Source organism: Thalia democratica, chromosome 1, assembly GCF_965202585.1.
Source record: "Thalia democratica chromosome 1, ktThaDemo2.hap1.1, whole genome shotgun sequence".
In the NCBI taxonomy this organism is placed as follows: domain Eukaryota; kingdom Metazoa; phylum Chordata; class Thaliacea; order Salpida; family Salpidae; genus Thalia; species Thalia democratica.
In genome coordinates, this window is record NC_139165.1 from 41385898 (window position 1) to 41457986 (window position 72089).

Genomic DNA, 72089 nt, shown 5'->3' on the forward strand with positions numbered 1-72089 from the left:
TATAGTAACTCGCTTATAAAATTCTATTAAAACGTATGCTGTATTCAAATCAACTTTTTATTTTCTGAACAGCTTTATACCAAAAGTTAAGTTATACTTTTCAAATATATAGCAATGCACTTTTATATTTTTAAAGTTTGAAATTTTACCTGTTAGAAAGCCAAAAAATAAAAAAAATATATAATTTATAATACAGAACTATAAGACAAAATCTTACGTAATAGCAGTAGTAGAACCCAGCGGAGTAGTATCAGTCACATAGGCAGTCTCATTATTCTTTTTTTCTTCACTGTTTTTTAATTATTTCTAATTCACAAAATTACTATCTAAGTTTATCAATGTTCTACAAAAATGTTGATTTAATTGATAATTAGTAAAACAGAAACTATCATTAACTAAGTAAAACCTTATGCTAGGTAACAAGTAGTAAGATAATCTAATTTTAATAGAATTATTCATTTAAAATTTGAAAATTTAGAAAGTTTAGGTTCAGATACTACCTGATCACATATTTAAAATATAAAACTTATTATTTAGTAGAACACATGTTAGACCAGTTAAAACCAAATTTGCTTTTCTTATTGTTTTTTTTTGATAAGATAGGTTGTTGTAAATAAACACCGTTTTCTTAAAACATTTTTTTTAATTAAAAGGGATACTATTTGATTAAATACTAACACAACTAACCTTTGTCATTCAATTAGTTTTAAATTATTTTTGTTAAAACAAATTCTTCTTTGTTCTTTTCTTTCAAATTTGAAAGTAGTTGTTTGAAATAAGAAAAACTTAACTTTTAATTCGAGTTCAAATGAACATTGTTAGTGTGTTATGTACATGTAATTAAACAACTAAAGAAAACTTAGTTAATCAAGATACAAAAATAAGTTTTTTAAATTATAAAGTAATTATAGTCAACAGCTATAGTAACTCGCTTATGAAATTATATTACAACGTAAAATGCATTAAACTTATTTTTATTGAACAGCTTTGTTACTAAACGTTAAGTTTTACTTTTCAAATTAACTAATAACGCGCTTTTATATTTTTAAAGTTTGAAATTCTACCTGTTAGAAATGCAGAAGCTATATAATTTGTAACAGAAATCTATAAAATAAAATCTTACGTAATAGCAGTAGTAGCACCCTGCGGAGTAGTATCAGTCACATAGGCAGTCTCATAACTCTTCTTTTCTTTACTGTTTTTTATTTTATTTCTTAATTATAAAAACATGTCTAAGTTTATTAATGTTCTACAACAAAGTTGATTTAATTGATAATTAATAAAACAGAAATTGTTGTTTGTTAACCAAAACCTAAAATCAGGTACAGGCTCAAGGTAGTCTCCTGACGGGCTCTCTGCGTAGTCACTGTCGTCACAGAGTGGCCCGCAAGCTCTGACGTCACGCCCCTTCCCTGTGAGAAAAAAAAGTTGAAGTAATGTTTAGATGTTCGCCGAGTTTTAATTTTGTATGTCTGTTTTGTTGCGAATAAAATAAACAAGGTTAATTTAATTAACGTTTGCTAGGAACATCACGTTTTCCGAGAACATCACGTTTTCCAAGCTGACTTATTTTTGCTGCATCGCCAGTTTTCAAAACTAGCAGTAAACATACGATGAAGATCTAGACATTACATTGATAACAGTACAAGCTTAGTGTAAATTATCCAATAGAAATAAAGTAAATACTAGATTTGTTTCATTATGTTAAAAATACAGGTATTTTAAGTTTTATCAATAAAAAATATTTTTCTTTTTCTTAATTAATTATGAACTAAGCGTAAACCTCTGTTTTTTTTATTGTTTGACATATTAAGTCATGACACATAGATAATAACTATTAACAATAATAACTTTTATAAGATCACATATATAAATAGTTACTTTAACTAGCTAAGCTTATGTTATTAAAAATATAACAAAAAAACCTTCTTAATCTTAATTTCTTAGTTTAAAAAACTATTTTACTAAACAATTTAATTTTTAATGTCATAAAAAAGAGGTTTAAGTTGCTTAAGTTTAAGTAAAATCACACAAAAACTATATTAACCAACACCGTTTTCATATTTTCAGTTGAAAGTGTCCCAAGACAAGTTCCAAAAAATGTTATGAAAAATATAAATGCTGCTGGTTTTTATATAAAAGTGTTATGTAATACTTTAAGAAATGCGCTTAATTATAGTAAATGGAGTTCCTTATTAGCCGTATATTAAACAGTTAAACTACTATTTATTTACTTCCAGCTTTATTATTTTGTTTATAAAATTTGATTAGTTATATAGTGTGCTTACGTGTGTGCATATCGCTTTTGAAAAAAAACTTTATGTAACTTAAGTTTGTTATATAACTTAAGTTTAAAATTCAATTGACTTGAACAAAACTCAGAACATTGTTTTTTGTTAAATTTATAAAATTTTAAATTAGTGTGTAATAGTAAAGTGTGTCAACTACTAATAGGAATAGTTCTATTGTTTTTAATTTTAGATATTGATATAATTTATATTATAAGGAATAATGTGCTTTGTAAAAAATATTTCTAGAAATTCAAGGCACAAACTTAAACTTAATGAAAAATTAAACATTAAAGAGTTTCATTTTAGTTTTTTTTTTATAAATTGCAATTCTTTAGAGTAGAAGAATTATAGAAACCTAAAAGACTGTTGTTATGAATTAGACAAAATCCAATGTCATAAATTAGTAAGGTTCTTTACAATATATGTTTTTCATATCTTTTGTCGAAAACTGACATCAAAAGGATTTACTTAGAGGCAAATAAAAAGTAGAAAGTCGTTTTGAACAAGATTGTAATATTTTCAGTTCCTAAAGAAACTGTTTTAGTAGGATTTTGAGTCAGAAAACGAGCGATCTCCACATGTTGATAAAAAGAGTTGGCCGATAAATTGTGGAATATAAAATCAGTGACCTTTTTTGATTGACTGTCAAAAAACGAAAAATTTGTTTTTAATGTAATAATAATCTAAATATTATTGTTGCAGTTTAAAATTAACAAATATATGATTTTACTTATTTTTTTCAGTATGTGATTTTTGTTCAAACTAATATGCAATCGTTGTTTTAAAACTTCCTTTTGTTTTTAAAGTGTCTATTTGTACTATCTATAGTTATTTAGTTCCACATGTATATGATATTAAACAACTGATGCGTTCTTTTTACGTGAAATTGAATAGTATAATAGGTTCTTTAAAACTAACTCGCTAGGTTTTGTTTGTAATTTTAGACAGGTTTCACCTTTTGTTTATCGCAGGGGTTGGCAACCTTTAAAAGTCACAGGCCAATTTTTATAGAAAAACTTGCTCGCAGGCTGCATTTAATTCAATGTATTTTTAATAATCAACGCGAAAATACTACTTTTAACCAAGAATGTGATAAAAAAAAGCAATAGTAATGAGTAGTTATTAAATTAAGAGCTTAGTTGTGGGCTTTCACAATAAAAAATATTGTTACTGTTTTCAAAATGGTATACTTGAGTTTAAGAGTACCTTGCGGGACGCAGATCTTGGCTTTGAGGGTCGCAGTTTGCCGACCCTTGGTATAATATACAAAGTAGTATACAATAATTTTTTTATTTGTTCTGTCTATTGAAAGTAAATTGTGACTAAATTTTGACTTTTATTTTATTATTTAATTGAAGAATGTTTTATTTTTTAAATAAATATTACATGTTTTAGAATTAGATATAAATACTTGTAAGTTATTCTACAAATTTTATGTTAGCTGTCACTAAACTTTACATTTTATTTCGTACATTATCTTTAAAAGTCATAAACTGTAGCATTTTTGATTTTAAATATTAATAACTTTGAAATTACTTGCATATACAACACTTTTAAAATAGTATAAAATTCTTGTTTATTACTAATTAGTTTAGCATTAATTTTAAGTTAGTAAGTTTATTTTGTGCAGACTGAATTACTTTGTAAGAAACTTAATTTTAAAAAAAGTAGATATATTCGTTAAAAAAGGGTTGTATCTAAAAAATTAAAACAGTAATTTTTAATAGTTTTGTATAACAAAATTAGTTTAATTAAAGTATTTAAGATTAGATCCTTAGGTAGTTTAAGACAAAAGTTTGAAATTAAGGGATTTTTTGAAATGAGTAAATTTTGTGCAACCAAAATACAAACCACGCGTTGCCATTGTTGTACACTAAGTTAAATAATATTTTTTCTATCATGAAAAATAAAAAAAATCTTTTTTTTTATTAATATTACTATTACCCTTAACCCTTACTATTGGTTGTTAGCTTTGTTTTGTTTTTATAGTTTTTTATTGTATTTGCCTCTTTTTGCATTCACTGTTGTCCCTAACCTCAAACCTTGGTTGGTTTTATTTTATTAAAATATATTTTAACTCTATTGTTTTCTTAAAATTTTATTATCATTATTACCATTAACCCTAATTCATATCCTTTGTGGCTGTTTTTTTATTAGTTTTTATTTTTATTTTTATTTATTTTACTCTCTAGCAAAAGTGACCCTTCGTGCAAAAGTGTCTTCGTGCATATTTTACCCTTCCCCGTAGAAACAATTATAATAGAAACATTATACTTAAATTACATATAATTTAATAAAACTTAAGCATTAGTTTAAAAATGTATTCCAAAAATGTGCATCTGTGTACAATATTGTGCATAGAAATTAGTTTAATGTCAAAGAAAATTACAAAAAATTAATTTTGTCATAACTAAAAAAAAACTGTTATACCTTATATGTCTTATTATTACGTTGTTTCAAATGTTTCTTTTTAAACTTAAATATAATTTATAGTGACAAAACATCTTTAATAGAAACTTAGGTGCAAATAACATGTTAAACAAAAAAAAAACTTTATTGTAAAGAAATGCCATTTCAGTTAATTGTTGTGCATTACTTTTGTACACACTAGAAAAAACTTGCATATAGTGTTTTTATATAATAAATATTACATAGATAGATTACTGAATACAATTACTTTTTAAACTTTGTTATAGCTATTGAATATGAAAAACAATTTTCTTAAATGAGAAAACGCTGTTAGAATGCTAACCTGTTTTTTTCACATTGTTAAGAATAAGCAATAAAAAACTTTAATGATTCAAAATTTTTTAGCGATTCAGAACAAAATTAATCAAACTACAGCAAATTATTGAAAAAATCAACTATAAGTTTTTTTCAGCTCAGCCTGCAGATTTACCCTTATCTTTTAGTGTATATTTAAAGTTATCAACTACAAATTAGAAAATGAGCACAAGTTAATTGCAAGCGGGGGGAAAGCCGAGAAGAAAAAACAGTGACATTTTTGATTGGCTGTCAGGAAATCGAAGCGTAAAAGCTGACTTGTAGTTAGTTGCGCAAAGTGTATGCATGAATTGTTTCTGTATATGTGGATCAGGGGCGTTCAGTGGGCTGAAAGAGTTGTACCAAATTCTCCACCTAAAAAAAATATAATATTATAAAGTTTTGTTTACGAACTATTACGTTGTAGTTTTAGTATTTATCTTACTATTTCAAGCATTTTAAAATTTAAAGTTAAGGGGACTTTTTAAAAACTTGTAAACCTTCCGCACTCCACTACGCATCGCCAATGATGTGAACCAGTGGCGTCGCGTAGTCTTTTAGTTAGGGGGTGCTGCAGATTGACATTGTCAAATTAAAAAACCCCCTAGTTTGAAACATTTAGATTGAAGTCATAAAGGTAATATGAAGAAATAGCAAATTTTTCTGAAAAAAAGATGAACATATAATATTTGTCTCATTAAATAATATATAAAATAAAATAAAAGCACATATCTTAGACCCATGTATATCATCATCCTTTCTTAAAAATTATAACTACTTATGTTTTTATTGATGTCCATGATGTCTGTATTGCACAATTATAAATTTATCTCCTTAATTTTATGACTTTTCTAAATATTAATAAAAACAAAAAAATTATGCACGTAACTTATTAACGAGGTTGCCCCTGCTCGAGTTTTTCCCACTCGAGTTGCCTCTGCTCGAGTTTTCCCTGCTTGAGTTTTCTTTGCTCGAGTTGCTCCTGCTCGAGTAGCCCCTGCTCGAATTGCTTCTGCTTGAGTTGTTCCTGCTTGAGCTGCCCTTGCTCGAGTTTTTCCTGCTTGAATTGCTCCTGCTCGAGTTTCTTCTGTTCGAGTTCAACTTGCCTTATTGTTCTTGCATTGTATTTTAAACAACAATCATGATTTAATACACATGGTGCTGCAAGTTCATGCAGCTCTAGAATTCAACTTTTCAACATTTTTTGTATTGAAAACTTGTAATCATTTAAGATGCAGCTGACACAAATTGAGCTTGCAGCTCCAATTTTACGAACATTTTGAACATCAAATACAAAAATTTGAAAAAGAAGAAGTTTAGCAGGGAAATTAACGACTTTCATATACACATTTGGCTGTTTTTTTTTAAAAACTTTATGATAACATAACTTCCTTTTTTTAAGGTAATATAAAATGTTTTATATCATTTTAAATCTCAATTCCTCAGCTTTAAAATAAAGTTACTTTGACGTAGTTTGAGATTGTACAGCTAAAGCAGGGGCCTATTTAAAGCAGCGTGTTTAAAGGCTAAACTCTAAAATCAAAAAAAGTTTAATATAATTTTTAATTTTTTAGGTGGAGCTACAGCTCCAGCGTTCCACCCCACGCGACGCCCCTGATGTGGACACACTGCTAAACTTGTGAAATTAAATAATTTTTGTTGCAAAAAAAGTTTTATATATAAACAACGTGATAAGTTTTTGTTTCGTCTATTTTTGACCATAACCTGTTATAAAACTAACAAAACCGATTCTAAAAACTAAAAACTTTATTAAAAGTAAAAGACTTAGCAACACTTTATTTTAACCTAATAGAAATCGTACTTTAATATTAAGAATAAATATTAGAGTAAATCCAAAACAAAAAAATAAACAGTAAATTTTCAACTTAAGAAAATTTAATAAAGTTATTTTTTATTGTTTCGTAAACTTTACTTACGTTTTACTTAGGTAAGTTACTTCAAAAGTTTTCAAACAAACATCTTACAAATTGTTTAAGCAACTGTTTTATAAAGTTAACTTGCTTAAACTTTTTAAATCACAAATATTGATGTTTTACTTGTCGGCCCTTCAAAAAACATGGGTAGGCTTTGTTTGTTTCTTAGACCGCTTTTTCCCTTTGTTTGTAGAAAAAAGGTTAATTAATATGTTTTTGTACTTTTATGAATAGTTTTTAGTTATCGTGAACATTTGTTTTTTGAAACGTGTTGTATTTTAAATTTAAACTAATAAGTATATTCACTTTTTTTTCTAAAAGCATGTGACTTCCGTTCAAAGTAACTTGTAATGTTATTTCATAGCTTCATTTGTGTATTTCAAAGTTTTTATTTGCCTTTTTTAAAGTAAAATAATTTTTTTGGTAATGAGTTTAAAAAACTATTGAGTCCTTATGTAAGTGAAATGAAAAAGAATATTTGGACAATTCAAAAATTATTTTGAGTTAAAATAGTTTTAAATGCACAAATTTTATTCGTAAATTATTGAAAAAATTTGAATTTGTTTCATTTTGTAACTATGACGTAAATTGTTTTCCGTTGCAGTCTGTTACAAGCTTCTAAATATTAAAAAAATCATCAATTGCTCAGTTCGCGAACTTTTTTGTTGTTTTTGTTTCAAAGTTTTTTTTTTGCGGTGTATTGGAGAAACATGGATAATTTTCACAAGTGGGTGGCTTCTCTCCAGGGAGAAATTCTCTTCAATCCCGGCTGGATCGAGACCTCGACCGTCGTGGCTCCTTCAACGGGTAAAAAGTGCCGAGCCAAGTTGAGGAAGACAACAAAGAAGAGCAGGAGACGTCCTAAGAAGGCCGGAAAGTGCACGCAAGCCAAGAAGGTCAAGAGAAGCAGAAAGACCGCCAAAAAATGCGCGCCAAAGACGAAGAATATTTCTTCCAAGAAAGTATCAAAGAAGACGGCAGCGAAGAAGCTGAGCCCGTGCGAGAAGGCCGCTTTGAAGCAGAAGGCGCGGGGGAAGACGGCCTTGCAGAGGGGACACTACATCAAGGGCAAGTGCCACGCCAAGACGAGGAAGTTCCACTACGCCAAGATGTCGCACTGCTGGAGGAACAAGGACTACTGCCACTTTGTCGAGCCAGTGAAGACGGAGTGCGAGCAGCAGCCGGCCAGGCCACGCAGGATCAGGGGGAAAAAGGTGGGCTTGCGAATGCTCAAAGTTCCGAAGAAGAAGCAGCCGGAAAAGCAGCAGAACCAGCAGGTGTGCGAGGTGGCAGAGCAGAAGCCTCAGAGCGCCGCTCAACGGCTGATGAAGGAGATAAGAGGATGAAGTCCGTGATTGATCTCTAGACACGAGAACGCAAGCAACTGTAAACTTTTGACTCTAATAAACAACACACGCTTTTACTTTGTGGTTTTTATTAGTGCAGCTGATGTTTTCTTGTTTTTTTTCAACTCATCATTATGGTAAAAAAAAACTAGAAGCTTATTTTAGTTTTAAATATAAAATTTATAGTTTTAGCTTCATACCTATAAATTTTTTCAAATGTAATAGAAAACTGAAAAGTTTATTTTAAAAGAACTTTGTAAGTTTTTTTTTTTTTTTTTTGTAACGTTTGTAAGTAAGTCTACAAATACAATATATTTTAGTTTAACCAAATAGTAAATACTATAAATACTACTATAGGAATGTTTTTTAATAATATACCATTTGCAACTTATTATTAACAGATTACTCATTTTATACTATATTTTATTTCAATAAGCTTTCTAAAACTATAGTAGTTTCATTTTCAAGTGATATTTTTTAAGCTTTGCAAAGCGAACTCTATAGCCGGGAATCAATATTTATTGAAGAGCGACTTAAGTTAAATACGCAAATGTTATTAAATGGAAAAGCAAAATTATAAACAATTTGTTAATAAACATATCTTTAATTTAGTTGTACTTGCTAAATCTTTAAAGTTTATATTTATTTGAATTTATCCATACGTCATATTTTAAACTTACATTTTAAACTTTTTACTAACCAAAATTTTTTCAAATTCATTTAACATTTATCACTTGAAGTTGAAACTGATATACTTTTGAAAAGCTTTGTGAAATAAAAAATAAAATAAAATGAGTAATCTGTTAATAATAAGTTGCAAGTGGTATATAAAAGTATAATCTTATAATTGAATTTAGTTGGTTTTAAGTCTGTGATATTATACCGAGTAAATTTTGTTAAGTTTTTAATGTATAATATGTTTTTTAACTTTTTGATTTGTAAAGACGACCTCCATAAAAAATACACACTGCGCTTTAAGGCTTCAAAAAGAAGTTTATAAATATTCATGTCAACTTTTTATTTGCTTTTTATACACAAGTTACAAAAATGGTAATCGAAATAATATGTTTGATTTTCTGATAAAAGCAATAACTTAACGCAAAATTCAAGTTCTACAGCAACTAAAACATTAGTTTTGGTAAAATTTTTGGTATTCTAAAACCAGATATTATATTCTCAAATTATATAACTTCTTATAAAATTGTAAAAAAATCAAGCTGAAGTAATTCTAAATGAAACAAACAAAATAGCAAGTTCAAAAAAACATTTCACAAAAAAAGTAGTAGAACAGTAAAGGTAAATAAATAAAAAAAGAAAAGAAACTTGGCATGTTTATATGAAAGTGTTTCGGAATTTTGGCAGTGAAATCAAGTAGCACCTGCAAGCTTGACAAAATTTACGAATTTTCACATTTGCATCAGTCCTAACAAGTCAATAAACGTTTTTCTGTATAAATTTGAATGTCACGCTCGAGTAATCACCTGGTGATCTGTTAGTGGTAACTTGCAAGCGGTCACATGGTCGTCGTCGAAAAAACGTTCTCAACTTGCACCGAGACGAAACTGTCCGCCAAGCTGATGCCGCTGTCCCCACACGACATCCTGCGGCTCTCCCGCGACAAGTTGCGCTCGGCGGGAAAGCAAGAGCTTCTGATTGGCCGCTCGAGCTGACAGTCTTTCTCTGATCGGAAGGATTCCTCCTCTTCTATCGTGTCGGCGGTTATGTGGCTGATGCCGTTCCTGCGCTTCTTCCACTGCGTGATCTTTGAAGATCTGTCCGCGTGGGAGGAGAACATTGATAGGAGGTTGGACGTGTAGTCGATTGAGAACCGGCTGCTGGAGACTGATGACCTTTGAGCGTCTTGGCTCAACACTTTTGTTTGGGGTTCGTTCGGCTCCAACCACCAAGTCGCTTGCTCGCCGATACCCTGAGTAAAGCGTAAATTTTTATCGATACTTTGAAGAACTTTGATATTTGTAAATTGATAGCAGGGTTAGAAGCTACAATTTATAGCATTTAAAAGAAAGTCAAAAAATCTTTTGTTTACGTTATATTTACTTAACATCTTGATTATTATCTCTTAAAACAAGCATGCAACAAAAATTAACTAAATGAAGAAGCTTTTTTTCTTTTACGTAAGTTTTAATTTTCAACAGACTTTAAGTTTTACTCTGTCTTGCCGCTGTACAAAGTTGAAGTCGGAAGTACTTTCAAGCAGTTCTTTTGTTTTATTTGAAACGTGAATTCTTCCAGCTGTGTTTATATACAATTCTCATTAAAAAGCTAATCTAACAAAGCAGTTTAACGAAATTCAAACGAAAGTATGACAGAAGTAACCTTGCTTTAAGTATCAAAAGAATAAGACATGTATAATGTGTATAAACAAACATTTTCCGTTCTGTTCCATTCTCGCCGCAAAGTTAACAGTGTTTCCGAACAAGCAGTACCTGGGCATTTTCGTGCCGACGACTCCCGCGGCAACCGGCCCGCTGTGAATGCCGATCCTCAGCGACAGCTTTTCGTTTGGCCTGTGCCTGATAAAATAAAAAATAATTGTTTTCAATAGCTTACAATTCACGGCTGCTATTAGATAAAAAGTTTTTTTTAACGCCATTTTTCAAATGTTGAAAAAATAATAATTTAGTTTAATTTTTGACTGCGAACACAAATAAACGTTTTTTTTTATGCAGCCAGGGTTACGTCATGTGAATCTCATTGACAAACTAATGGTTATGACGACCTTTTTATTTATTTTACGTCTAGCAAAGTTCTTTAAAAAAATTTTGCAGTAATAGTAAAACATTTCAAAGAAAACAACATTAAGATAATACAAAACATTTTAAAATTTTTATAACACTAACGGCACGACAAATTTTTCAACGACGCTCTTCTGAAAGTCAAGGGCCATGTTGGCGATCTGCAGCGCGTGATCGGACCCGTTTCTGACGGGAACACCCGACACGACCATGTATGCGTCCCCGATTGTTTCAACCTTGGAAACATATTAGTTGAATTTATTAGAATTATTACGAGTTTTTTGGTTTGATAACTGGTCTAGATTTGCATCAAAATGTGAGTTTAAACTTTGATATTTGTTATTACTTAAAACAATACTTTAATTTATTCGTTTTTAAACTATGAGAAAAGACGGTTTTAGTACGTAAATCATTAAAAAAAGTGTAAAGCTTCAAGAATTGTTTGTTTAGAAAAAAATTAAGGACAAAAGTTTTTGATTATTTGATAACTCATTAAAAAGTTTTGATGTTGAAGATTTTAGACTTTTAGAAAAAATCAACTTACACTAGTATATAATAAAAAAAAGAATAAGTCTAAAATTATACATTTTTAAAAACTTTAACGTCATATTAATCTTTATTACACTTACATTGATACATATATTAAAAAGTTACATACTCAAAACACCACCTTGTAAACGTCGTAAGAATCTAGTATTTGGTCCAGTATGGAGTACAGGTTGTTGAGCATTGCGACGACTTGAAAGGGGGAACTTTGGTGGCATATTCGGGAAAACCCCACGATGTCGCTAAAAAACACCGTGCATTCGTCGTAATGTTGTGGGTGCACCGGCTGACATGAATAACACACATGATGTTGGTTGTTTACACAAAAGTACGTGTTATGTTTGAAAGTTGTTTTTTGATTGCGTCAAAATATGTTTCGCTTTATTTAAGTTTTTAAATGTTTAGGGAACAAAGACTTGACCAAGAAACAAATTAAGTGCTTCTAAAATGCTAGTGATGCGTTTTGAAGGTTTAAACTATTTTTTTACTTTATTCTACCATTGGTTTTTGTAAGTACAAGATTCTTCAAATAAATTTAAGCATTTTTGATTTTTATAGAACGATTTTTTATTTTTTAGATTATTCTGTAAATAACTTAAATGGTAACATTTTTTTAAAATTTGTTTGTGAATTTTTTTGTTTCAGCACTATAATAAGTTAAACTAACAAACAAAACTAAAATAAAAACCCTACACAAAAACTATGTTACATCTAAATTACTTTTTTATATAGGTTCTCAAAAAAAATGTTTTAACTAATTTAATTCACAACATAAAAACAAACAAAAACAGATAAATTTATGTTGCACGATCAAAATTGTCAACCTGATTCAGCTTCAACTTTTCAGCCACCGATCTGGGCAGCATCTGATAGAGCAGGTTGTCGGATCTTTCCATCTTCAGGTTGAGATGCTCGTGAGCGTCGCTGATCTTCTCCTCCAGCTCTCTGCTTGTTGCCTCCAACTTTTCAGCCAAGCTCTCATAAAGACGGTTTTTACTGTGAAATATTATTTTGATAATAACACTTCGAAAAGTGTACTAAAATAGTTTTAACTTTTCTGCATTGTGATATTAAGGTGTTTTTTAACTTGCAAGCTGCCAAACTTTTGTTTAGAGTAGGTTAAATTTAAGTGTTTAAATAGTAAATTAACAAATAACTAATTCAAGTAAATTTTTTACATTAAAGGTTTAATAAAATCAAATATAATAAAATTTATCAAAGTTTTTATCTTTGACTAAATTTGTTATTATAAAACATCAATTAAATTGAAACAGAAGATTTAACATTAAAATAGTCTACTTCGTTATTTCTTTCGATTTGAACAATATTTCTGTAAAAGTAGGTCTTTTAAATGGGTCTTCATGCCAACATTTAATCAGCAATTCCCGCCATTTTTCATTGATTATTACGTCACAATTGTCTTCCAGTGAGGGTCGTAGTGATTCATCATAGTTTGTTGTGAGATTATTAATGATTTCTGTAAAACGTAGTTCAATGAATACAAGGTTTTTGAAACAATTATTTAGCTTTACAAAAGGAATAAACACATTAGGCTTTAAAAAAAAATATTCTAGAACCTAACAATTTATATAGAGTATTAGTCAAATCAAAAAAATGTTTGCTATGTTTTAAACAAGAATAACTGCATTTTGTCATGTTATTTCACTATGTATGAGCAAGAGTGGAGTTTTCAAAAAGTTTATTTAAGATTAAAAATCATAGCATTTATGAAAAACCTGTATAGGAGAGATGAGATTCGTTCATGTACCAAGGACCTCTTCTGTAGAAGTTTTCCTGGGCAATAACCGCAAAACTGTAAACATCCCCTTCATTGGTGCCTTGCAAAGTTGCCGGGAATCTCAAAAGCTCCGGTGCAGTCCACAGATTGTCTAAAACAAAGGTTTTAGGCTTGTCATACAGTTATAAAATAAACAAGCATTTGTATTTAGATTTTGCGTAGAAGTGTATTTTTGAAACGAATATTTTTAATGTTATGTTTGATAGAACTAAGTTGTTAAAGACTCAATTATTCAATATTAAATTTAATATTTATATTAAATAGCTGTTATAAACACTTTTTTTTTTTGCAAACTAAGTACAGAAACTGTTCTAAAACTTATACTTAACATTAAATTAATTTCACAAACCAAAAGCCTTTTAATTTTATGCTATTACGATTACCAACCTTAAGTAAAAGTTTGGATGGCTTAAAAAAGTTGCACCCGAGATTAAACTTACACAAAACTGAGTGTTTACGAAACGAATTATTCAGTTTACACAGACATAATAAATTGTATTTGTTTTATATGGCAGACATGACTAGCAAAAATAAATTGATTTTATACAAATGTTTACAGAACTTTAGTGTGTAACAAAAGACAATAAACTGAGCTCTATTTAATTAAACAAGAATAATATAAGCTGTTCAGTTTTAGTAACTGTTAATACGATTTCAAACGTGAGTACAAACTTTAAAACTCGAAAAAAATATCTGTAGTCACAAACCGTAGTCGTTTAACTTTCTCGAGCTTTTGTTCTGGCATTCTCGCTGCAGAAAGTTGCCAATGTATCCGAATCCGCTCAACTTAACGGTGAGTCGACTGTCGACCAGGCAGTTTGAAGGTTTCAGGTTGCCGTGGGATGAGAAGGGCAGGAACTTGTTGTTGTGAATGTAGTGCATGCCGTTTATTATGTCGCTCAATATCGAGTTTCTGGTGAACATTGAATTCGGTTAAACTAGAAGCAAGTCTTAAAAAAAAGTAATAACTAAAAGGTTTTAGTTAAAACCAAAAAAATAAAAGTTAAGTTTTAGTTTAAAACAAAAAACTCTAGCCATGTTGTTACTAAATGATATACACTTGAAGTTTTTCTTTAACAATAAAGTTTTTCTTTTTGATTTATAAAATATTAGTTTTAACTACTGTGTGTAAACTGCTAGGTTGTAAATAATTCAGCAAAAATACTTTATTAGGTCGTCGGTGAATCGACCACTGTCAAAAACGTCACGCAGCGAACCGCGTTCGTAATATTCCGAAATGACGTATGTTGTTACGTCATCAGTCTTCAGCATACCGTACATCTTGCATACGTGCCGATTATCGAGTGTGAACATCTGTAAACGTTTGAATAAATATTAAACTTTTACTTACCGTTAGTTTTTCAAACTACATCAAAGTATAAATGTATTATATAGTTAAACAATCTAATTAAGACTTTTAAGTACTTTTTAGCAACTAAGACTTTAACATATTCTTTCAATAACCGGCTATAATTCATTGAAAGTTTTGAATAAAAATCAACAAACAAAAAAAAAACTTGGTTTAATTCAGAATAAATATTTTCAGATCTTTTCCGTTGAGCTTTGTAAAGTTTGAAAGGTCTTGCTGCAGCCATAACTCCTTTAAACATGACAACTTTTGTGTAAAACTCATATTCATCAACACTTTTCGATTCTATAGTGATTTTGTCGGTCTAGAAGTTTTAAAAATACCGATTTAAAAATTTTAAATCAGTTGTGATTAGTTAAGTAAAAAAATAAGAAAGAATGCTAATACTTATTTTTAAACTGTACATTACTAATTTTTGATACTTTTTGTAGTGCGAAAGTCTTTATTTAGGTAAATTAAACCTAATGGTAAGGTTAGATTACATTTCTAAAACAACATTTTCAATAAGTAAATACGAGCAATAAATATAAAAAAAACTTCACAAGTAGGTTTTAGTTTGTTTACTAGTTCAAATTTCAAATAACAACCTGTTTTTTAAATTTTATTACTACGTGCAAATAAATATGATGCAAAAGTTTCATTGTTATTGTTGATAAGTGTTATCTTGTTTACACAAAAAAACTTTTCAATTGCACTTGACCTTTGTATTACAAACATTAAAAAATAACATTAGAGGAGAATCATGCAAAATTGGTTTCAATTTGACATGAATTGAAAATATATGAACTAATAGATTAGGCTAAATTTTTTCAAGTTTTTCTACGTTTAATTCTTTAGAAAATAAAATCTTGAGAAATTTCGAACAAAACTGTAAAATACCAATTAAACATAAAACTTTGTATTGTTTGTAAATTATTAAAACATTTAAACAATAAATAAGACTTTTAAGTAGTACTAAACTAATTTCTAAACTTACATTGCTTTTCTGGTGTGTTGAAATATCATCAAAATATTCTATATGAACTGGGTCTATAATGTACATGTTTTCTTTTTTCCTTTGTCCTTTGTTCCTTTGTCTTCTTTTTCTATAAACATGCAATAAATTTTCACAAAAATTGTTTGATGATCAAGCTAGTTTTGCTTAAATATACTTTTTTGTGTATGTTATTAAATATAAAATAAAAATTTAGTAAACAGCAGCTGAACATAACTGCTAAAAATACAACAAGTTATTTACCAGTAAAATAAGGGTTCTTAGCTGCCTTTAACAACTGCTTGCGATTTTATTTACTTCGTAATATTTTTTAGATGTTCATACTGAATAAACTTAAGCTTTTTTTCTTAAAATTCAATAACTTATATATCACTAAAACAAATTATCTAAATTCTATAAAATATAAGCTAACTTTTTTTCAAGTTTTTTAGGTTTTTTGATCATAATTTTGATGCAATTTTTTGATTAACAAAAATTAACTAAACTAAAAAACAAACAGAAAACCGAAAAGTAGAAATGTTTCGATTATAAGTTTAAGTTTATACAAAATATACATTTATTTTAGTAGTTCAAAAGTTGTTTTTATAATTTTGAATTAAATTTCTTGAACTAAAACGATTAACTTTTAGGTTTTAGTAACAAATATTTCATATAACCTGTAAAGACAAATCACAAAAGGTGTAATTATTGACATCACTCCAAGTAGAAAAACTAGAATCCAAACACCTGTAACGTTTTATTTTCTTAAAACTTTTAAGTTTTACCTACTAAGTTCAATTTTTTTATTTATTTACAAACCATTTACACAGTATATAGCTTCTGTGTCGTCATAGTCACTCAGCTGAATTCGGCCACAAAATTTAAACTCAGTTAAGTTCATAATAACCTAAAAAATATTTTAGTATTTTTTTTTACAAAATAGTTTAACAATTTATTTTTAGGTGTTTCTAAAACTACTAAAACTCTTAAGCTAAAACTCTAACCATTTCAATAATTTTGCAGTAAGAAAATAGTGTACAAGCTTGCTAAATGTTTTACTTTATATTAGTTTAATCTTTATTTCAGCAGCTATTAATCAAAACTGTTTAGTTTATAAAAAAAACTTTATATGAAAATCAGAAACGCTTATAATTAATCAAAAGAAAAACGTAAAAACTCTAAATAGTTACATAAGGGTTGAACCTATCGATTTTCATTTAATCACTTGTTAGTTTTCTTGTCTACTATCTAAACAAGTTTCGTTTTAATTGTTTTGCCAACGTACTATTACTTTAAACCATGTTTGTTCAGTTCTTATAGTAACTAAAACTTGCTTTTATTTTCTTTAAAAAAGCAAAGAACTTTATAGTTGTCAGTTTTGTACAATTTTTAATTCTAATAATAATTGAAAAAATAAAAAAGCTATTTTGTATACGAAACAGTAAATATAATCCCTCAGCAAACATTCGTAAATTGTTTACAATCATAAATATTAAACACAAACTTTAGGTTATAAAAGTTATTACCATTTCTATTAAATGAAAACAAAACTGTTTACGACCTATTGAGCGTTCGTTTAAACAGTTACGTAGATGCGTACAACGTCGACGTATTCCCAACAGCAAACATTGTTTATATTGCAATTATTGTTAGTTAACTTCCATGGTTATGTAAGTGGACACTTTTTAAACTAGTTATTTCAAAATATTAATTATTTTTTCATTTCTTTTGTAAAAATAATCGTATTTAGAAACAAAAACTTTAATCTTTTATAACTAAACGACTTCTTAGTCCTAGCTATAATGAAAAAGCATGCTGTTAAAAATCATAATAAAATAAGTTCCAACCTAACAATTTTAATTGGTGAATTTTATGGACAATTAAGGATTATATATTACTTTTTTGAAATAAAACTTTAAGTAAAAAATTCAACAAAGAAGGGTAAATTTGGTCAATCACTTAAGTTTATGCTTTGCATCATATCAACATTTTTGCTAAGATTTTTTGTTAACTTTTTAAGTACATATTTAGGTAAGCACGTATCTAGTAAACCATATCTACAAGAGGAAAAGTAAATCGTACAAGTTGTATGTTTAGCACCTTGTTTTTTATTTACTAACTCAAACATTAAGTGGCTTTAAGAAGTCTTTTCAATTCGTATAACAATGTCATTCTTAGAAAACATTAAAACATTTTTTCTTTAAAGTACACACTTTAATGTAGTGTAGCTTACAACTGACCATTGCAAGTAAAAAGCCTTGCTTAATTTTCTGTGGAGTAGTCTGCTGGCGACTTGGATAACGAACAGGTTTTTGTTCTTTTTAAGTTTTAAAACATAACACTTCGAAAAGTTAGACAACAATTTTAAATTGTATCTGTGATAATAATCAAATTAACACTATTTTCTTAGTAAAAGTAAGTTTCCTTTCAATAAAAATATATTAATTGTTTTATTCTTATGACTATTGATTTTTAATCCTAAAATTACTAATTTGTTAAATTTTATAAAAATTATTAAATAAGCAAAAAAAAACGAAGTACCATCTCAACCAATTATATTAAAATCAGCTAAAGCAAATATAAAACTATCATACAAAATAGTAGTAGATTTTCTTTTTAAAGTTTTTTTAAACTTGAAAATGTTTGAAATTTTGATGAAAAAAAAAAATTGTTTAAAATTAAGTGAAGTAGGTTTAGTTTAAGCTCGTCGATTTAAATAAAACTCACTCAACCTACAAACTAGAAATAAAAAACAAAAACTTTTTTTTTTCATCTAAACAAACCCTCAACCTAGTTGATTTTTGAAAGCGGTGCTCATTACTTAACGAAAACAAACAATCACAATCAAACAGACAAGGTAGCTGGTGTCTTAACAAGCCGACATATATTGATTAGTGTGTTTGCTACTTTCTCTCTCGCGTGCTGTCTCGCTGTCATCAAGCGCGAACTGCTGGCAACTCTTTTTACTTGTAAAATTAAACTTGAACTTGTTTGCCGAGCTCGTAATAAAAATCGCTACAACTCCGTGAGTTTATGTGATAAATTGAAGTCTACACTGTATTTGGTTAGTAGGTTTTGCTCAACAATGTTTCCAATATTGCGAAATTTTACTATTTTTAAACCATTAATTTAGTGAATCCAATTATAATATAAACTGATTAGATTAACTACTCAGTTTTTTTTATACTAATCTAAAAACAATGGGTGCACGACTATTCAAATTCGGACAATTCAAATTCCGACAATTCAAATTCTGAAAAATAAATTTAAACAGCCACAAATAAAAAAGTAATGTATATTTGTCAAGTATAAAAAATACATATGTAAGTCATATTAATATCTACAAGCCGTTTTTATCTTTTTGCAAAACATTAAATATTTTTAGAGATATGGCTTAAATAAAGTAAAAAACATAGTTATTTTTAGTAATTTTAAAATATCTTGAAAAGTATTTTAGATTTTGAAAAAAAGAAAAAAGTGGTTTGTAGATATTAATAAGATCTACATATATAATTTTTATTTTACTCAAATTTATATTACTTGTTGAGATATAGTCATTTAAACATTTTTTTAAGAATTTGAATTGTCGGAATTTGAGTTGTCCGAATTTGAATTGTCATGTAACCAAAAACAATGATCACAAATTTTTGAACTATTTAAAGTACGGTTGTGTTTGATAATCAAGTTTACCTACGAATTATTAATTTCACGTTGTTGTTTTAAAAAGTATTCTTTTGGCAAATAATAGCTGATTTTTTTTGGTTATATATTTGCTCACGTATAATTAAAGAACGCAAAGTTTTAAATAGTTGTGTACATTTATAAAAAGTCAAGTAATTTTTACCATTTATAAAAAAAAAACGTTTAAACAAGAATTTAAAAAGTAAAACTACACCCTAATTAAATAAAAAATAATAAATTACTTTTATCAAATCAAACATTTCAGTTCCATTAAAAGACAGTAGGCTTTATCTCTTAAAAGCAATCTTTCTTATATCTTTTACCTAAACAAGTTAACTTTCGTTTAAATAGACATACTTTAAGAAAAAATTAAACTGACCAAGTACTTGCTTAAAAATGTATACAATAAAAATTTCCAAAGTCTTTATATTTGCAAAAAATACCAATACTAATGAGAAACAAAAGTATTAAAACTATGAATTTGTTTTGAGTTTTGTACTTTATTTGCTCAATGCGTTAACGCAAAAAATAATTTAAACGCATTAGAAGAACTTATAAAACTTTTACTAAAATTGAAATTTTATATGATTTAAGTTTAAATAAGCTCATTGTTTAACTATTTATCTTTTTTTCAATTTTTTTTACGATTCAATCTGAACAAACATTTAGCGCACTTAATAGACACAATTTATTATGTTTATGGGTTTAAAAGGTTTTTTCTTACTTGCGTCGGGGTCATTCCACGTTTTATAGCTTGTAAAGACAAATAATCGCTTTTGTAAAAGTACATAACATAATTTGTCGAATTTTAATGCTACTGACAAAAATGTGGTTGTCATCGTTTCGTAATAATTATTTTTTTTTATATTCATTAAAGACTGGTTTAAAATGCTTTTCATTTATACGGTTGTAAACTGTAATTTTGGGTTACCTTGTACTAAGGTCATCGGGAGAGGGTAAATCAAATTTTTTAATATAGACATATGTTTTATAATATTGTAAGTTAAATCACTGTATTTTTTGTTTTGAAACTTAAACAACCTTTTAAGGTACGAGCAATCAATGTTAGATATGTTAAGGCACATAAAACTATACCATTTGAATTTTACATTTTAGTACTATTTATTACAATTTATAATCTTTCTCATACGATAGTTATAAGGTAATAGAAATAAATATTTTAATCTTTTAGTAAAATTATATTTATTTATCAAAATAATCATGGTTCGATATCTTAAACTTATTTACATTTCTTTTTCTAAATATTGCAAGAAATGTTTCATATAAAGTTAAATTTATTGTATATCTATAAAAAAATAATGTAGAACATTTTTTTCCTAGAAATTTGGCAAACATTATTAAAAAGTTTTAAAATACTTACAGTATCTCAAAGGTCGATTGATTATTTTAAATTTCTATTTGTTATACTTTATAGCATGTACTTGAAATTTTAAATTAAGGACTAATGTTAACTTTTGGTAAAAAATATTTGGACCCTTCTCCCCATATGAACTTCAACAAATCAAAAAAAAATTACCTATATTCTGATAACAATTTTTTTTCTGTAGAAACTTCTTTGAAAAAGAGTAATAAAAAAATTTCTGATCAGTAATAAAAGACAATTATACGTGATTAGAAAAATTAAAACTATATTTGTATTAAAATTTGACTTGAAATAAGTTGAAGATAACAAAATATTAGAGTTAAAATAAAATTAAATGCTTCAACATTATATTAAATGCATGTTTTCCAAAACATACTTATCCATTAGTTCCATAGATTACTAAGTTTGTTTAAAGATTTTCGAATACATTTTGTATGTTTACGTAAGATTTACTGGAATTATCGATTTATTAAAAATTATTTTATTTTAAATTTCTTAAACTTATCATATGCATCTTTTTAGTCAAAAATGTTTTACTATCCAATATATTTAAAGGTGTAGTGAATTAAAAGTGACTTTAACAATTAATTGAAGTTTGTTTTACATTATAATTTTTAGAATCATATTAAGCGGTAATAGGAAATATTTTTTTATTTTGTAGATAAATAATATTTATATTCAAAAAATTATTAAATTAAAGACATTTTAAGTAAAACAAAGCTTCAATTAAACAAAAGTTAATAGAAAATGCTATAGGTATTAATTGAAGACTTATATTTTTTATTTTCAATGTTGCACGAAATATATGTGTGTACAAAGTTGAAGAATGTACAAAATAAAAACGACATTAAAATTTTCTATTTGTATTTATTCATTATTATTAAAGTTGTAAAATACAAAGCGTTTTTGGCTTAAGTGCAATCAAGTTGTTTGTTTATATTCCGTTAAAAGCTTGTGAAAATTCCATTAGCAGTGTTTAATTGCTTCTAATATGTTTGGTGAGCTACGTATAAAAAAGTTCAAGACCGGTTTATTATTACCCCAAAAATTGTTTGCTCAAACCTGATAAAATTTCGCACTTACAAATATTGTTGCCAACTCACTTTTTATTTGTTATTGAAACTAATTAGGTTATCTTTATAAATATGTTTTCTAAACTTTGGTGTTAAAGTAAAATTTTGTAGTCAGTAGGCAATTGTGTTTTTTTAAATTTCTTGAAAAAGTCTTATAAACTGAAGAGTTTATTGTTTTAACTTTTAATATAACATTTACTCAGAGAAAAATCTGTGATTCACTATGTTTTGTATACATTTTATTGAATTAAACGTAATTAAATATTTACAAAATAATTCTTTAGAATAATACAAAAAAAAGTAAACAATTTTCATTAACTAAAAAAACTTAAAACATTTATTCAAGTTTTACATCCATAGCTTTAAAACTGAAAAAACTAACAATTGTTTTTTTATTTTCTAAGTTTAATTCAAAAATTTCTAAATTTCTAACAGATCATTAAAAGTTTTATAATCTTTAATCTGTCAGGTTTAAGAAAATGCATTCTTAAAATATTTAATTTTTTCTAAAAAATCAGCAACTTTTTAAACTATCGTTTGAGTATAAAATTAGGATGAGAATAAAATGATAATTTTTTTTTATAAAATAACTCTTTAAACTCATACTTAATAGTTGAATCAAAAACCTAACGTACACAAATAAAAACTAATAAAACTAAAAACTCATACTTAAGAGTTAAAATAAACCTAAAAACTTCAAACAAAATTAACACTACCAAAAATAACTCACAACTTTTCAAAGCTGGTATTCGGTTTGAAAGTAATAACAAAAACTCAACTAAACTTAAACATTAGAAATCTATATGTGATTCCAATGCAAAAACTGCGACTTCTTTACAAATCGAAAACTAGCCAATTTTCTTAATAAGTTTTATATTTTGTCTCTAAGTGTTTCTATTCTGTTATCTAAAAGCTGACTAATCAATGACACTAAAATAATCATAACCATAGTGATCACAATCGTCTATCAATAATCATCAAAGTCTTCTTCATCTATTGTTTCTTCTAGTTGTTCACCTATATGATCCCGAATGTCATTTTGATGAACGATATCAAGCTGTTCTTCATCTTTGAAATCGTCCCAATTTATATCATCATCTTTCATTTCTTCTAGTTGTTCACCAATATGATCCCGAATGTCATTTTGATGAACGACATCAAGCTGTTCTTCATCTTTTAAATCGTTCCAATTTATATCATCATCTTTCATTTCTACTAGTTGTTCACCAATATGATCCCGAATGTCATTTTGATGAACGACATCAAGCTGTTCTTCATCTTCGAAGTAATCCCAATTTCCATCATCATCATTTTCTACTTCTCCCCAATCGTTAAAACCTTCCTCTCTACCCACCACATTCCTACCCACAATATCATCATCTTCATCCACGGGAGTTTCCCCGACCTGATACTCCATCTCGTATTCGATATCGGCCACTTTCTCGCACCCACCCTCGTACAACCCCGCCACCTTGTGGGCGAGCTCGTACAGATCGACGCCCTCCCTGTTGCACAATGCCGCCACCACTATGCGGCGCTCTTCCACGTACTCTTTGAGCTTGTTGCGAGGGCGGAGTTGCTTGCCTTCGTAGGTGTCGATTCCTTTCAGAAAGAGAATACCTGACAAAACATTTTAAACTTTTGTTTGTTATTTTTATAAGTGTTTTTATATTATGTTTATTATTTTGTTTTTTAGTTTTGTTTATTACTATTTGTTAATATTGTATTTATTGTTTATAAGTATTTTTATATTGTGTAAATATTTTGTAATTTTTAGTCCTTTTTTTTTACCATACCTATAAATTATTAGCGTAGTCATATTATATATTTTGGTTTTAAGAAAACACATAAAGAGATCTCAATTATTGGAGGAGAATGGATATAATGTTCTTAGAGCTTTTTTGAGACTCCGTAGATCTGTTCTTAAATTTATTTGAGAGCAGTGAAACGCCGTTAGTCGGAATAAAGTTTAGGCACAAAAACATCTGTGGTATATATATATATATATATATAATTTATTGAAATGGCGATTTTAAAAATTCTGGAACATATGTTTCATAAAGACAAAAAAGATTGTCTCTAATATTCAGCCAGTTCAAATTTAAAATAGAAAGCACTTTGGTAAACAAAGATGCAAAAGTTATACAAAAAAACAAAAACAATATGACTTAAGAATTGAACATTGTACATTACAATATCGCCATTTCAATAAATTATTTAAAAGCCCTTCAAGTGGGCTCAGTAGAAGGTGTTTAAGTTTTAACATTAACCTTATTTTATATATATATATATATATACATATATATAGCTTAGAATAGGGGTCGGCAAACTGCGGCCCGCGGGCCAATTGCGGCCCGCGAAGGGTAAATCTGCGGCCCGCGAGCATGTTATTTTTTTGAATGGAATGCGGCCCGCGAAAGAAAATTTTGTGGCCCGCGAGCATGTAAATGTGGCCCGCTGAGCAAAATTATATTTCTAATTAAATTTTTATGGTAATTCGACTTAATTTGATTACTTTGATTTTAAGTCTCTCTATAACATTTTAAAATAATTTCAAGTAATTACTGCTTTAGTTTAAAAATGTGAAAAAGACAGATTAGCGTTCTAACAGGATATGTTTCTCAGTTTCATAATTACTTTTTTTTTACAACAGTAAGTAATTATCTGAAAAAAGAGTGTCAAGAGTGCTTGGATTTAATAAGCTGGTTATATAATACCTATTTATTAAATAAACTAAATGCAAATATTTTCCATCTTGTAGAAAAGTAATGCACAGTAATTAACTTAAGTGTCATTTCTTTATAGCTTAGATATGCTTTTTTAATATATTTTATACCTCAGTTTCTTTTATAATTTTTATTTGTAAATGTTATATTTTAGTTTGAATACATTTAAAATAACATAGTAATAAGAATCAAGGTTCACTTAATTTTTGGTTTGACACATATTAATTTTTTATAAGTTTTCTATGCACACCAACTTAAAAAAATGCTCATATTTTAAACCACTTTTTATTTAATACTTTAGTTAGTTTAAGTTTAGTTTATGCATACTTTTCTAACATTGTTATTTATACATGTCATATCTAAATTTGTACAGACACATTTAAAATAATATATATGACATAAGTTAATATAGCTTTTGTTAGGTATACAATCCATTTTTCAAACATTGTTTTTTTCAAGCTAAGTTAATTTTTATGCCTTGCATATCAATACACACAATTGCTGTTTTTTCGAGATACCTATTTAATATAAACTAGATATAGGGATGGTAAACTTATAAAGTTTGTACATTGTTAATCAAAATAGTTCAAATTCAAGCAAATAAACAACTAACATTGCCACACACTCAGACTATCACTATTTGAAGACTTTAAATCTCAGGCCAACTAAGCCATTTTTTAAGTTTTTGGCTAGAACTGTTTTTTGTATACAAAAATATCAGGAATGTGTTTGTTGACTCAGGCTGGCTTTTTTGCTTGAAAAAGTGGCAAATTAAACTTATGATGTATGTTTTGCTCAATCCACAGTGTTAGTTTAAGTTTTAATATATGTTAAGTTTTAAGTCTTGCAGCTGATATAATTCAAAATATTATTTAAATTATTGTGTACATTAAAGAATGAACAATCAGTGTTGCCAAAAAAGTTGAATCCCAGAAAAGCTTTGAATTTGTGAATTTACGGTTAAAAATTCTAGAAAAAAACTTGAATTTGAGAATTTTTGAAAAAACCTGGAATTTCAAACAATTTTTACATTTAAAGTAATGAAATTTCGATATAACTCAAAAAAAATTACCAAATAAATGTTTTTTTATTAAAAAAATATTATAGTAGCTTAACAGTATTTTTTAATATTGATAAATGTTTTAAGACATTTTTTTAAACTTTAATTAAACTTTATACTAAAAATAAAAGAAGGAATTGTACTTCCAAAAACTCCGTATTGGTACATTGCACTTTTACTTGAAAAATTTCAACGATTGTTGTGCATCGCATTGTAAATAAACAAAAAAATTCTACTAAATTGTCAAAGTTAGTAAAAACATCTCTAATAAAAATTCTCAGATGAGCAATAGTTTTTCTATCAGTGCTCTCATGTTAACAGTTTGATTAAAGTCCTAATTTGATTTATGCGACTTTATAACTTTAATGCATTTCCTAAACACGACTTCTAGTTGTCATTGAAGAAATAAACAAAAGTTTTTCATTACCGCCAACATCAATTCTTTATAAAATTTTTAAATTATAAACGATAACTCGTTTTAGGTAATAAATTTTGCTACTTTATTACTTGCCTTAACAATTTTTTCTGATTATTCTGTAGTTACTAAAGATAATAATGTGCTTTGTCGGAAATGACTTTGGTGATTTTTTTTTATTTTTTCTCGCAATAACTCCTAACTAACGTTTTTTTTTTATTCTTGTAGCTCGTCTTATATTTTACAATTATTATTTTTAAATGCAATATTCTTATTGCAAATAAAGAATTGCTATCACGCTTAATAAAAAAAATCTACTTCGCTAATGACTCAATAAAAATTTTATACTTTTGTTAAAATTGTTTAAGAAACTCAATTGTCCATTCCAGCTGACTTATATATTTTTGGCAAGTAGTCTATTTACTGTTAATAACCTTTGTTATTTCTTAATGTAGTGAACTTTATACTAACTGAATTGCTACACAAACAGGCTATTTTAAAAGCTTGAAAACTCAGGTGTGTGTGAAGCTTTTATTTTAAACATTTTTAAGAAATCTTCCAATTCTCAAAATAGTTTTTATGACTGTTGTGTAGTTTACTTATTGCATTTTTTTCTTGTTTTCTTACACTTTGTGTACGTTTTGATAATGATGATATTTTAACTAGGTATTTAAGCTTGATTAACAACTATTTATTAGCTTTTTCAAGTTTTAATAAATTTAAGCTGGTTTGATACATCTCAGACATTTTTGCTTTTTAGTGGCAACCATGTAAAAGTCTAATTACTAATAAAATATTTTATTAAAGTATTTCAGAATTAATTATGTTAAATCAATTGTTTTAGCTTTCTGGAATACAAACATGTATTAATTTTGTTATGTTAACTAATTACTAAATTTCTTAATGAGTGTAAATTATTTAACTCGTAAAAACTTTTTTCGAAGTAAATATTCTTAGAAATATGAAAAAGTGTTGATGATATAACAAATGTATAGAAGTAACCCATAAATTGTCTTTCAAGTTAGAATTTTTATAGAGAGTTAGGTTGTAAGTAAAATTAAAAAAGTATTAAGTTTAACTTATTAAGTGCTTATGGAAGTACATATTTTATTAACAATATTAGTACATATTTATTAAAGTACATTATTCAATGTAAATCATAATCTAATGAATATTAATTTGAATAGGCATTCTATGTATAGCTAAAAGTCATTTTAAATAATAAGGTTAATAAAAGTAAAACTTTTCTCTAGTGTGACTAAAACTAAAACCATAAGATTATTCAAATGTCACTAAAACTAAAACTGCGGCCCGCGAAGACTTTGGAAACTTGAAATTTGGCCCGCGACCACCAACTGCCTGCCGACCCCTGGCTTAGAAATACAACAAATTTGAAGTTTTTCTAAATCAGGGCTCCCAAAGTAGCAATGGGACCACAGGGGACATGAGGTCATAATTTGAAATCAAGATCTCAGGCGTATTTAAAGGTAGTTTTGAAACTTGTACTAGATATTACGGAAAAATTTCAGAAATCTAGGAGCTATAAGCCACAAGGCAATAATCTGAAACTTATGCTAGATATTCTGGAGTTGATGATGAATAGCAAAAAATAAACAGGTCTTAGGCGTATTTAGTTTTAGTTTATTGAGAAATCTTATCAGAAGGGTCATAGCTACTTTTATTGCTTTAAAGGGGCTATATGAACAAAGTTTGGAAAACCCTGTTTTAAATAAACCTACAGATACAAAGAAATACATACTTCAAAATAATTTATGATAAAAGTTGTTAATGTGTTTGAAACAAAATAACTAAGTATAAATTTTTGAAGAAAAAACTAAGTTGAAGAGGTTTAAAAATTCAAAAACATTTTTAAGTTTGGCTAAACGTAACTTATTAACAGCTTGATTTTTTTTCATACCTGAAAAACCGAATCTTCTATTTGTTATGAACCAATTTTCTCTGCCTTCACTGTAATTAAATGTTCCATAGGGATCCTATTTAAAATTTTATTTAGTTTTTTGCCAAAAAGCGTGAAATGTAGAACAAAAACACTTCACTCAAAAATTAATAATCTCACACTAATTATAATTTTTATTAATTTATAACTTAATATTTTTGATAAAGCTTAAATCAATAAAAAAACATGTAAATATTTAAACAAAAAAAAAAAAAAACTGAGAGCATCTTTTGAAAAATTAGTTTTACAAGACTGCTAAGACACACAAAACAGATTTAGGAAAATTTAAACTAAATTAATTAAAAGACATAGTTTTGCAAACCAGGATATTATATACACCTTTTTTTGTAGAAAGTTTTTTTTCAACTTTATTCACCTTCTTATTTGTCTAGGTATCTTTTAATTGTAAATGAAAACTAATTTACTTTTCAAATCTAACAAAGACAAAAATACGGCAAAAAAACCAACCAACGCTTTAACACAACTGAATCCAAGCTTTTTTGGGTAATACCCTAACATGAGACGGCCTTCCCTCTCTCTGTACGGCACTTGTTTGTTATCCACGTTTGCCGTGAACTCTCGTTGTTTATGGAAGTGGTAATGCAACTGTGATTAGTTGTTGTATTAGAAAAGTATTGAAACTTACAGGTCACGAGTTCTTAAACGGAGTAATACTGTCTCTTTTGGGAAAAAAATCTATGAATCATCACATTTAAAGCCAACAGTTTTTCAAAGTAGGTCGTCCCCTAATTACACTTAAAGAAATACTTGTCCAAATGATAAATGATTTTTGCAGAACACCAAAACTTTTTAGCGATATTTAACACACGTTTATTTTTCAAGAACTTTGTTGTTTTATTTAAGAGGATATTTGTGATACTCAAATATTAAACTAAAAATGGTTTTTTTTGAACATTTAATTTGTATTTAAAAAATACTTAGACCTATACATAAAATTTTACTGTTGGAAAAACTGTAAACTAAAAACAAAAAAAAAATCAAAACTTATGCACTGCATCCAATTATAAAAAAAACTTAATTAGTTTGATTAACTTTACAGATTGCCTAAATCTAAAATCAAAATATGCTTTGATATCAAAACTAGATAAAATAAGAAAACAATTTTATAGTTTACATTTTCTTAAACCTTCAAAAACTGTTTATAACAAGTAAATAATTTACTTACACTTAAAGTTTACAAATAAGTAAAACATTGAAAAACTTATTTTTACTTTTTAAGCCTCTTTTACTTTCTTTCAGATATTTAAAACTTTTTTATTAACATTTTAATAAATCACTAACATTTAAATACTATGCAAAACTTTTGTACATTCTAAACAAAGCTGATTTACATATTTCAAGTTTATGTAATATCAAAAGAAAACATTAGGATAATTATAATTACTTTATAAAATAACTTATAGCTAAATAAAAATAACAGAACTATATTTTCAAACTTTAAATAAAGTAAATCCATTTTTAATTATTTCAGAATTAAATGTTATGAAAGTAGTCAAAACAAAGGTAAGTAATTATAACAAAATAAAAATTAAACAAAAACTAATAACCAACTATAAACTTACTATTTGTTTTTGGATATGTTCGTTCGACCCCTAAAATTTTTTTTAAGTATTTAAAAGATAATACAAGTTATATAATTTTATTCACGGACAGTATTTAACAATTTTTTTCTACTATGTACTTTTAACAGTTTTTCTTTCTAAGTTATAAGCTTAAACAAAGAACTTCAAAAATTAGTATGACTTCTTTGCAAAAAGTAATGAAAACAAAACTATAAAATTTGAAAACGTTATAATCAATGCATATAAAAACCATTTAATTATACACTTTATGACGTTTAATGCTTAGTAATATTAAATTAAATTAAATAATACAAGGCAAAGTGTCACTTGAACTAAATGCAAAAAAAAAAAAAGCTATCTTTATAATATAAACTTAAAATGCCTTCAAAAAAAAATTTTTTTTTTAAGTGTTAAAACACTTTAACTAAAATCGACTGAATAAATTATCTAATGTTCCGGCCTGAATCAATAAAACTTTAAATTTTTAAATGCTATATAAATCACTAAACTTTGTTTTTAAGTACACAGAATATCAAAAAATAAACGATAACAATTCTTTTTTAGTTAAACTGTTGTGCTTTATTTTATATAATATTCAAAATGTTCTGTTAAGAGCATTAGACTTTTCAAGTGTATATTTAAAAAGTTTTGTGGCAAAAAATATAAACAACTAATACCTATTCTTGCATTAAGAAATACTTGATGTGATAAAAAAAATCAAATACAAAATGAGCACAAAGACAAATTTTTTAAAAGTATTTAAGACTAATTATCGAAAAAAATCTTTTTTTTTATTTATGATATTTAGACAACTACTCTTAAGTTTTCATACCTGTTCTGTATTATGTCGATGGTAATCGTCTAGTATTTTGTTACCAAATTGAACTAGTTCGCTTGTAGTTGCGTACAAATTAAGCAAATTGAACCTATTCTCATCAGTAACTTCTTCTATTTTGTATTTTGGTTCATTTGCAAATTTAAACCCTTGTGACCTTAATATGATTTATAAGAAATTGAATAACTTAATTAACACATTATACAAATAAAATTAATTTTACTCATTCAAATTTCTATAAAATTCTTTATTAATATAACTGTTTTTATTAATTAAGATATATATTTTTTTAATAGCTAGGTTTTGAAAAATTTTATAACTAATATTTTTATGTACACGAACAAAAATAATTAAATACATAATCTTATAAATTACATTTAAAGTTTTAATTTAGAGGTAAACTAAAAACATCACTATTTAAAAATTTTACATATTTAAAAAACTATTTACCAGAAATAACTAAACTTTATAAATAAGATATTTATTTTATTTGTAAATAACCTTTAATTGACAAATTACTTTTCAATATAATACTTTTTGACTGAATGGTAGGCATAGCTAGCTTCATTATTAAACAATATACAACTTAAATATTAAACTATTTTCTTAAATGTATTTCTCAGAAAAACAACAATTATATTGTTTAATTTAATTTGATCAAATTGGTTAGAAAGTTTTAACTTTCTATCAAAAAACTACAGTAAACAACTTTCTTTTAAGTTTTTGATCAACCGTTTCTTACATTTACGGACGATTTTTGATTGTGAACTTTATTACAAACTGTTTTATCAAAGTTCATTTTACTAAATAATCGCTAGATTACAAAACTATGAAACACTTACTTGGATGCAACTGGGTTACAGTCATAAAAAGGAATGTCTAGGCTGGAATTATTGTCTCCAGCAAAATAATTCATAAAAAACTCCGCTTTATAAATGCAATTTTCACAAGTTAAGTTGACCACATCGATATGATTCCTTTCATCTTTAATAATATAATTTTCATTTCATAGAAATTTATAAAATACCATTTTACAAATATCATGTTGTTATAAGTTTAATATTATCAAAAACTTACGAAAAAATGTTCAGTTGTAAACTTTATTATATTTTTCAAATGTGAGAGAAATTTTGAGCTACAATGATTCACTATTGGTGAATGTTGTGTGATGATAGGATGTGTTTATTATTGATACAAATGCAGATGTTAATACAAATACAATATAATAACAAACTGACCGGATGTGAATGGTAGGATGTGTGAGTTTTGTATTGGAAGATTAAATAATGTATACTTTGAAATGTGTGTAAAATAAAAACAAATATAACAAAACAAAAAGGTAAGACTTCCGGAATTTAAAACAATTTTTATAAAATCATGGTAACTGGTTTTTTTAAATGCTTAACTTTTTTTCATTTCAACTGTATAACAATGTTTTAAAAATAAATATTTAGCAAAGCAATTTGTTTAAATGTTATTGATAAAAATAAAAAGAACGGTTGTTTTAATACATATATTCTTTATGTTTTTAGTCGTACCCATTATTTATAAGTTTACAAAAACTTTTACCTTTTTATCAGTGTAGTTATAATATTTTAATTTAAAAGATAATGTAGTAATTTCTACCTGTCAATTGTGTAATATTTTACTAAAGTACATAAAATCGAAAATAAGTAGCGTATATGGCTAATTAGAAAGCTATACTAAAACTAGACTATAATACATATAAAGTATAAGTTGGTCTGTACAAAATGATTATTTTTATAAAGCTAAAAATAGTCAGTATAATTAAATTGAGTTTAAACATTATATGATTAGATTTTAAACTACTACCAAAACAAAAAGAAGTTAGCAAGATAATTATAATATGCAAAGTAATATAGCATTTTAAACTAAAATCTTGTTTGATTATTTGGAATTTTTACTACGAGGAAACTACTCCATAAAACAGTTACTATGTAAAACATCTAATATCTAAAAACTATGCCTAAATATGTTTGGATGAGCATTTTAAACTATTTAAGATTTAAAAGTTTGAAAAACATTTCCTTAAAAAACAAATTGACACCCAAATCTCAATAAACAAGTAACAAATTTTCAGATGACACGTACTTTAAGAGGTGACACAAATACAATCTAATAATAAACTGATTCAGTTTAAAACTATCAGAAAAATAATTAACAAACCAGATTTCTCCCACAAGGACCGTATGAGATCGTTGGGTTTGAAATTTGACCGGGGAGTTCTATCCACTAATGGGTAGTCAGGTAGAAACTTCATTGCTTGGAAACAATCTAATACGGGGCCGTCGTCAGTTTTTATCTGAAGTTTTTTTTGTGTATTTTAAAGTCATAAATAAAACATTTTTTGTTTCAATTCAACAACCACAAAAACATAACTAAAAGGAATTTTCAAAAACTACTAACACAACAATATTGATCTTTTTTAGTTTTTTGAATTTAATAAAATTCTTTTTTTTTTTGTTGAAATGAAAACGTGTAGAAATAATTAAAAAAAAAAGGTTTTTGTATTTTATTTGTAACATAAAGCTGACAAAACTTTGTTTTTTTTTTGGATTAGTAAAACGGAGCATTTTTTACATATTACATCTAAAACGATTGACCACTCATGTATAAGTTGATAAACTCAAAATGTGTTCCTCAGTTTCTAACTTATGTTCCAACAAGTAAAAAATATCACGCTGCATATCGTATGTCTTATTAAACGAATTTATTCATTTAAAATGAAAATAACAGATAAAAAAGTAAAATATTGCTTAATATTTGTTTTTAAGTCAAACTTTACTTCTAGATAAGGTATAAAAAGTAAGCTGAAAACATGATAACGGAAAATTAATAAGTAAAATTTCTATTATTGCCAAAAAAATTATCCTAAACTATCCCCTTTTACCCCTTTTTTAGCTGCTTCCTCCTGACTTACTAAAATCTCCCGAAAAGAAGCGAAAAGCGTCCCTTTTTGAAGTTCCTGACCTGGGCTGATTGAAATTCATGAAAACTGTTACAACTAACATTCCATCTTCTGTTCAGGTATTCCCCTATACTCGCTGCGTTACTGCTCCCTCTGAATGCCAGTTCCAGCATCTTGAAGCAGAGGAACATACTGGAAATTGTCCCGATGCTCATTCTGGTTTCGTCCGTCACGTGCTCAACCGCGTCTCGGGACAAACGAGAAAACCCAACGTCTGATGAAAAAATCTTGAGTGGTTATGATTACGGATTGTTTAAAAAGGCCTAAAAGTAGCTAACATCTGTTTGGGTTTAACTGTTAATATGTAACTTAAAAAACTTTTATTTTACTAAACTTAACTTAAAACAGCTAATTGTAGTTGTAAACAAAAGTTTTTTTTTAATTCAAAACAAACGATCTGATAAAATCCTGGCGAATTTTAACTAATATGACGTAGTCAATGAGTTCTGATGATTATAAAACGATAACAACTATTTTAATGTGACTGAGCTAAATTGTTTCAACAAAAACAGTAAAAGAAGTAATTCAAGTAATATTCCTTCTAAATACCAGAAGATAAGATGTTTTACAATTAGTGTTTATTATTACAAACATAACTTATCATTAATTGCTAAGACTCGTGTATTTTTATTTACGTATACAGAGCTTTAAACATTTAATAGCTTCGCAGCGCAGTAACTGACTTCAAAATACATATCAAAATATTAGACAACTACTAAATTTCCGAAACAGCTATCAATTTTCTACTGTTATTGTAGAAAACATTATAAAACTTAAAAAATTATTAAAAAAAACATTTCTAGTCTACAAAATCCGTATAAAAAGATAATGGACATTGTTTTGGTTCTAATTCAATCAATTTTAATAGTCAGTTTATTTAAATTAGTTTGCATACTCAGTTTAACGTCTTGTCAGTATCAAATGATAATAAAACAATAAAGTTTGGTCAGTTGTAGCAAAACAGAACATAAAAGCAGACAGATAATTGTGTGACTAACAAATATCATAAAACGACAAAAGGACTTTATATATAGATAAAAAGCACAGGGTATAATAAAATCTAAAAACTAGTCTAAGATTTAAGAAATATATCCAAAATAGCCCAAATTTGAAAAATAAAATAAGAAAACAAGTCTTAGTCTTTAAATATCGTCAAAAAATTTTAAACTATCCTAAGTTAACCTGAATTAAAAAAAAAACCAAACTAGCCAAAGTGTGTGGCAATGCTGTTCTATGTACGCTATATTAGCCTATCTCATAAAATAAAACAAGTCTTACAAATAAAATAGATTTTAACGCATTAAAAATAACAAAACCTTGTATATATATATATACTATTGAAATAAACAATTTAAGTATAGTAAATAAAAGTTTTACTTTTAACAAACGTTTCTCCTCCGTCAATGGAAACCGCAACAGATATACCAGGGCAATTGTACCGATCTTTGAAATACCTGATGTATTTGTTGCTTTCTTTTGCCGCTAGCAACAACTCTTCATTCAGTTCCTTTGATTTATAAATTTTACTAAAAAAATAAATAAAACATGTTTTCTTATAAAATATAAAATTTTACTGTTCTAACAGATTTGCTTAAACTGAATGTGACTTACAAATGTTTTTTTTTTAACTTTAACTGAATTAAACAAGAGCTTTGTTTACAAAGAGACCTTACAAATCTTTCTTTAACTTTACATAACAAGGATATCTAACTTATTTCAAAAACTAAAAGTTTAAAGCTTTATACAGCACTTAAAACAGACAAACACTAACTTCCTGAGTTCCGTTGTAATATGTTCCATCCCCGCTCAACCCTCCCACCTGAGGTCCCTCAGTGACGTCATAATCGCGCTGAACGCATTTCGGCTCGAGCAGTTCCGCGTGACTGATTTTGTTTTTGGCGTTGAACAAGCTCAGCAGAAACAACCTGCCGCTTTGGATCATCGTGGAATTTTTGAGGGGTTTGTTGAGTATCAAGAGTAGATTGTATGAAGTTGTTAAAAAAAAGAAACAAAATAAAATGTGAAAATAAAAAAAAGTATCTAAAAATATTCAAAAATTTGTAAATTTTTGTCTGTATAATCAACTGGTGAATAGATGATAGCTTTTTTTTAACATATTTAAATTCACAGTAAAAAATTTTTGTTAAAATCAGCTTTGAACTAAAAATAGAACGCTATAAAAATTAAATTCGTAAATAACAACAAGGTTTAAAATGAGTAAAAATTAGTTTGCAAAACTAAACACACAAACTCAAATACAATTACAAACACTACCATTGCACAAAAAAATGTCAGTCTTACTTTGGCTCAAATATTTTACTAGTTTATTGAGTCTCAAAGTCTTGTTTCATGCTATTTATAGATAGAAGAAAAGTTTAACTCTAAAAATTAAAGAAAAATCAGACAAACCAATTGAATTCAAAAAAATAAATAAAAGTTATACACATGTAGAAAAGCTAAAAAGTATTGCAAGTTTCAAAAACAGATAAAAACAAAGAAAAGTTTTATTTTCGCAAAAATTAAACTTATTATTTTCCCAGTCCCAACCAAGTCTCTCTTGCAAGTCTAGGGTCGAAAGTGGGGCTGCACGCTTTCCGCGGCTTCCTCGTAGAAGGCGGCGATCCTCCTGGCCAGATCGTACATGTCCAGCCCCTCCTTGTTGGCCAGCACCGCCACCACCGTGGTCCTGTCCTGCACGTACTTCTTCACCTGCGGGTACCCGTCCATCAGTTTTTCGCCCTCGGGCAGGTCGATGCCCTTCAGCAGAAGAATTCCTGAAGTTGATTTTTTTGTTCAAAGAAGTTCTTTTTAATTGAAAAACGTCAAAACATGCTTCTCGTGTTAACAATACAATAAGTTGCTTTTTTTTTGATGGAGCTTTATAAAACACTACAAAAGCGTATTTACTAAATATTCTACTTGAGCATAAGTTTAAGCTATTTTTAAAGTAAACTTGCTATTCATTGTACTGAAACTAACAGACATATTTTAATATGAAAATTTTGATACTTATCAAAGTAAAAATCACAAGATCATAAAAATTTAATGAAAAAGTTAACGTAAATATTTAAGCTATTTAACAAGTTTGAGCTGCAGCCACCTTAAACAAAATAACTAACCAGACGCTCCCCTCGCTTTGTTCTCAATGAAGAAGTGTCCTCTGCCGCTGTTGTACGCCTTGGTACCGTAAGGATCCTGTCACATATTATACATGATAATTCGGGACACGTTAAATATCCACCCAGTCAAACTCAAGAACCGCTTACCGATCGAGGGTAACAGTGATAGTGAAAAATAAATAAATGCAAAAAGTATATAAAATAAGTTAAAAATAAAGAAAAAAATCGGGTGGATTTTGATAGTATACCGTTAACTCGTAGTAACAACAATTTTACTTGCAACTCACCAGTGATTTGACGAGGTTGAAACCGCTGATGCCGGGGTAGAAGCCGAGGTTGAGGCGGGACCCGTTCCTCGTTTGCTTGCAGCAGTCGTACCTGTCCGCGTGGAACAGAAACTGCATCTGTTTTGAACTTTTATGTGAATAAAACAAATAGCATGACTTTAAATGATAGTAAGTCGTTAGAAACATTTGGTGCATTTGATCGTTACGTCATTTTATTTTTTAGAACTTTAAACTACCTCATAATCTTATTCTAATTTCAATTCAGTTTAATTTAAAAAGATGCAACTTTTGATAAGACTTACTATAAAAAATCTCAAATAAATCAGAGGAAAAAAAATTAAATGTGTTTTGTTAAATTTTTAAACATTTGGTAGTTGTTATGAGTAAAAATTTTGCTTAAAAATAATTCATTTACAATCTTTATAACAGAAACTGCATGTGTTGTAGAAAAATTGCTCTAGTATGATTATACTTTTTAAAAAATAAAAAATCTAAAGGATAAAACGTATTACAAAAATTTTGTTCAGTAATAAAAGTGACAAACATTTAAGGGTAAAATCATATCTGTGAGGAAAAATGTTGTTTTTAAATGCGTTTATATAAATGTTTTGTGGTTAATTTGACTGCTTGAACATTTTTTTGCAGATTGAAAAACCTTTAACTATTTTTCTACATAAATAAAAGTTTTTGCAAAAACTTCATTTTATTTAGAATTTTTCATGTTGTTGTCCAACAAAATAGTCTTTGACAACTTTTTGATAAATTCCAAATAAGTACACACATTTTTTGATAAACTTTTAGGTTAGTTCTTTATATTTTATTGATAAAAGTATACTTGTAAACAATAAGATATTGTTTAATTTCATTTATTGTTATATGTAAATCACTGTGACTTATAAAACTTTATAAAGTAAGTAATTCAGTTATCCTTATGATAAAAATAAATGTTAGTTAGCGACAGAAACTATCACTTACCTGCTTTATGTCCAAATTGTATGGATTCTGTTTAAAGTTTATAGTAATAAAAACGTTAGGTACATTTTTATTTAATAAGATGAATTTTAATCTTATTTAGAAAGGTTTTAGCTTTTTACAAACTATAAATATTAAAATTTACAAGAAGTACATTCAAACAAAACACTCTTTAAACAAATTTGACATACAACTACAGTAAAACAACTTAATCAAAATAAAATATAAAAACAAAAAAAAAACTTTCCTCAAGAAAAGTATAAACTTTTTATTAAAACACTTTAGTTTGAAAACATAGTATAAAAAGGATTAAATACTCTTTTTTGACAAATAAAAATCATTAAACAAAATTATTTTTATTCTTTAACACATATAACAAAAAGTAATTAAGTAAGTAGTTTTTTTTTTAATTTAAGTGATAAATCGAAAATATAGTATTCAAATTGAGTAAAAATGTATAAATGCACTACTAAAGACAAAATTAACCTTTAAAATGTGTTACCACGGATAAGTCAAAAAGGATAAGTTTTAAAACTAAATAAATTGGTGAAATAAAGTAAACAAAATAAAAAGTAAATAAAACACTAAAAGTGTTATCAAACTATCCTTTTTTTTTAAAGGAATTAAGTTACTTCTACTTTCTTGGAAAAAATAGCATAGCTGTGAATTATTTCTAAATTTACATGTAAAAACATATGTTAGAATGCTTTACTTGTTCATTAAAATCTGCTATTAAACAAATGCAGGCCAACCTTGCAAGTCTTTCCTTTGTATATGCTCAGAATATTGTTGCCGAACTCGACCAACTGGCTCGAGGTGGCAAACACGTAACCTGCAGCAAGGCGGTTGTTGTTTATCTTGCAAGGTGGATCTACTTTCTTGTTGCTGTACCCTTCGCCCTGTGCGAACCCTTCAGCTCTGATAAGTTGTTAGGCTTTAAACGGCCGTTTGAAACTAAGTAGTTTAAGTGTTTTAAATTCAAGTTTAATCAGTTTTATATTTCACTATAATTTACTTATTTACGCTTTGAAATCAGCCCAAAAGATTGATAGGCTCCTTTCCGAGTTTATTTAAAATTGAATTTAAAGAAAGTTCAGCACAATCCTTAAACATAGTTTATTAATCAAATTTATTTTCAAAAAGGTCCATGATAAACTTTAGGAAAATAAAGAGATTTTCCAAAGTAAATTTTGTTAAAAGTACTTTTAAGCTAAAATATAATAGCTGATAAATTTTTAATCCATTCATCAAAAACACATTGTAGTTAAAAAATCAGTATAAAAAACTCAAATTCTTATAAACTATAAATCAGTATTCAACATGAGGTCAACCTGTAGTTTTGAGTTTATACCCCACATATTCACTAAAACTTAAAAAAACTTTTATTATCAAGTTTCGGAAGTATCAATTAATGACCTGTTTTCGACGGATTCTTTTGACTGCTGTTTATTGAAAATGGGAAAATCTTTGACGAAATCATGATACTCTTTTCCAGTGTGCTGTTTGTAAAGGCCGGCAGCTCTAATAAATGCAAGCTCACTAACGCTGTATGTTTTGGCAGCTGAAAAAAGTTATTTGCAGGGTTTGCAAAGTTTAAAGAACTTGAAATTAATTGCTAGAATATTAATAAGCAAACTGCATCTGCAAAACTGCAACTAAGGCTGTACAGGGTCAAAGTTTTTATTTTAAATAGGTAGCATTTGCTTTTATATAAATTTATATAACTATCTTTTTTAAAATACTTATTTTAACTTTAGAGAAAAAAAGATATATAATGTACTGCACAAACAATAATTATTTGATGTATTTTCTCAAGTATTTTAAAATTTACTTAAAGCCTACTTACTTAAAATTTAAATTTTGAGTTTAAAATTTTGAATTTTCAGAAAATGAACTTTAAAAAGTTTTTAAAAGAGTAGGGCAGGGGGATTAAATCACTTTTTTTACAGATTGATCTTGTAGTGTTAAGTTTTAACTTAGCTACAAATTTAATTTTACAGACAATTAATATTCAAACTAATTTTTGAGATAAAGTCGGTCAAGGAAAATACAATAAGCTATTCATGGGAGGCACATACTAAAAAGACAATAAGGTAAAAACACTATTTCTTTTATAACTTATCTTCTCCTACAATTTCTAAGATAATCACCTCTATTTTTTAGGAAATGTCTCTTGAAATATTTATAAAATCCTGTTGCAACAAATCAAAATAAAAGTTTTATAACAAAAAAAAAAATTTTATTATGTTAATCTTTTATAAAAGTTTTATTTCTTAACTATCTGTGCAACAGAATTTTCTAAATATTGCAAGGAACATTTTCTTAAAATTTCAGTTAATTATTCGAAAAAAAGTAAAAGAAGATAGATTTCTAGTGAAATAAGTCTTTTTTGGCCGTTTTAGTTTACCCCTCCTGTAAGGAGCCTATTGTACTCTCTGACTTTAATCAACTATATCTCAAAAATAAGTTTGAACGTAATAAGTCTTTAAAAAGAAACTTCTAACTTAGTTAATACTCTACAAAACAAGATCAAACTAAAAAAGAAGTGATTTACTCCTCCCCCTATGCCCTTCAAGCTAACAAGCTTAAACTATAGATTAGCTAAAAAATATTATGTTTAAAACTTTAAAGTAAATTTCATTGTTTAATGGATATTTTCCAACATTTTAGAAATTTTTGAAGGTAATTTTTTTTTTGAAAGATATGAAACTTGAAGTAGAATGTTAAAAGTTATAGAAGACAATGGATTTCAATTCAGTAGTTTTTTTTGCATCCTCCATATATAACTTATTGAACTGAAATATTACAACCCTTAAACCTAAAAATGTACTGTAAGTTTAGATAACTTTTAAAATTTATGTGATAACTGAAACAAAAACTAATTGTTCAACACAAGTTGGGCTCTCCTCTACGGTCTTATTTAGTAAAAATAAAACTTTACATAATAAATAAACTAACTGACCTCCACTCTTACAATCGAATTTAAAAGAGTAGTTTTCAACTTGAGGGTTCTGGCTCAAGTACTGCTCTAAAGTAATATTTCCAAATGCAGTGGTGCTAGTATCACAATATCCAAAGTGCCTCAAGCAATCGTTGAGTTTAACCTGTGTGAAAAGTAAAAGAAAATATTTGATATAGCACTAGTTATTTAATTTTTAAAAGTATATGAATTATAATGTACATTACTAAAACAAATTAGAAACTAAAATACAAGCTGTTTTACTAATACAAACTAAAAAGTGAAAAAGGTTAAAAAATAGCAAACTAATCTAGAGTTTTAAAGAAATTTTTTTAAATTAAACTAGAGGTCTGCAGCGTTATATAAGTAGCTGTCCAATTTTTCTAGAAAAGTAGTTTAAGGTCGAATTGTATTGAAAAAGATTTTCCATGTGCCAAGTTATTTAAAATAAATATAGAAATGTAATAATATTATTTTAAACCTAAAATGTGAAACAACAATCAATAAAAATAAACTATTTCTCTAGACAAAAACCTTTTTAATGTATTTGTTGCTAAAAATAACATTAAAGGCCACATATTTTTGCCATACTTGGCCTTGCTTGCTAATCCCTGCACTAGACTAAATAAACTCTTTTCCAATAATAATTGAACAAAAGATACCATTTTACCTGAATCTCTTCCTGGTAGGAGCATGGGTTGCATATTTTAATGCTGTGAATTTCATCAAGCTTGCACAGCTTGGGAAAATACAGAGCCACAAAAGCTCCCGCTATGTTGCCAATGTTCATCTGAGTAGTGTCCTGAACATGGGCAAGTTCTGAATCCAACTTGGAAAATCCAATGTCTGATAAAAAGAAATAAATAATTTCTATACAAAACAACCATAACACAACTCATTAATCAATAATCTGATATTTTTTACATATAGTACTTATACAATAAGATATACAAGACACTCAATTTTAATAAAACCACATATATTATGAGCAATTCTTATCAGTAGAGTACAAAGCTAACAAGAGATAAGATTTTACAAATTAATATAGTAACCAAGTAATTATAAAGTAGTCAAGAGATTAATAAAAGACAAAAGCAATTAATAAAAATTAAAATTATTTAAGTTGTAATTAATCTACACTAAAACTGAACATCAATTTAATGAAAACAACACTTATAAAGTATTACAAAAACAAAGAAATGATAAAGTCGAAACCTATTTGCTTACATAAAACAGGTTTTCTTAAAAAAATACAAATAGCTTCTAGTTTAATCAAATCAAAAACATTACTACAAGTTTTAATAATTTAAAAAAGCTAAATAAAAAACTTTAAGATAGTATTTATAAAACTAAAATAATCTAAATATATAAGTTTAATCAAACAAATTATGTAGGCACAATTCTTATTTATCAATTTTTGTTCATCTAGATACATCTTACTTTATAACAGAAACTAAAAAAATATTCTACTGATCAAAGTATAAAAAGATCATATCATGTTCAAGTTTTATTAGCAGCTGTAACTAAATTATAACCTATTAAATAAAACTAAAGCTGTACAAGTTAAATAATCTAATAAACAATTTATTGCATCAACTTTGAATATTAAAGAGATATTTTTTTTTACTTAAACAAACCTTTTTTTTTGTTTTTTTAAATGTTTAAATTACTTGAAAATTGTTGTAAATTATGTATTGAACATTGCTTAAAGTTTTAAAAGCATAATGAAAAGACCAAGAAGATAAATCTTATTTTTTTAGTTTTATAAAATTATTCATGTAAAACTTTTGGTAAAAAAGCTTGCATTGAAAGCTTGTTACAAACCAGTCTATATTTCAAAATAGAAAAGTTTAACTCTATAAAGTATGTATTTTATTTAATACTTTAATATTTAAAGCATGGGAAATCATTATTTTTTATACAAAAATATTCCCCTTACATTTGAAATGTTTCAAAAGCTAGGATTGTATAAACAGTCTAACTTAAGTTTAAAAATATATATATCTTAATAACAAAACCAAAATAAACTTAGGAAGTTGTTCCCTTTTACTAAAAATATAAATTTCAGTTATATTTTATAACTGAAACTTAGGTAAAAAATGACCAAAATAAAACAACAATTAAATTACCTTTCTATCTTATATCATTTTAAAATGCATAAAAAAAGACAGATCTTTTGAGCAAAATTAAAATTACTTTGAATATAAGTGTTTCCTCCATCAAGAGAAACAGCAACAGAAAGTCCAGGAACACTATGATTGTTCATAAAGTATTCCATGTAGCTGTATGCTTCCTTTGATGCTTTGTCCAAAGCAGCGTTCATTCTCTTTAAATAAAAAAAAACTTAAAATTATGTTATATTAGAACCGTAAAAAATATACTACTTATAAAGTTCATATCTTTTTATGTTTAAATAGTAAAAATTGTAAAAATATTATAAAAATATACAAATTCATTATATATATACAAATATATATACATCAAATATACAAATCTAACATCATCACACTGCTTTGTTCTTGGTCCAATTTTAGGATGATTGGGAGGTTTTACAGACTCTGGGGGAACTATTCCATCTTCCTCAGTTGTTGATCCACAAGTATCCAATGGGCCACCAGTTGAATGACATTTCTTTAAACCAACAAAACCAAATAGAAACAGTTTGCGCAGTGATGACATTAGTATACTATAGTTTCTGTAGTTATTAGCTTGTAACATATATAACTTGATAAATACAGCATATATCAATTATAAAATATGTGGATTAAGACAGAAAATAAAAGTGTGTTTATAAAACTGTTATTACATATTTATTTTGTTTCTTAAGTCCTTTTGAATATATATTCATAATAACTGATTAATTTGTTTGCATTTATTGCAAAATTTAGTTGTTTAAACTTACTTTAAAACTTTTACTTTTAACAGTTTTAGCTTTAAGGTTTTTTTTTTAGTTTTTAGTGAAATGATTGTTTATTAAACTATATGTTACAGATTGTTTATACCATAAAGAAATATAAAACTTTAGTATAAAGTATTTGTAGATTTTTTTATACATGGAAAATAGCTTAATCTAACATTAAGCTAAAGTAAATAAAATTTTATATCAAACGTTTGTAAAGCAAAAAGAAAAATTTCAAAACCTAATTTTATTTTGAAAACTTTTAAAAACTTTAAAAACCTTATTAAATTATGTAATTACATTTATAAAACTAATTTAACACTAAGTTAATCAGAAAAAATGTTTTTAAAGTTAATAAAGTTTAATGTTAATAGATAAAAATTAATTAAATTTGATTACTTGTGACATGTTATTTTATCAGGTGCAAGACTATTCCAAATCTGACAATTGAAACTTTAAAAACTCTTCAAAGTGCTTGTATAAGACTGTGACTGATTTATTTAATGGTTCTTACCATTTTTATTTATGTTTATCTAAAATTCAATTCTGTCTGGTCTGTAAAATCAAAAGAGGAAGACTACCTTCATACCATTTTAATTTGAAACTTTAATATTTCAGAGTATTTTTAATTTGTTGGTAATATTTTTTTTAATTTTAAGAAGAAACTAAGATTGTTTACAATCATAACTTTGTTAATTAGACCTAATGAACATTTATATATTTCTTAATTTAAACCTGTTTTTAAGACATGGGTAAAAAAAGTTTAAAACTTAATAAAGTATATTGCGATCTGTTTGGGCTAAGATTTCTAGGCTAATATTAAGCAAATAGGCTAGTATAGTAGTTTTTAGTAGTTATTAATTTTTTGATTTTATACTTTTTTTAATTTTTTAACACCACTATAATGTTGCTAATTAGACATGTTTTATTTTTCAAAATATAGATATATTACATTTTGAGATGTGGCCTACAAACTTATTTTAAAACTTGAACTGTCATGTGACTGATTTCAACTTATTTATATAAGCTTGTTATATAGCTAGTAGCAACAATAAGTGTAAACATGTAATTAAAAGTTTTATATAAACCACATTTAGCTGACTTTTAAAATATCAGGGCCGCTATCTAAAAATGCAATTTACAATTTCAAGTTGAAGAATCGCTTAGATATAAAAGCTATAAAATAAAACAACAACAAAAATTAATTGTGTTTAGATAAATGTGTAGAATAATTTTATTAAAACAGCAAAACTTCGTACCAGGGACGTAGCTAGCTAAAAAAAGTTACGAATCTGCAAAAATTAAAACATCTGAAATAACGCGTTATAACGTCCTAGCTGGAACATAGCAATTTAGACTACTTCAAATGTTATCGAAATTAATCTGAAAATATGCAGTTATGTTAATACAACAAAAATGGAATGTTGAAGTACAAGTGATAACTGTATACAAGGCAATTTATTTTGCTTCACACCCCATATGACTCTTTATGTCATGTAACTTGTGTAAACCCAGAAAACATTCATTAAAAATAAATATAAAAAAATCACAATTTAAATCAAAAACATTTATATTGTTTTCAAAATCAAACATTTAAGGTAGTCAATAGAAACAACTTTAAACTATGTAAACTTATGTAACATAAAATTGTATAATTTTGATTTTTGAAGCTACAACTTCCATTAGAATCAATTTTGCAATGCAGCTTTTAGACAAATTAAAACTTTAAGCGCTAAATGTTACAATTTAGATGTATTTAATTTGTTTAATTTTTACGAAACTAAAAATGCTAAAGAGTACATATATGTCAAAATTATCTCTCAAAAGTGTATAACTAAAAATAAATTAATACTAAAAATAAGAAAGCAGAGTCTTTTCAAGCTGAAATAAAAGCAAGTTTTTTCGCACATAAGTATACATTTCTGTAGATCTGCAGAAACGTACCAAGCTACGTCCCTGCATCGTACAAAAGAAAATAACTGGGTTCAAGTTTAATAACATTACTTAAAGATTTGTTTTGATCAATTTTTTGTAATACTTTAGTTTAGAAAATATTTTTTTTCAAATACTTGATATATGTAGAATACTGAAGATTTAAAACTAATTACTTTATGAACAATAGAATAAAAAACGGTAAGGTTTAAAAATCGGTAAGTTTTCTTGACAGTTTTTTATTCTTTATAAACTCAATTTAATTTAGCTAATATAAGTTTTCTAACTATTTTAGATTTATTTGTTGTTTTAAAAACATTTTTAAGCAAGCTAAAAAACTATATTGTTGGTTTAATATAAATTAAATTACTTTAAGTAAGTTTAAAAAACTGTGTGCGAACTTTTTTAAGTTTTATAACATTTTAGTTTTTTTTTTCAAAAGTCTGCTAAAATTTTTAAACTTAATACTCAAAATTAAAATTATTTATTACATCCAAGTCTATATTTTAAAAAGTTATTTCACAAAATAAAATAACACTTTAAACAAAAACTTTAAGTTTTGAGAAATTATTATACGAAAAGACAAATTTAAATGTTGTTATGGACAGCTAATACAGATATATTGACACAAAAATTGTGCATACTAAAGTTAGAAGTTTTATCTGTGTAAATATAAAACTTGAAACTTTAGTTAATTTAAAATTCCAGATTTCTTTTTGAACACTTACTGTTTAAATTTGTTTTGCTTCATAAAAAGTAGCAATTTCGAAAACAAATGGTTTATGTTTGGTAGTTTGTAGTTTTAATCGAAATGTTTCATTAATGGTAATAATAAAACTTTTTACATAATCAAAAATTAACTAAAGCTTGCAAAGATAGGTATCGATAAAAAAGAGAACTTAGGATTGAGCAAAATGACAATTGTGTAGGTTTGCTGCCAGAAAACTTTTTGCCAAAAAATAGTTTGCGAAAAATCAGAATAATTTTTTTTATTTTTATCATTGTATTTTTAGGAAAAGAGTTAAGTTTTCCAGTAGTCTAAGTTTTGTTAAGATTTGCATTCACTTTAGCAATATTCTTAAGTCGATACAACTAATAATTTTAGTCTAGATGTATTTGATACTTAAATTATTTTTCTAAAAGTTTTTTTTTATTGAGTAGTTCGTTACATAGTGTTTTTTCAAAAAGTCGACCACTATTTTTACAGAACTAACTTGTTCTTTTTATATATAAACAACGTTTTAGTACAAATATTAATTATGTCCTGTACCAGCTTTATTTAAACAGTATTTAAGTTTTCTTAAGTATGATTAGACAAAAACATACTTCACCGTCAATCCTTTTAAAACAGTGTAAAAACGAAGTGATAACATTGAAAAAATCTATTTTAGTACAACCAAAACTTAGTTGTTTAGAAAGTTTGAGTAAAAGACTTAGTATGATTCGCTTTTATTTATTTCTAGGTTTAACTTATTTGTGCACTAAATAACCGTTTTAATTGTAAGTTTACAAAGCGTTAAGTTTGCATAACAATTTTTTAGTCCGGTGTAATCAAACTACAACTTATGAAATTTCAGATTACTCTTAAAATTTCAAGTTTTAAGATATATTGGTTTTTAAGTTACTTCGTAAACCAGTGCAGTTATTAAGCCACAAATAGATTTTGTTATTAAGAGACTAAACTTCTTATTAAGTTTAAATTAAATTAAAGTTTTTGACAAACTATAGCGTTCAAATCAACTTGTTTGGTTTGAAATTAAAAACATGCACTGTCAATGTTTTGATCAATTTTAACCTTTTATTTTTTTTTTGATAGAATATACTTTATGTAGTGCTCGAAAAACTATTTTATACTAACAATTTTCACAGAATTTTGGCCAAAGTGCAAACTACAAAATACATATATAATCAATAAATTTTAAGACACACATTTTTATTTTCAACAAACAGAATAAAACTTTCATAACTTATAAAAGGTAATTACTGCTTATATGCGACAAACTAACTAAAAATTTTAATCTTAAAAAAAAAATTATCAAATATTTTTTTTTGTTTTCTACACGGCAGTTTGTAAACATTAGACCTTTAAAACTACTTCTGATTTAAGTTTACAAAATAATGATTTTACTTCTTGTTAAATACAACAAACTACAAACTTCATAAAAGATTTAACACTTCAAAAACTATTTTTAACCTCAGTAGATTATTGAAAGTTGTTACAAAAGTCTGTTTTATAGAAATTCATTAGTTAATGTTTAAACTAACTAAAACTGTTTTGTATCAATTGCAAAAACTTTACTAGTTATTTTTTGACTCTTGAAACATTCTTTACGTGTTTTATTTTATTTTAAATCGTCATTTCTAAACCATCACATTAAAAAGTTAAAACCATGTTCATTCATAAACAAACCAAAATTTTCGAGTTTTTTTTTATATTTAGATAGTTTTTACGGATGAAACTGTTTTGTAATGTTATTTAAAAACATACTATAAATATATTAACTTATTAAGTTCATCGTTTCACATAAAACTTAATGTCATAGATATTGTTACTTTTATACGTATAAGTCGACATTAATAAATTAAGTGTATCTAAACAAAAGATCTTAAACTATGTGAAAGATTTATTGCGAGGTTTATAAGTGATCATTACTGATACAGTAAAACTTTTGTGCTTTTTGAGGCATTTAAAGGGCAAATACTTGTTTTATCTTAGTATTTTCGCCTGTAGAGAACAATTTAACTTATAAATTTCAAAAAAATTAATTAAAAAATTGAAAGCAAAACAAACTAAGAATAGGAAAAATTCAAACCTTTATATTAAACCTAACAAACCTCTTTAATTCACAGGTAATGCCTTTGCGTACATGTATAGTTTTGTACCAGTTTTATATTACTATCGTGTAATAAACTAGATTCAAACTAGTTTGCAAAATTAACAGTATCAAACATAACTGCTTATTTATGATACATTTATACACATGTGCAAATTCACAAATTCTAGGAGGTCCGCTATAAAGGTTTCAAGTGTAATAGTTAAGAACTTTCAATGTAATATACTTTGGTTTCTATAAACATAAGGTCACTTTTTCTCAAGTACACAATTTTTTGCGAGATAAATCAACACTTTTTAATTTAAAGTTTCAAAAGGTCAATGTATCTCATATTTTTTTTTAGCTTGTTTGTCAAATTTGTTTGCTATGACAAACTAATGTTTTGCTAATGTTTACAAAGATAATTAGTCGAACAAGCTTGTTTAAGCCGAGTTTTTATTGTTTAGTTTATGACTTTTAAAAATTTAAAGAACTTGTATAAAGTTAATCAACAAATATACTGATCTAAAATAAATATATCACAAATGTAAGTAATTTCAGGATAAATCTATTGTTTATCAGTGCATTTATCATTTATTTATTGTACACAATTACCGCACTCGGAAGACTCACTATAACCTGACAGTTTTTTAGCAAAAGTTTTAATGAGCTATCGTTAAAAAATAAATTTTCGTTGACCCTAATTTTTATGTCTACGTTATCAGATGAAAAATATTTTTTCGACAGTACTAATTTGTGTTTATTAAGGTCAGATTATTCTTGATTTTTCAAACTTATTAACTTTAAAGTTAATTACTTAGTTAACAGTTGTTTTTTTTTTCGAAAAAAATATGATTAAAACTGTATGTTGTTTTAGTCTTTTTCTTAGACAATCCAGAATTTGTCGTTTATGCAAATTTCATATAAGATAAAATTTATAAACAGTTTAATATTTTAAGTCTGTATTAAAACTTGTAAATTTAATTCTACAGAACTAATAAAACATAGTTTTTTCTAAAACGAACTGAAAATAACGGTAAACATAGTTAACTAAATAGTCTTAATAAGGTTAAGTAAATAACCACTAAACTATCATGTATGTTTAACTTATTTTGATAAAACAGCTCGGCAACTTTAAAAATAAATTAAACTATGTGAACCTTTTATCTTGTACCTAAATATTTGCATACGATTGATGTTGAATTTTTTATGATAAGAGTTGGAAAGAATGGATAAAACCTGTCAACAATTTCTGAACTTTAATTTGTAAACATACAAATATATCACTATAATACTATTCTTATGTTACTGATATTACTTATCACTATAATAATATATAAATACTTTTATGGGGTAACATGAAAACTCTTTTTTGTTACTAAAAATTATAAGATCTAAAATGATATCTTTTATTATTTAAATTTTATATATATTGATACAAAAATATTGCAAAAACTTTATACACCGTTTATGTTAGTTATTTAAAAACTTATTTAGTTTTTAGAAAAAAAAAACTATAATTATAATTGACAATTTATTTTTGTTAGTGGTTACATGGCAATTAAAGTTCGTGAAATTCAAATTCTTAAAAAAATTAAAGGGCGACAACTCAGTAATTATACATTTTATTTAAAGCAAAAAGCGGTTTTAAGTTTAATTTTAAGTTTAATTTTAAGATAGTTATAGCAAAAAAAACATTGCTAAAAATATTTATTAAAATAGGGTTAAAAAATACTAAAAACTACTAACTTTTAAAACTAATTTCAGCTTTATCTTAAAACCTAATAACAATAATTCTAAAATGAAAAATATTTTTTAGGTATTAATTATACCTACCATCATGCTATTATTTTTGAGAAAAGTGCAGTACTTTGTGAGTTTTGGCAATTTAAGTTTTTTTCTAAGAAAATGAACTGTCAGAGTTCGAGTTGTCGTGCACCCGTTGTTAGTTTAAACGGTTCACAAATAACTTTTTGTCAGATGATGAATTTTTTTACACTTATGAAAAATTATTTAAAACTTATTTTAAGATTAATCTAAAGTTATTTCAAAATAAGCACGCTTGAAAAAAAATAAAGGAAATACTTTTTTACTAAAACTACTGTGCCAAAATATTAATAAACGAAAAGTGTTTGTAATTTTTTTTATCCTAAAAACAAGTGAAATTATAAATCTTATTTGTTTTTAAACAAGTTACATAACTAATAAGCAGTTTTAAAATAAAGAAAACCGCACGTTTATCTGTTTACTAAATTAAAACAACTAACAAAGCAAATAAAAGCATGTTTTTTGTAGCAAAAGTTCTTTCTTGGGTTGCTTACATAAAGATTGTTTGTCAAACTCAGATACTGTAATATTCAATGAAAAAATTTAAACATATGGATACCGCCAGTTAATAAAACTTGTTGCTTTTCTAATTAGTTATACCAAGTGTTTTCAGTATTCACGATAAATTGTAACGGTGCAATGTATGCCAAGCACTTGAAGCTTGGTGTCTCATGCAAAGTAAACATTACAAGTTAAACTTGACTTAGTTTCACGTGCTCGGCTTAACTAATCTATTTATAGTGAAAGGTTGAAAATGTTACTTAACTCGTTGTTTTAGTTTAGCAAATTGGTATGACAACATTATTTTTAAAAAGTTTAGAAAATGCCAATGTTTATTTTTTTCTTGATAAAAGAAACTAGTACACTTTTTACAAAAAACAACTAAAAACAATTTTAAATCAGTTTAAAACAGAATCAAATCAGCTTAGAACTTTTAACTTAGAAACAAAAATAAGTCAGTAACTTTTTTTATATAACTACTTTGTAAAAAAAATACTGTTAAAATTTGACGCATACCTAGTAGGTTATTTTATTAAAAAACTAATAAAAACAAAAGTTTTTTTTTTTCTGTGGTCTTAAACTTGTTTTGGAGTAACACTTTATTAGTAAAAAATAAAATTACCAAACAATTGTACTTAGAGTGACTTTATACTATTTCTATGTGTATCAGTTTCACATAAAAAGAAAACTTTACGTTTTATAAAGCTTGCCGAAAAATAAATTAATTTTCATTAGGAATATACCATTCTATAAATTTACTTAACTTAGCTATTATCTATTTTAAAGTATTAAAGTAGTTATCCTAGTCCGAAGTATTTTTTAAGCAAACGTCGTTAATATTTCTAGAGTTTTTTAAAACATTATCTCTATGTTTTTACATAAAGTCGCATATTTGTTCACAATTTACTATTTTTATTAATTTTAAACAATAAAAAAGAGCAATAAAGTGTCAGACAGAAAGCAGTGATTTAAAAGTTGGCCTAAGAAGTCGAAGAAAAACAAATTAAAAACAAAGTAATAAAAATTAAAAGTTAAACATACTAAAAACTAAATTTTTCCAAGTAAATATGTCATGTTATTTGTTTTCAATAATTTTTTTTTTAAAGTGCTGACATTTAGGTTTGATTTGTGACAAATTTTATTACATTAAAACAAATGTCAATTATAAAGTACATCTAAGGGTATTGAACTATAATTCAAAAATAAAGCTGTTGTTTTGCTGTTTTAGATTGTAGCTGTTTAAATGAAATTCAATAGTACTAAATTGTTGTTCATTCTTATCTTTTGTATTTCGAACAAATGTGTATATTTTTCTAAAGAGTATTTAAAAAATTCGAAAAAGGATTGAGTTGGGTTTATTTAAATTAAATATTATTTTGCACGTTTATATACTTATGTTTTTTGAGTTTCAAAACAATACTCTATACAAAAGCTAAAAAACAATAAAAATTATAAGAAAACTACTATTTAGTCGTAAAATATGTGCTGATTTAGAAACTCTCAGTCACCCAATAAAACAGTGTCGAAAAAAATACTTTTCAAGTTAATTCTAACATACATTTCAAAAATTAACGAACCAATGTTGATTGTAAACTCCTAAACATTATATAAAACACTTTTTACACCATTTACAGATGCATATACTCGCAACTAAGTCAGCTATTTTTATTAGTCTTTTAACTTAACTTCTGCAAGTATGACCAAACTGAATTCTGACAAGTAGGTAGCTTTTTTTTCATTCCTCACAAGTTCGTGTTTTTATTTTCAATCACATGTCGGAGTGATCGTTCTCGTTTTCGATCCTCACCGATCCCGAGTACTCCCGGCTCAGCTCCCTCCGATCCTTCTGGTCCAGGCTCACTCCCGAGTCCCTGCCCTCGTCCTCGAACTTCACCTTCCTCCCGCTGTTCGGCCTGCCTTCCAACAGCTCGTTCAGGTTTTCAGGGGGCTGGTACAGTGTGGTTCTGCCCGACGATCCCAGCAGTTCCTTCAGGTTTTCCGGGCTCTGGTAGACGGTGCTGCGCGACCTCGTGTTCTCTTTTTCGAGCAGCCCTCGCCTCCTGATCAATATAAATATTAGTAGTAGTAGTTTTTTATCCATGACTTTCAAAGCCACTTAACGTACTTAAAACAACCAACCTGTTTCTTCCAGGTTTGCCGAGGTTGTAGGTGCTCATCCTGCCGTTGGACACTGAGTCCTTCCTCGCATCACCCGCCTGGTCGTACGCGCCCACGTATATCGAGTTCTGGCTGCACGCTGAGCCCCTCGGCCCCGCCACCGAGATGCTCCTCTGCCTTATGACGTCATCCTCGAACGCCCCGTTCACCTCGCCCGAAATTTGTTGTGTGACGTCACACTCGTCGATCCGCTCCTCGTACAGCTCGGCGATTTCGGCGTCGCTGTCCGCGGACGACCTGACGTTTTCGCCCTTCAGCCACCACGTCTTCCAGTTTCCCAGGCCCTGGTTGATTATTGATATGTATTAATATTTCTCAATTTTTTAAACATATATATTTATTAATAAGTTGTTTAAAAAATCAAAGTATATTTTCATTTGAACATCTTAAAAAACCTATTTAGATTAAGTATTCTTTTCGAAAAATTTCAAGCAATGCAAGCAGTTCATTTATTTAGTTATTAAACGTACTTTTAGAAACACTTCATCTTTTCTTTCTTCAAAAACAAACGATCCAAACTCGTCTAAAACTTTTTTTGTCGACGGTGAAACGTGTATTGCTAGTTCTATAAAAAAATGTTTAAATTCATGCCACAGTATACTTTTTTAACCACTTATAAAGAAAGCAGTTTATTTCCAATTTAATTTATTTTATGAGGACAAACTGACTTTAAATAAACAGTATTCATTGATAATAGTAATATAAAATGCTTAACGCTTTCTTTATAGATTAAAACATTTAATCCACACCACTTTCTACTACTAACAAAGACATTTTAATCTTTCTTAAACTTTTTAGAAGTAATTAAAACAATAAAAGAAAAGTAAGGTGTATTAAATCCATATAATAACAAATGTTAGAGCAAAATAGTTTAATTTTTACACACCTTTCCCGTTAGACTCCATGCGTGACGCAGTGTTGACAGTGTCTCCGAACAAACAGTACCTTGGCATCTTCAGCCCGACCACCCCAGCAACGACCGGCCCCGTGTGAATACCGATCCTCAGCTTCAGTTTCGTGTCCGGTTTGTGCCTTAAAAAAAAAGAGTTTAAGAATGACTAGTTCGAAAATATTGAGCTGAATTTTAGTACTTGGCGTTAGCATGCTAAATAGTTATAATAATTAGTAGCAGAAGAAAGTACATAAAATATTTCAAACAGTGCAAATTGGTCTACATTATTTTAATTTAGATGAGTACAAAAACTTGCCTTTATCAATTTAGTGTATATTTTCTTATTATATAAAAAAAAATACATTATTTAGAAAAAAAAAGTAAACTTTTATTAAGCTTTTGAGCTGTCTAAAGTATATTTATTAAAGTTTTTACTTTATCACGTGTTTTCTTGCGTTTTTAAGCATAAGCAACGCCATTCTAGCGATTTCCCTTGCATGTAAGTTTCCATTGCGATTTGGTAGTCCTGATACAACCATATAAGCGTCTCCGATAGTTTCAACCTTATAACAAATAGAAACTGGTGTAAACATTTATTTTACATAGTTTGTAACTTAATAAAACAAGTTACTTTTAAAGCACAAATTTCTAAAATAACTGTTGTAAAGTAGTTTTTTTTTTGTTTTTTTTTAACAAATTATGTTTCTACTAAAACTAAAAACAGACCTTGTACACATCGAAAAGTTCTGATATCTGATCGAACATGGTGTAGAGGTCATTGAGCATGTTCACTACCTCGATTGGGGTGCTGCCGTGGCTGATAGCAGTGAAGCCCACGATGTCGCTGAAGAATATCGTCACATTCTCATAACTCTGCGGGGTTACTTCCTGTTGTTTGTAAATTTATTTTATTAATATCTTTTAATTAAATTTATTTATTTGGTTTTTTTTAATACTTTTTTCTTAAGTTTTTATTTAATTTTTTAAACATTTACTTGTTCTATTAACAGTTAACCGACTATATTTAAAAATAAATTGTTACAAAATGATTTAAAAATTTTTTAAAAGATAACTTATTTCAACTGACACTTTGTTTCTTCAGTTTTTCTGCAACGGATCTCGGTAGCATCTGGTAGAGAAGGTCGTTTGCCTTCGCTTTCTGTATTTCCAGTTCTTCTGTCCTTTCCTTCACCTTGCCCTCCAAGTTCCTGTTGTGCTGCTCCAGTCTTACTTGAAGGCTGTCAACTAGACTTCTTTCCCTGTACGAGTTATAAAAAAAAGTTTTAAAATGAATTATGTACTAATTTTGTGCTGAACACAATTTTTTCAACTAGAAGTTTGTAGTTAATATTTAGAGCGGCTAAAAACGTTGTAAAACTTGAAACTTAAAAAGGCTGAAATTATCCTGCCTTAGCTAATTTATTAAACGTAATGTTGTTACATAGTATTGCATGTTTCAGGTGCTTTTTTGTTATAGAATTTTTCTTATATTTTCATTAGATAAGTTAACTTACAAAATTATGTTTTTGAGACTTCAAATATGAAAAACTATTCAAATTGAACGAACATGATCTTTTCAATAAATTTTATAACCCAAATACTTAGTATTTACGATATTACGAAGGTTGTAACAATAACTCAGCCTAACCTCAATTTAAACAAACGTACACTTATGCGTGACTTGTTCTCAATATTCAATAAAATAAACATTTTTGCATAACAGTTATCCCACGCAATTGTTACGTGTATTTTTTTCGTCCGTAACATGCTTTTAAAACATTCATTTATTATAAATTCAATTTGTTACAAGCATAATTATAAAACAAATAAAGTATCTCCAATGTATGGGAACCTGTCTAACTAATACCAAACAGTATATTTTACAATTTAAAGTAAATATTAGCATGAATGTTAAAAACTATTTCGCAATAAATCATTGGTAGTTTACTAAACTTGAACATTTAGTATAGTCGTAGAATGTTTCAATAAGTCGTAGTAAATTAAGGGCTAAAACCCAAGAAAACACATAAAAAATGTTTTTACAACACAAAGAACTTGAGATAAACATAGTTAAGCAAATTTTACTTTTCACAAAAGAACATTTTTTCATAAATTAAATATAAAAATTTTAATATCAATAATATACCTGAATATCTTCTTCATTTGCTGGTGAATTTCTCCAAAACTAGGTCTGTCTTGGGGTACTTCCCTCCAACATTTCTTCACCATGGCGCGAAGCTGCGAGTTCACTATGACGTCATCGTTGTCGTCCAGAGTTGGCCGGAACGCGTCATCATTAGATTCCGTTCCCTTGACAACCATGTCATATATGTCTGTTCGTGAAAACGTTTTAGTAAAACACTTTTTCACGTTTTACTTTTTGGAAGAAAATGTGAGCTTGAATTGTTAGCAGTTAAGATTTCATTAACAGCGTATTTATAACAAGTTATTTTGAAAAAACCTTAAATTACTGTTAAAATCAAAAAATTCTACGCACTGATCGTTTAATAAGCATAAGTGAGCTTATTTTTGTAAATCTATTTGTTGTAATTCATTTGTCTTTCTTATACTCAGATTGTCTTGCAGTAAGTGTACATAAATTTTCGATTTGCTAGAAAATATATAAGTTGACTTCAGCATTGTTAGCTTTAAAATTGTTAGATTGAAATAGTTTTATCTATAAGGGCCGTGCTTTAATAAACAAGTAATTGCGATAGGCTCATTAAAAATGGCAACTATGCTACTGTTTAGTGTAATCATTTTACAATTATTTTGAAAATGTTTCATTTAAAATAGCTTAACTTTATTTGTTTTGCAAAAAATGTTTACCAACTGAAAATATATTCCCACCATTGTCTTATTATACAAATTTATACAAATCCAAAACAAAAATATCGGATAAAACATGATTGGAAAAAAAATTGTACAATTACATTTAATAACAGTTTTTAGCTGAAAACTTTACTAAGCTCAAGTCTTTAAAGTCAAAGTTTTTTATTTTGAATTTTTCCGAAGTTTAACTATTTCTTAAAGATTTCTAAGTTTTTTCTTAATATAGTTTATAGCGTTTTAATAAAATGCAACCTTTATTCGAAGTCGTCTGCCAGCTGTCTCCAACGCCTTCACCTTCCTCGCCAACGTGAAAAACTCCCTTCCTGAATATGATCTCCTGCACCACTATGGCGAAGCTGTACACGTCCGCCTTCTGCATGTGGTGCACCGACAGCTTCAGGTCGAACGCGTCCTTGCGCAGTACCTCCGGTGCCGACCACAGCAGCTCTGAATAAAAATATTTCGGTTTCATACTGCTGCGTACTTTTGGTTTTAATTGTAACAACTAGATAGTAAAGAATGAATATGAATATTATATTTCAAAAATTTTTATTTAAAAAAATATGTCTCTATAATGAGGTGAAATATAGTTTTATAACGGAATTCTTAGAAAAAAAAAATGTTTTGTCCTTGTAATTTAGATATTAACTTGAATCATTTTTAAACACAATATTAAGCTAATCTAAAACTATAATTATTTCAAGTTAACAAAAAGATAATTTTTGGATACTGTTTTTTAGTAACTACAAGCTATAACTACGAAAATATTAATTCAATAAAATAAATATTAATTTAATAAAACAAATATTCCCCACTTACTCTCGTACTGTTTGGACAAGCTCATGTTGATCGACTGCTCCACCTTGGCCTCTCTGAACTGCTCCAGCCTGAAATCTGCCAGCTTCACCTGAAACTTGCTGTCCACCAGGCAGTTGGTGGACTTCAAGTTTCCGTGGTACTGAAACTTGCTTCTGTGCAGGAAGTGCATCCCGTTGATGACGTCACTGATGAATGAGTTCCTGAAAACACGTTGTTTGATAAAAATGTTGTTTCGAGTTATTTTAAAGTTGTTTAAAGTAATTAACAAATCTTGCTTAGTAATTAATCTTCAATATTTATTAATCAAGCTTACTTAATTTACCAAAATTTACTTGTATACTAGTATGAATTGCATGATGTTTTATCTTTATGTATATATCTTTTTTTTTCTTTTTTATGTGATACATTTTTATAGTACTTATATAGTAGTTTTTTTTTACAGATGCTTCTAAGATTTATGTACAAATTTAGAAAAAAATATGTAAAAGTTGATTAGCTTGATGTTTCAAAACATAAGCTTCAAAGTTAGAATTAAAAAAAGTTACAGTATACCGCTTTATCTTTATTTCAAAGTTTAAGTCAAAGATTAAAGAGATCCTAAGTGTACAGATTTGAATGAAGCTGTACAATGTTTCGGTTTACTTTAGAACTACTTATATTAACTATTTTAATTGCTGAAAAATTATACAAACTTTTCTTAAGGTTCTAACCTAAAAGTCAATCAGCGCCATCTCTTAAAAATGAATTTATCAAGTTTGTAGTTGATAAGTGGCTTATTAATGGTTTATAAATTTCAATATAGTATTTATCTTAATTTTAAGAACAAACAAAACTTATGTGATTGATTAATAATTATACTTTATATGAGCATATTTTAACTTAAATGTTTACAAAAATCGGTGGAGAAAAAAATTATCAATAGAAACTTGACGAAATGTTTTTGAAACAGCATAAACATTTTAAAACCAATTAAAAGTTTTAAAGCCTTTTCTATTTCAAATGCAAATATGTTATATAAGTATAAACTCGATTTATCAAACTAACTTCGATTTAAAACAACAAATAAACAAAACAAATGATTTTTATTGCATGTATTGGTTTGTCAAATACTCAGATAAAAACTGTTATCTCTATGTAAACAGCTTTTATAATTGCACAACAACACTCTAATGGATTTATAATATTTATATTGAAGCTGTGCAAACATAAAACAATTAGTCGCGGTTTTTTTTTACAGAAAAGAAGAAAACGGCATTTATAAAAACAAACAAAACATTCAACTGAAAAAAATTGTTATACTTGGTTATTAAATTACTTTACACCACTTATATAAAGTATGCCTGGTTTTTTAAGCATTCTATAAAAAAAAAGTATTTCAGATTTTAGTAATTTTATCCGAAATAGAACAAAGTTCTAAAGGTATGTTAAGCCCGAGTATTATAGCAACGTATTGTACAATAAATAGAAAACCAGAAGTATCATCTTTAAGTATGCCACAAGGTATTAAGAACAAGGAGCTGAGATTAACTGACTTGGACTAACTCCAGAACCCATAAAAAGCAAGTTTTGATAGTATACAATTAAAACTAAAAAAGCACATTTAAAAAAAATAAAACTATCTAAATTCGTAATTGAAATGTATAAACTTGAAAGTGTCATCCATGTCAAACTGATCGTTTTGAACGAGATCTTGCAGCGACCCTCTGTCGCAATATTCCGTAACTATGAACGCACTAGGGGACTTTTCGTTGGCCCCGTAAAATTTGCATATGTGCTGGTGCTCCACACATTGAAGCTGTTTAGGTATAGTTAAGAATTTAGTTAGTATATTAGTTTTGTGTTTGTAGTTTGTTATAATTCGCATACAAAGCTCGTACTACTTTATATTTTAAAAAATGACACAAAAATGTATAAAACTTTTTAATTCTTTATACATTTTATCCTAAATTTAAGTATTAGTTATAGTAGGAATCACAAAAGTTAGGTTAATTAAAACACCTAGATATGTGTTTATATGTTTTAGAATTGCAAAAGTAGTTCAGTTCACTTATGATACAGTTTAAAATTAAAATTTTATTAATTTTATTAACCTAAAACACCTAACTTAAACTTAGAAAATTTGAATAACAAATCACCTAAAATTAAGCGTATAAATTTTTCAAAGCCTTTGAAAAGTATTTTTTTTAAAACAAAAAACTATTTCAAACTTCTTGCATTTGTTTCAATGTGGATCTGCTGAGGTAGAACTTCCGAACTTTGAACTCCTTCACCGCAACCAACGCGTTCTTGTAAACGCCCATTTTGGCAAACTTCTGGTTTCGGGAAACCCCCAGTAAATTTAAGGACGTGCTGCTGCTCGAGTGGGACTGCATAGAGTGCTGTTCAAAAAATAAATCAGAAACCATTTTGTTTATTTTCATAAAGTAGCACGCAGCGCTGTTTGCCGAAGCTGACAGAAGCAACAAGCATCGGATCGTCGGGCAAACACGCATCAATCCTGCAAACCGCAATGTGACAAGTGGGATCGGTGTTTATGTCAAAATATTTAAAATAAAACGTGCTGGGAGTTTTCTTTTGTAAATGTTTGAGTACGTCATGGTCGAAAATACGTCATACAAGAAATAAATTTATTGGTGTTGCGTGTTACGCGAAGTTTGTTTGTGTAGCCAAGCGGATTAGTTTATTTGTCGACAAAAGTTATGATTTATGATCGCATTTGGCAGTTACGATGTTTACTTTGGAGGTCGCACAGTAGCTCAAAACAGGGAAGTCATTGCAAATTGCCTCTTAAATACCAACGCGTTTGTTAAAATGAGAAACTTTTATTTACGATTTGGCATCTATTTGGATTTTGATTGTCACAACGTGCACTTTAAACTTTCACACAAACTATAAAACTTTGTTTACAGACGTTTTAGTTAAGTTAATTGAACTTTGAAAGTCATAACTTATGTCAAAAACTAACATTAAAGTGTTTTAAAACAAATAAAAACTTACCAGAGATCGGGAGCCAGCAGATATTTTTCTATCTTGGTTGAAATCTATTTCCTCGTAGTTTATTCTCCACGCTTCTTTTCGCAACCTTTTCTCCGACTTCATTTTTCTGTAAATGTTATCATCTAGTTTTAATCATAGAGCTCAGTGACTCCTCAAGATTATTGGTGTTAGGATTTTAGTTTATTTTATTATTTCAAAGTTGTCATTGTTAAATGATATATTATAAATTTTTTAAGTATCTATCAATAGAGCATTAAAAACATGCTCGCAAACAAAATATAATGTACCAAATTTACTAAAACTACTTCTGTATTCAAGATTCAGCTGCACTTACTTTTCTATGAATCTTAAATTTGTGTCTCTAAAGCTCAAACTGGTTTAAGTCTACTTAAATCGTTGGCTTTGGCAACTAATTTATAAAAGTAGTTTAGTTGTGTGCTGCAATAAAAAAGTAAACAAAAGACATTTAAGTTGTACTTTTTATTGTAATCGGTATTTTGAAAAATACTTTTTAAAGTTGAAAAAATTTGCACCAACCAAAAATAATTATATTTTAAAACTTTATGCTTTTTAATTAATCGTTTTTGATGTCCAATTAAAAAATTCACACACAGCACACAACTATAACAACTTAAGTGTTAGCAGTTTTTTTTTCTAATACTTTGACAACTCTTTTTCAAGTTACCAAGCTACGTCACAAGCGTTGTTAATATTAATAATGATAAAATCTATAAGTACATACTAAGTAATACAATAAAGTGGTGCAAAAGCCTACAAAACAATTGCAATTAAAGCAAAATGATAAAATACGTGTTAGCTTGGCCATATCATACAAAAGCTACATTTTGTTAATTGTAATTTAGTTTACTCGCCGCAAAACCTCAGGTCTCAAACCAAGCAGAATTAAAACTATTTTTTTTAATGCTGAAATCCTTAAAAGTTACCTCATTACGTTCATAACATAGCTTCTGAAGCTATCGTCGTCATTAGTAAGGGAATTAAACCAAACCTTTTCACCGTTCTGTTTCTTTAAGGTTCTAACTTTTCTGTACCAATAACGGGTTGAATTAGAGATTTTTAAAAGTAAAAAGTTTTGAGAAAAAAAAACGTACGAAAGCGATCAAAGGTAATAAAATAATTGTTTGTAACTTATTTTTGTATTTACAATTCTCATTTTGTTTTATTACAATGAGGTTTGACTTTTGCGTCGTATAACATTTTTACGTTAAATTTTGCCGAATTTGTTTCGCCTAAAAGGTATTAAAAAGCAAACATAATCAACTTTTTATGTACTACATGTCGTAAAATGTTTGTAAACATAATTAAATGTGTATTTGAAATTAATTTAAAACACTTTGTTTATTTTGTGAAAAGTCCATTAAGAATGTACATAAGAAAATTAACGCACCATATTTCTTTGATGTTGGTCAAGTGTAGTTTTGATTTATACAATACTATATTTTATTCTTTTAGGGAAATGTTTTTTTTTAATTTCAAAGCAAATTCTGGAAATCACAGGATGTTTAGCTGAACAAATATGGGATGTTTACATAGAGATGAAAAATTAATTCAACAGTCAACGCTACCAGACTTTTGTGTTGATGAAGCAAAATGAGTGAGTAAAATGAAGCGTTAACATGAAAAAATAAACTAAAAGTGAGTTAAACGAACCTCAGTAATATTATTGTGACGACGCAAAATATAATAATGACAACCACACAAGCTCCAATAATGTAGTAAACAGCTGTTGAAAAAGTTGTTTTGTATATAAAAAAACTTAATAAAAAACTGATAACTAAAAGTATATAAACCAATATTTTACACGTTTACCATGTTTTCGTATCCGGAAACATGTGTAGAATTAGAAAATTTAAATTATTTCAAGTTTTAAAACTTGCAAACTAAATACTCATGACTAAGTATTTACACGATAAAAATTATTAAATTTTCGTTAGTATGCATTTAAAAAAAAAAAGTTCCCAAGTGTTTGATTTTTTACTCACCATTGTCTACTCCAGGCGGGCATATGTAACTACCACAAACTGGAATGTTTACAGGAGGATTCGATCCCGGCCAATCTACCTCCTTCACTTCTATAAACGAGTCATTATTGCTCATCCATATTAACGACTCCTGCAAAGTCATCAAAAAATGTATTTCAGATTCATAATTACTTTTAATTCAAATTGTTTGATAGCGTGATGAATTTTAAACTTTAAGGACTTTATGTACAAGGTGTTTAGAGACTGTTTAATACTTATCTCTAAATTACATACTTTAATGTAATTTTTTTTATTTTTTCTTCAACTATTGTTTGTGCTCGTTAGTTATTTTTTACCAAGCAAACATACTGCAAAGCTTGTTTTTTTATTTTTATTACTTTTTTAGGATCTAACATAAACTTTTAAAGTTTAATCTTAAACCTTTTTAAAAAGTAGCACACAAGAAAGATTTATTTCGAAATAACTTTAATCGATTTAAAAAGTCTGTTTTTAAATCTTCTAAAAGTTTATAATGCATGCATACACGTATCTTATAACGCTTTTTCTACTCATTAAAACAATCAACTTTAAAAAAATCAAACGATTTTACTAGACAATTTACTTTATTCTTTTATTGTTTATTTAATTTATATAAACCTAAAGCATACTACTAATGTGTGCTAATAAACGAAGTGTTTAAAAAACCACTTTTAACAGTTACTTTTGTCCATTTTAAACCGATCAACTTACATATTCTATATTCAATTCGGCATACCTCAAACTTTTCGGTTACTTCGTTGTAATCGAACATGGTGTAGTCCACCATCATGTCCCCGTTGGATTCCACTTTCAGGTCTCTGTCCAAGCTCCTGAACTCGGATCCCCACAAGTAGTCCTGCACGAACCTGCTCCCGCTGGTCAGAGCGTCGGTGTCGTTGCTTGATATTGCCCTTTGAAAAAAAAAAAGAATTAAATGTGGCTTGTTTCTTAATTTTTGGCTTAAAAGTTTTGGTTGGACTAAACGTATAAAGTTTGTTGAAAGACTTGCTTTGTTATTGCGAAATGTTTGTTTTATGAACTCGTGAAAAATAGTTTTATTTATTCATCAAACAATCAGAAAACTATGATTAGAAATAAATCAAGTTAAGACGGTAGTAAACTATTTTCAAATACTTTTATGATAATTAATTGCCTTTAAGTTACTATTTATACACTTTATGGCTTGTTTAATGGCAAAAAAAGAGGCAAGCATACAGAGCCTAATTAAATTATAACAATCTAAATATTCGAGACGGAACAAATAGTTATTTACATTTAGTAAACAACAAAAGTTTGATTTCATTGTTTAAATGAATTGTATTAATATTTTAGGGAACTAACAAGAATAGCTTGCAGTTTAATGAACAAACATCAAACAACTAGGCATTAAAATATATTCAAGTCAGTATTAGGAGTTAAAACTTTATTTTTGTAAACCAAACACAATGAAAGTCGAACTTTCAAACAAGCTTTTAAGCGGAACTAACAAGAACACGTTTGCCAAGTACAAGATCATCGTGTCGTAGTACGTCACAATGAAGTTGTTTATATACTGCTCGTTAGTGGGCGTCGTTCCGTTCGCCTCTTCGAAGTCCTTCACGCTCTGCGACAGGTCGACGAACTTTTCGGTGACTGGGATCGTCAGGCTGATGACGTTGAGCGCTCTGTACCCCGACTTCAAAGTTGATTTCGACACGTTGTCTGCGGTGTTTATACATGCAAGAGTTTGTATTGTTTATTAAAAAAAAACAAATTACATATCTTTAGCACCTAAAAAACTTTAAACCAAGTTTTAAAAAAAACACAGTATCTATATTTACCCTTATTTTATTTACGTTTATTGATACTTTTTGTATTAAAAAGCAATATAAAGCTTATTCTAAACATAAAACACAATTTTTTTTATTACAGTTAAGTGTTAATTTAAAAAATTAACATTATATGCGGTTAAACTTATTTATCAATTTTACGAAAATCTTTAATACAAATATATATACTAAAAAAAAAAACCAAACAAAATTTCCAACCGAGCGTTGAGTTGTGCTTGCTCGTTTCGAACTGGGGCATGTCGTCGACGTCGGTCCACTGGAAAGTCCTGTTGGAGTTGTAGAAGTCCATGTAGAGGAAGGCGAACTGCCCGTTGGTCATGCCGAGCTGCGCAGCCCTAGCCATCACCCTCCTCATCACCCGCCTCCCGACGCACCACAAAGACACTGCGGTAAACTATTTGGTAAAATTGCTATGTAACTGTATAACCGTGTGTAAGTTTTGTTCTGCCTTTTGTGTTAGTTACAAACTGTGTTGGCGAAAAAAAAAATTACGCGGTTACGATTAAGTATGGTAAGTAACAGTGATTCAATTAATCAAAGTTAAATTAAAGCAGCGAATTTTCAAGTAAAACACAAACACACCTGAGTTGTTTGATACTCTAGCAGCTTTAAACAAGTTTACTTAATTAACAAACTTTGAATTTGTAGTACTTGATTTTGTAACAATAAAAGTTCAAGTTTAATTTAATCTTTATTAATAAAATTCGAAATTATCAACTTATTCACAACAAACCTCTCGATTTGGATCTTATGCCACCTAGTGTTTGATCGATTGAATTTTCTAGCATTACATCGTCCTCCATATCGAAGTAATTGTAATAATCGTATCTGATAAAAACAACTTTATTTAAAAAATATAGTTTCGATATTTCGATCAATCGTACCTAAATTAAAAATAGCTTATACTTAATATATTCTGTCATAGTTATACACATCTAATAAAAACTAGTTGATTTCGAAAACGTTTATTTCATTAACTGGATTAAATCAAGTTGAAAAAATATCACAGTTTTCCAGTTATAGTGTTTGATAAAAAAAACCGACAAAATTTTAAGTTTGTTACCAACGTACCTGGTCCAGTTTTGACTTCTGAACTGTTTTGCGATTCCTGACGTCATAGTTGAACAATCAGTTGACGCACCAACGTCAACCCTGGCCCCGTGCCCACTTCGTCTGAATGAATAAATATGAAAGTTATATAAACATGCTCAAAAGACGATTTAAAGAGCTGTTTGTTTGCTTTAGTGTTAAAATGTCACTTAACTGTGTTGTTGAAAAACTTTATAAAAAGCACTATGTTTTTAATAGACCGGATGCGTGCCAAGGAAAAAATCCTAGTTAAAATTTGAAAATTAGTGAGTATAAAAGCGAGTAAAAGCTATATTTTTTGTTCAAGTACAAACTCAAACAATAAAAAACGCTGTACTCTGTACTTTTTTAACATCTTGTGAAGTCACACACAATGTCATGAAAACCAGTCAACCAGAACTAACAAGCTGTACACGATGCTGGCGTTGGTCCACTGGTACCTGTTGAACAAGCTGACGAAGAAGTTTCCCGCGTTGCTGGCGGTCACCCCGGTCCTCACTATGCTGTTGTGCTTCTCCGCCGACTTCTCGTCGTAACCGGTGCTCCTGCAAAAGATGGTAACAAAGTTTTGAAAAACGGTTAAGCGCTGTTTCAACGCCATATTTACAAGTGTTCATTTGTAATTGAAGATTAAAAAGAACTTTGTACAAATACTGCTGGAACTTTAAACACTACACAAGAAACTAAATAAATATTTTTTAAATTGTACCTCAAACAGTTGGTCATAATCAAGTACAATAGAACTTGAATTACCATAGTTTATATTAAGGCTGTGTTGTACTTAACAGAAAAAAACCTTACGAGTGCTTTAAACCTGATCGAAAAACCCCTAAAAACTGTCGTTAAACAAATTTACCTGACGCCGGCCAGCACGGTGGTCCAGTCCCAGTGGCTGGTCACGCTCTCGACCTGGCTGCTGACGTAGTCGCACGAGTTGCCCACCGTCACCCGCGCCACCTCCCTCGCCCTCGTCCCGTTCCCCCCGTCCGCCCGGCACTCCTCCCTCACCTCCGCGTCCCGGATGTCGGCGAGCGTCCTCGACGTCACCACCGAGCTGCAGCTGGTGTCCAGGTACTCCACCGATATCTTCGTCGCCTGCGTGCATGTTTTGATTAACTATGATAAATGCTGGCTTGAAGGTTTTGATGAATGCTTATCGTTTTAAATTAGTACAAATATATTAAGCAAAAGTCGTATGAAGTTTGTGATTGTTAAAGCAGTGACGCCAATCGAGTTTGAAATTTTAATCGGTTCGCACAAGATTTAATTGAAGAGCCTTGTTTGGCAAACCGTTTTGCTATGATAAAATATGAATATATACTTTTTCGGAAAGTTTTTCTATGATGTCTAACTATATTGAGAACTATTTTTTATCGGTTTAGGACTATAAATCTAGATCAGCACACTGTGTTGGATAGTTTTCTCAGCTCTAACAAGCTTGAGAATACAAAACCAAGTAACTTATAATCTTTTACCATAATTTTGTAAACAAAATTTCAACAAAACTTTTTTGCAACAAAGTGGCGTTGCATTTTTGTTAACGAAAATGCGCCTATTTGAATTTATTAACAAAACTCACGTTGACCAAGCAGTTCAAATTTTCAATGCCCGTCCACTGCAGCGCGTCGCCGTGAACAGCGTCCACTCTCGCCTGCTCCACCGCGACCACCACCTTCTGCAGGCTGAACTTGTACTCGTCCTGGTACGGAACCATCACCTGGACGTTGACCTCGTACGTGAAATTTTGAGGGCATTCCCCCGAGGCGAGAGCGAAGGTCAGGTACGTTGTGAAGAGAACGACCAAACTCGATTTTGTTTGCCAACTCATTTTTAGTCTGTTTCTCTGAAACGTTACGCAAAAGTTTATAATGTTGTTGTTTTACTATTCAGTCCGTTTTAATCTTTTTTAAAAACTTTATTTTGCAAAGCTTAGATTTTGATTGGTAAGCATGTGTGTCGCTGAGGCAGGGGCCGACAAACTGTAGCTTGTAAATATTTTTCCCGCTAGGTACTAGTGAGCTTTTAAAATTTTTTGAAGAAAAAAATTAAAAAAATTCTAGTATGAAATTTTGATTCGGCTATCAACTTAACAGTAAGTAATTAATTTTACATTACTGTTACTTGTTTTAGTTTGAAATAGTTCTTTTAACAACTATGACTCGTGAAAGATATTTTTTTGTATATTGTGACCTGCGGTTAATATTTTATAGAAAAACTGGTCCTTAATAGTTAAAAAGCAGCCGACCCCTACCTAAGGTGTTGTTGTTATTATTAACATTAATACTTGACGAGGTCACGATGAATAGTTTGTACGTTTGATACAAGATATCGGTACTCGGTTAGGTTAAAAACAAAAAGCAACACTCAGTTTTACTTTCTGGTAAACGATGAAATTTTTTTTAGAATTAAAAATTTGTAAAGTAATATCTTTTAGTTTTTATTTTACGACCAAAAACTTAAGTATACCAAAGTGTTTCTTAGTTGATATTGAAACTTATTAATATAAAAAAAGAAAAATAAAAGTCGTAATTTGTAAACAATAGCTGTACTGTGTTCTATTTATAGTCAACGTACATAAATTGCGAGCAATAATACTACTATCAAGTTTTACTAAAGAGTTTTGACAAACACTTAACATTTTAATTTATAAACTTACTATCTAATACAAGAAGTTAAAATATACTGCATCTAAACTAGCTCTCTGTGCTTTGAAAAAACTAAAAAAATTCAAAGTTCATACTCTTTTTTTTTTAATCTAAAGGTACATTGTTTGTTTAACAATAACAAGTTAACCCCAACATATTAAAAGCAATGTGAGTTAACAATTAGTTTCCACACCGAAGCCAAGCAGCTTCCATACTTGAACTTCGTCGGCGTGTGACAATAATGATGGAAAATTACGACCAGCGCAAACAAAAGAAGAAGTTTTCCTGGTTAACTATTAACAAAAAACATGTGTGTGTGTGTTTTGGAATGAATCTTCGGTGAGCAAATCAACAAACTTTTGCGCTCAAACGCACGCGTGTTAGACATGTTGAAAATGCGTTTTGCTATCAGTTTTTGCGAGAAATGAACTTGATTTTATAACTACTCGTTTGGTTGTTTCACGGGTTTCAAACAACTTTCAAAGTCCGTATGTTGACAGCTTTGAATGTTTTTGTTTTGACTAAGTCCTCATACGTACTGTATCAAATTTTAAACTTAAAGTTTAAAAAATGAACATCTTATGTCGTATAATACAAATTTAAAAACGTCTAAATTTGATAAGTAAAACCTTTGTTTTAAAAACCAATTAAACACTTCAATTAAAAACAATTAATGTCAGTTTTACAGAAAAACACCGATAATCTAACAAACAAGTCACTATAGTGTAAACAAACAAAATGCTAAAATGTTTGGCAAATAAAAGCAATAAAAAACGTTTTAATACATGTAGTGTGTTTTAACTTACCAAAAAAATACTAATGAAAACTAAATATTAAACATATACTAGATAAACTACATTTAGTCCTTTTTTGTTTTAGTTTGCAACAGAACTACAAAAACTTTACAACTAAAGGTGTTAAAATGTTGCAACACTTACCAAATCCTGTACAACTAAAAGTAAATTGCGTTAAAATTCCAATCTAACATTTCTCACTTTAATATTTACATTATCTCTTATCAATTTTATAGCATTTGTGAGAAATTTACGTTTTTAAAGGTAACTACTATATTAATTTAACTTTTATAACGTTTGTTGAGAAACTTTTACTCTTCAACAAAAGTTTTTTAAAGTTATGTCTTTTTTATCTATTTTACAACTAAAAAATTAAAAAATTAACATTCTATAAAAACTGTAGATTTTATACTAAAATTTGTATGATTTTACTTTTTGTTTTTCAAGATGATTTAAAACTGTTTTTTATTAATAAATAGGTCACTCGTTTTATTTCTTAGGAAATTTTAAAATAGCTAAGTCTTTTTAGTTACTTTTTTAAATGTATACCTTTATAATTGTTTTACAGTTTTTTCTTCTAGTCAAAAGTAGTTTTAGATACTTCTTAAGTTTTTATTCCTATGTACTTAAAACTGAATTACCACTTACTCTATGTTTATACTTGTTAGCAGTTTTTTCTAGTTGTGTTTAAAACATTACAAATTTGAACTACCTTTTAACAAAACTTCAAGTATACATCAGTTAAGACAGTCTTTAAAAACAGTGTTTTCATACCTTTTTTTCCTGATATTTTTAGTTAAATTTAAATATTTTATAGTTTCACATTAGTTCAAGTTCTCAAAATGTAACAAAGTTTTCAATGTTTTATAAAATACTAAACTTAAAAAACAAGTAGTTGTGTTTGTTCTCATTTTAAACTTTTTGTTACAATAATAAAATAAATACTTAACATGTTATTTTTATCATTTTAGACAAGTATAATATTTTTAGTTGCTAGGTTGAATTTTACTTCATTTATATTGGATATGCTTTTAAAAATACTTCAGAACAGGCAATTTTGATTTGCATTTATAGTTTTCCAGTCTGTATGTGTCTTGTGCCTTATGCTAGTGTTTTTTAAAGTGTACAGAAACAGCTTGAAACTTATCATTATTAACACTTAAAAAAAGAAGTCTTTTAAACTCTTCTAGAGTCATGATTATTGACAAAAATGTGTGTAAAAATTAATAAGTTAATGCTAAAACATATATAAACTATTGCTTAATAAAACAACTAGTAGTTTTGGTCAAGTAACTAGTTGGGTGTAATTAACGACTATTATCCTGTAAAGAAGGTTACAAAATGTATAAAATAGAAAAGTTAAAAATATTCATAAACTTTGTACAGCTATTTTTTATACGGTGCTTTAAAAAAACAATATTCAATTTTGCATGAAAGGTTCATCAAATAAAGTACTAAACCGGATTGCTTATCTATTTTAATTCTGTTATAAACATAACAAACTGTACTTAGTAGCAACATAAAAGGTAAAAAACAAAACAAACACCTCAGGGAATTAATCTAGAGCCGCTCGCTCCGAACTCACCACTCGACCACCGTATTAGTTGCTAGAATTGCTTATAAAATAAATATATAACATGTGTTTTTAATAATTTCAAACTTGTTTTCTATTTGCAACCTAATTTATGTCAGCAATAAAGTTTTTTTTGTTTAAAATGTCTGTCCTGAACGAACGAATATCTAATTATAGACAGTTTTATAAATTAAAACCATAACATGTTGCTGGCATTATATTTGATATGTTTATATTTAAAAAATTAAAATATAAGTTTTTATCTAACTGTAATTTGTTTAAAGTTTGTTTAAGTTGAATAACTTGAATAATAAAGTACTTTACTGTAAACAAATAAGATAGTAATTAAAGTTACAATTATTAGTAAATTATTAAAAGCGCTAATTTTTAATTAAATACAAACTAACTAAGCAATAAACAATTCTAAAAAATATTTGATTAATTATCGGTAGCAATTGACTAAATAAAGTTAACTGCTTATTTTCTAGTTACATCGACTAACTAAAAAACTCACTTCAAAATTTTTGAGATCCATTAGAAAAGCTTGATTAATTAACTAATAATAAAACTTATATAGCTACTAAATGGTAACCCGAACACCATCATAACTAAAAAAAAATTTATATTATATTTTAATTTTTTAATAATTTACCAAATCTTCGTAAAAAGTTTCATGATAAATAAACATTATTTACTTACATTGTTGATAAATTTGAATGACAGTTATAAGAGTTTTTTTTAATTCTAAGTGTTGAACGTGAAATTATTATTTTTTAATATTGGATTAATATAAAACTAAAGTGAACTTCAAACATTTAACTTTGTTTATAAAACTAAGAAAAATAAGTTTTAAATGGTTCAAATTTACTACAATTATTTTTGTATACTTTCTTATAAAACAGTATTAGTTTTATTTGCTAAACAAAAGCTTTGAATAAGATTTGACCTATTTTATGCAAACAACTATAAAGAAGGAATATTTAAATATTATAGTTTGCATATTATTTTTATTAAAAGTATAGTTGGCTGTGTTCCCAACAGACAAAAGTATTTAATGATATAAAAGTTACACATACTTTTATAACTACAGTAGGACTTTATATCTATCTAAAAAGTTAAAGTCAATAATTGTTTAGCATAAATACAATAAACAAGGTTAATGGATCTGAAATATAGGATTTATTAATTAACTAATGTTTGTTTATTGAAATGTTCAATAAATTTGATATTTGATAGCTAAATGTTATTTAATTACAGCAATAGTAAATAAAATAGAAACGATGTTATTTAAAATTTGTTTGTGTAGTTTTGTTTTCAAATTTTATCAGCACGTTAAAAACAATATCAAACTTTTTAAAGAGTGTTTTAAATGTATCTAAATAATACTATATCAACAGAGTATTTTAAAAGGGTCAAACATTTTGAGAAAAAGTATAAACGTAATACTTCGTTGCGATATTTTGTGAACTAAGTGTAAAAATTATCTAATTTATTAACTGGGTTCAATATAAAACTAAAGTGAACTTCTAATATTAAATTATAAAGATAAGTTTTAAATGGTACAAACTTACTATAATAATTTAGTATACCTTTTTATTAAAAAATATAATGTTTTTTATCCAATAAAATCTA

The 72089-nt window shown here is 27.7% G+C and overlaps 2 protein-coding genes across 2 annotated transcripts; both read right to left on the reverse strand.

The window, feature by feature from the left end:
- Window positions 1–9847: 9847 nt before the first annotated feature.
- Window positions 9848–14358, reverse strand: LOC145836055 (atrial natriuretic peptide receptor 2-like). The gene is made up of 9 exons (XM_082943853.1): window positions 14142–14358; window positions 13373–13525; window positions 12936–13113; window positions 12461–12632; window positions 11761–11922; window positions 11219–11326; window positions 10723–10900; window positions 10505–10587; window positions 9848–10261 (listed from the first exon to the last, which is right to left on the reverse strand). Exons 1-9 carry the CDS (start codon window positions 14356–14358, stop codon window positions 9848–9850), a joined length of 1665 nt encoding a protein of 554 aa, XP_082799979.1.
- Window positions 14359–52556: 38198 nt separating this feature from the next.
- Window positions 52557–65099, reverse strand: LOC145836065 (atrial natriuretic peptide receptor 1-like). The gene is made up of 19 exons (XM_082943864.1): window positions 65090–65099; window positions 64555–64740; window positions 64015–64228; window positions 63264–63438; window positions 62510–62639; window positions 62178–62250; window positions 60507–60612; window positions 59717–59887; window positions 59156–59304; window positions 57545–57709; window positions 56943–57166; window positions 56005–56191; window positions 54946–55117; window positions 54585–54746; window positions 54294–54421; window positions 53853–53998; window positions 53437–53531; window positions 52928–53250; window positions 52557–52848 (listed from the first exon to the last, which is right to left on the reverse strand). Exons 2-19 carry the CDS (start codon window positions 64709–64711, stop codon window positions 52557–52559), a joined length of 3069 nt encoding a protein of 1022 aa, XP_082799990.1. The 5' UTR covers window positions 64712–64740; window positions 65090–65099.
- Window positions 65100–72089: the final 6990 nt, after the last annotated feature.

Excerpts from the sequence above, each read along its gene's own strand:
- LOC145836055 (XM_082943853.1), bottom strand. The coding sequence starts at position 14,358 with ATGTTCACCAGAAACTCGATATTGAGCGACATAATAAACGGCATGCAC. Across the intron at positions 11,923-12,460 it reads AAAAGTTGAAGCTGAATCAG|CCGGTGCACCCACAACATTA; the intron begins GTTGACAATTTT and ends TATTCATGTCAG. Across the intron at positions 11,327-11,760 it reads ATTCTTACGACGTTTACAAG|GTTGAAACAATCGGGGACGC; the intron begins GTGGTGTTTTGA and ends TATGTTTCCAAG.
- LOC145836065 (XM_082943864.1), bottom strand. The coding sequence starts at position 64,711 with ATGAGGAGGGTGATGGCTAGGGCTGCGCAGCTCGGCATGACCAACGGG. Across the intron at positions 60,613-62,177 it reads GTCACAATAATATTACTGAG|AAAAATGAAGTCGGAGAAAA; the intron begins GTTCGTTTAACT and ends TAACATTTACAG. Across the intron at positions 52,849-52,927 it reads GGCAAACCTGGAAGAAACAG|GAGGCGAGGGCTGCTCGAAA; the intron begins GTTGGTTGTTTT and ends TATATTGATCAG.